Source organism: Aplidium turbinatum, chromosome 11 (assembly GCF_918807975.1).
Source record: "Aplidium turbinatum chromosome 11, kaAplTurb1.1, whole genome shotgun sequence".
Classification (NCBI taxonomy): domain Eukaryota; kingdom Metazoa; phylum Chordata; class Ascidiacea; order Aplousobranchia; family Polyclinidae; genus Aplidium; species Aplidium turbinatum.
This window is the reverse complement of record NC_137482.1, coordinates 20,264,020-20,322,480: the sequence shown is the minus strand read 5'-3', so window position 1 is coordinate 20,322,480 and position 58,461 is coordinate 20,264,020. Positions and strand designations below refer to the sequence as shown.

Below are 58,461 nucleotides of genomic sequence, written 5' to 3'. Positions count from 1 at the left end.
GACATCATAATGAACATGACAATAAAATAACCGACACAAACTAAAGACGTACTAAAAACAATCGCTTTTACAAATGCGGCAAATCCGAAGGCGCCACTTTAAAGATAACAGGTCACGAGTCACGCGCTTTTTAGGTCGCAAAGGAAAAAGAAGTTTGTTTAGTTTAGCAGCGCTCATAAGATCGCAAGATGCAAGAAAGAAAACATCCAACCTATTAAAGCTTAATTGCTGCAGCGACGCTAAACGCAGTCTTTGCGAGAAAGACTAACCACACTTTTCGAAATTAGCGTCGGCAATTGCCGAGGTGATTGTAAGGACAACAAGATTACAAGAAAAAACTAGTTTTCTTAGACTACACCAGACTAGAATGTTGATTCAATCTTACTATTGCTGGATGTTTTATTTGGGTTACTTCCTACTTCGCCGGCGCTTAGACATGTGCCCAGCTGGGAGAATCTTTTATAAAAATATCACCCTATAATTCAGGCCTCGAAACTGAAGGCGGCCATCGCCGCGATTAACCTACAAAAACCGACATTTTGTCCGCCGGGTCTCGCCCTTCCGTCGGCCGCATTTGCCCGCCATGAAGTTCCGAGAAAATTTTACACAAGCGGCCTTGTAAATTAAAGTAGTAGTACTTTGCCACTTATAATCACAAAGGACTAGAAAAGAGTTAAAGCACTCGATAAATCACAATACACCCTGTATATGCTTGAATTGTTAACCTTATTGAGTGATCAAGCAGCTGATGTCTCACGATAAGCTGGATGCAAGTGACACCACAATACACCTTATTAATGCGATAAATTCAGTCTTCGAAATTAGCGTCGGCAAATGGCGCATTAGCGTCGGCAATAAAAATGCCGAGGCCACACGAGCGCTTGTAACGTTAGGGTTAAACATTCCTCCCAGTCGTTATGGCACAGCATAGATTTGTTTCCTAGTCAACACCCTGATGGATCTTTATGAAAAAGAAAGAGGCCTGTGGAGTGGTATCAAAGCCCGAAAGCCGCAAAACGTGGAGGCTTCATTGCGAACGGCAAAGATGGTATAGATTTACAGCCAAGCGATGAGCCTCTTGATGTGTCTGATTCCAGTGATGACGCGACAACCTCGTGCTCCGATACAGCATCTGATGATTCCGATTCTGACAGCTAGTTCTTTATCAAACAGACTTTGTGTTGTTCGCAGTATCCCAATTGTGCCAAAATTATGTTAGTGTATACGTAAATCGAGGCAATCTTCTCGCAGGGAGCTAGTAATTTGTTACCTGTACCTGGTTGAGCAATTGACGTTATTTTATGATAATTCAAAGTTGCTAGATGTCGAATTAATGTAAAACAAACGTAACTTTCTTATTGAGCATTGTTGTTACGCAATATAACCGAGCGGAAAAATTAAATCGATTTGTGCTGACTCGAACGTTGAATCAACCCAAAATTAACTTACTTTTCCCCGTGAGTTATTTAACGTGAATTCCTGCAACAGCGTGCCACGTGCGTATCTTGTAGCTCGCTTTATCGCTACTTTTGGCATTATTACATCATAACAAATCAAACAGTGCGGTCGTGATAGACCACTCTAGTATATTTTTCGCTTCTGCCGAAGTAAAAATGTGCTAATTTCGAAGACTGTATGTTGATGCGTGTCGAAGTTCCGATGGCCGCCATGTGCTTGTGATTGGCCGCCGAACAGCTTGCTTCAGTCGGACACGTTTGGCCGCCGGAAAAAAAAAAGTTGTATCAAGGCCTGCTATTTGTATTGATTTAACTCCAGTAGACGTCAAATTATTGTAAGCATCTACTCCTTGTTGCGCCTCGCTTTCCGCTATCTCGTCCAGCTGATACAGCATCTGATGATACCGATTCTGACTAGTTCATCAAACAAACTTTGGGTTGCTCGCAGTGTCCCAATTGTGCCGAAATTATGTTGGCTTATAAGCTTACGTAAATCGAGGCGATCTTCTCGCAGGGAGCTATTAATATGTTACCTGTACCTGGTTGAGTAATTAACGTTATTTTATGATAATTCAACATCGCTAGATGTCGAATTAATGTAAAACAAACGTAAATTTCTTATTGGGCATTGTTGTTACGCAATATAACCCGCCGGAAAAATTAAACCGATTTGTGCTGACTCGAACGTTGAATCAACCCAAAATTAACTTACTTTCCCCTACCGGTGAGTTTTTTAACGTGAATTACCGTAACAGCGTGCGTATCGCGTTGCTCGCTTTATCACTACTTTTGGTATTATTACATCACAACAAATCAAAAATTAAAGGTTCTTCAAAAATAGGTTCTTCAAAAATTAAATCGATTTGTGTGGACTCGAACGTTGAATCAACCCAAAATTAACTTACTTTCCCCTCCCGGTGAGTTTTTTAACGTGAATTACCGTAACAGCGTGCGTATCGCGTTGCTCGCTTTATCACTACTTTTGGTATTATTACATCACAACAAATCAAACAATGCGTTCGTAATAGACTACTCTAGTATATTTTTCGCTTCTCGTTTTACATGTTTTAGTACAATCTTTTCCTAATAAATATTCACAGTAATTGCCGAGGCAATTTCAAATTTTGCCGTTTGGCCTCGGCAACGTTTTTGCCAAAGTAAAAATATGCTCATTTCGAAGACTGAACCATTGCGAATTTGCAAACATACACATTCAATGAAATCTGTTTGAAAACTCTCGCCCACCCAGAATTCCTCTCTTCTAAGAAAAAATCGACGCCTATGATAATGGCCATTCTGCTACGGCAATAAAAATGCCGTCGCAAAATGAACATTTAATTCGAACAAAAATTGTTGAAAACTTCTTCCTGTATGATTTACTAGCAGCGGGAATTTAATCAGCAGAAACATCGCACCAAGACCTAACCTCGGACTATTTTACTTGATGTGAACACTCACACAGTCTTCAAAATTAGCATATTTTTACTTCGCAAAAACGTTCACGAGGCCAAACAGCAAAAGTTGAAATTGCCTCGGCAATTGCTGTGAACATTTATTATGAAAAAATTGTACCAAAACATGTAAAACGAGAAGAGAAAAAAATAATCGAATAGTCTATCACGACCGCACTGTTTGATTTGTTGTGATGTAATAATACCAAAAGTAGCGATAAAGCAAGCAACGCGATAGCACGCTGTTACGGTGATTCATCTTCAGATTCACGTTAAATAACTCACTGGAGGGGAAAAAGTAAGTTAATTTTAGGTTGATTCAACGTTCGAGTCAGCACAAATCGATTTAATTTTCCCGGCGGGTTTTATCGCCTAACAACAATGCCCAATAAGAAATTTACGTTTGTTTTACATTAATTCGACATCTAGCGACGTTAAATTATCATGAAATAACGTTAATCGCTCAATCAGGTACCATACAAATTAATAGCTCTCTGCGAGAAGATTGCCTCGATTTACGTATACAGTACACTAACATAATTTCGGCACAATTAGGATACTGCGAGCAACACAAAGTCTGTTGGATAAAGAACTAGTCAGAATCGAAATCATCGGATGCTATATCGGAGGATGAGGTTGTCAAGTCGTCACTGGAATACTTGAAGATGCCAAACTGCCCGTTCATGAACGCACGATGCCATATGATCGGAAGCATTACTTTTCCTTACTGCCGAAGAACCATTTATCCAACTTTGTACAACTTGTTATATTCGCAACGACACCAGTAAAAAATAAGCATTTGATGAAAGAATAACTTTAGCGTAACAATTAAGTCAGTATTTATAAGCATAGGCGCCTAACTATTTTTTTGGCCGTGGGGGCGAAAGCGTGTTTAATCAGCAGCAACTTAAATTCAGCAAAATGTCACGCAGATGGATGACGTAATTATGTCGTCACACTAGGAGTAGGATTGCTTTTATTACCACACTCGGAGTTATCGCTACGTTCGACCTACCGTTAATTATTATAAATAAAACTTGACCAAAACACATGCCATGCATCTGCGTTGGCTAGCGGTTGATGGACTGTGACTCTTTAAGCTAAGCACAACATAAAGTTTAGCAACGAACTAGATTTATTAGCATGAAACAAGAGACGAAAAGGCTTACTAAAATGTATAATACTGTAAATGGAATTGAAAATACTAACTTGATCATACGCTTGAAAATGTACCTGTTGAAAGCAAAATCATTCATGTTTACATCAATCAAAGCGCATCAATTCAACAGCACGTCACCTTGAATAAATTTAAAAGTTGCTGACATCCCTAAACAGCGTTTGAAAAATAGTTACGGAGAGACGTTTGATTAAGTTTTCGACTTGACATTGCTTCCTTTTTACTACAATATCGCAACTTATGACTGACCTGCTTTCAATTCGCTGTAAAACGCCCGTTTTCGTGTGGCAGATGAAACAAAAGATGCGCACATTCCCGCCTTTGATCGGGATTCTATGGCAACGGTCGTGTGTGCGCCATGCAGTTTGCGCGAGTCCGTTGTTACGTTGATTATGCCGTGTGTGTGCAATGCGATTTGTACCAGCCCTTGTTGCGTTGGTTAGTTAGTGGTTACCTCGGGCCCAGACTTCAAGTTCATTTTCACAGCGAGCGATTCACTGCCGCGACTATTCACTGCAGAGGTTTCGACTTTCGAAAGCAACATCGAGTCTGTTTGCAAGCGCATTAAGCCAAACGCACGCTGCGTCTACGTAGCAAATTATGTTGTTTTTGGGTGCATTCAACATCTGATGACATTGAATCGACGCAAAATGGTAGATTTTTGCTATGTCCCAGGCAGCAAATTTAGTCATTTTTATATTAATTCAACGTCTGCAGACGTTGAATCTATGTAAAAATGAATTTTTTGTCTGAGGTGGGATTGTAGCATCGCTACTCGTTCTGGTGATCATTTATCACGAAGCTGTTGCGGTTTGCATTTAAAAAATGTTTTCCTGCTGCCGATCGCTAGTTCATCTATTGTTTTATGTATCAATACAGCATAAAAAGTTGCTCCCACGCAGAAATATGCGTGGGGGCCTGGCCCCCACGCCCCCACGGGTTAGGCGCCTATGTTTATAAGGGGTCTGCCACTATTCGGTGAGTCCGATTCGGTGAGTTTCTAACCTCTAACCCTAATTCTAAAACGACAATGATAATTAGGCTACGGTACCCGATAATTAAAAAAAAAAATTGAAAAAATCACCGAATAGGGATCGGATTCACCGAATCGGACTCACCGAAACGGGCCATTTCGATTTATAAGGTTGTTAACTTTTTACAGTTCACAAGAGCATTGTCAGAGCATAAATAGCTTGCCTGATGCTCTGGGCTACCGCCGTGTGACACACGATGAAGAAGCGCATAAAATTTCGTTTGATTAAAGCATACGGCAATTGCCGCCGCAATCCAAGGTTTGTTGATTTAGCGAAGGCAATGTTTTTTCCGTCATAAATGGAAGCTAATTTCAAGGGCTGACTACATAATTTTTCATTCAGGCACGTTTTAAACCTTTCAAGGTTTTTCCACCTTTTCCCGTTCATTAACGTGCTGGTAGGTCTATATCGATTTTTGTACAGTTAGTATCTTTTTTGTCCCGGACGCGTTAATGACGAAAAATAAAATGATTGATTGATTGATGTGACCGTGTTTGTCGAACAAAGCAACATTTTTGCTCTCAACAAGTTAGTTATATGATTGATTGAATCTTTATCCTCGGACTGGGAAAGCTTCTTGCAGAGCTTAATCCTGGCAGTTTCACATACTTGTAGAGGCTTTGAATCCCTGACACAGGCCCGGTCACCGAGATTGACAGAGTGAAGTTTCCGATTGTTGAAGTCTTGTTGCTGGTGAATTATTCCATCCATTAGATGCCGCTGAATGGAGAGCAGTCCTTAACGTGCGTTGCTCAAGCGCAAACAATGCTTCTTTTAAAAAGATACAATGCTTCTTTTAAAAAGATGGTAAAGGTATGTAAATGTAATGCAAGTCAAATTAAAAATTGACTACAAAAATGCACTTCGGGTCAAAATTTAGTTAAAAAAAAACGCTTCCGGGTAGTATCGAACTCATTCCCTATAAAATAGAAGCCGGCGAAGTATCGCAGGCGCCATGAATCGAGTTGAATGAAATTGTCGAATTGAGAACTTATATACGTGCTTCTCGTCTTTTGCTTTGAAAGAGAAAAAGAAAAAAAGTGACTGGATAATGACGGTCAAACAGTGTTTCAGATTCAAAGACCGGCGCCGGTCAAATAGCCACTGCCTAACATTTTCTAGATGCGCGTTAGAATGCACTGGAAATTATATTCTTACACAAATTGTTCGTGCTATGCAATGAATGCAAACTACCGGTAGTTCGTACCCTCAGTTCGTACCCTGAAAAGATCGAGAAAAAAATTTTAAAAAAAGCCGAAATTGCTGATTGCAGTTTCCGCAAACATTTTAAAATGGCAGTGGCTATTTGACCGGCTCCGGTCTTTGAATCTGAAACACTATTTGACCGGTCATGACGTCATTACATAAGTACTTTTTTCTTTTTCTCTTTCAAAGCAAAAGACGTGAAGCGCCGATATAAAGTTCTAAATTTAACACGTTTCCATCAACTCAGTCCGTGGCGCATACGTTGCGTCTCGGGTTGCCATTCTAGAGGGGATGAGTTCGATACTATCTGGAAGCATTGACTTTTTTTTATTTTTTTTAATCTAAACTTTGAACCGAAGCGCATTTTTGTGGTCAATTTTTAATTTGAGTAGCCTACAGCCCATTTTTTTATGTCTTTTCAAATGTGAGTAATAAAGTTAGAGTTTTTTTAATTTGCTGGAATTTGAGAATTTCTCTGGGTAATTTTCCGATCGTCATAAGTGACCGTGTTTGCTGAACGACCCTACATTTTTGCTCTCAAGTTAGTTATATTTTTTAAAGAAGTATTGTATAGGCTATAACTAACTTGAGAGCAAAAATGTAATTTTCTTTTAAAAAAAATGGACGATTGGAAAATTGGACCATTTATCACGATCGGAAAATTACCAAGAGAAATTCTCAAATTCCAGCAAATTAAAAAAACTCTAACTTTATTTCTCACATTTGAAAAGACATAAAAAAATGGGCTGTAGGCTACTCAAATTAAAAATTGATCACAAAAATGCGCTTCGGTTCAAAGTTTAAATAAAAAAAATTGAAAAAAAAGTCAATGCTTCCGGAAAGTATCGAACTCATCCCCTCTAGAATGGCAACCCGAGACGCAACGTATGCGCCACGGACTTAGTTGAAGAGAGCGTGTTGAATTTAGAACTTTATATCGGCGCTTCACGTCTTTTGCTTTGAAAGAGAAAAAGAAAAAAGTACTTATGTAATGACGTCATGACCGGTCAAATAGTGTTTCAGATTCAAAGACCGGAGCCGGTCAAATAGCCACTGCCTTTTAAAATTGGAAGTGGCTATGCTTACGGCGCCGTAGATATAGCCGTTCTATGCCTTTTTTTAATCTTTACGTTGCTTTTACTGTCGCTTACATCGCTTTTACTGTCGCTTACGTCGCTTTTACTGTCGCTTACGTCGCTTTTATCTTTACGTCGCTTTTACATTGTAATTCAACAAAGGTGAATTCTTCGCTGAGAATGGATGGGAGTACCTACTTCTACACTAATCAGCACAATTTAGCTCAAGTTTTACGTCACAATGACTGGCTTTGATCTCCGAGTAATATTGATAAGGCAAGGTTGGTTACAAAATTAGTATTAGGAGTAGGCAAAGTTTGGTATTATAGTAAGAAAAGGCCTAAGGAACCTGAACTTGCAACCAATTGATTCGGGTAGATGCAGTATTGTGCTTTCCAACGATAGTTAAATTGTTAAAATCTGCTCAGAAATGAGAAAACTCCAGCACATTTGGTACCGTACAGTAAGCCTTTCAGAGTGACTTCGCTGAAATTTTAAAAAGTCTTCTAAACAGTAGATATAGTTCAGGATAAAGCAATTAAACATGACGATCGATGTTAAAACTAGTGTGTCTGCCGTGAGACTTAATTTGTCCGCCGAGATAGCTGCTCAGATCGAACATATTTGTCCGCTGTCAACAAAATCGAATTTCGAGGCCTGCAATCTATTTTGTCCCCTGAAAAGATCAAGAGAAATTTTGATATGTTTGCTGCAACTCCAATAAGCGACTTCAGCTCTGTTATATTTTTTCAGGGTACGAAATGGGGGTACGAAGTGTTTAGGGGACGAAATAGGTTGCACCCATGGACAGGAGTTGACCAAGACACATGGGTTGAAGTGTGTGAACAGTAAAGCAAATGTAAAATAGTTTCACCCTACATGTTTGGCGATTCCTGTCTAAGACATGGTATTTCTTACCAGGGCGGTAACTTGTACACTAGCTCCCACAAGTCATTCCAAATGTTAAAAAAATCAAACTACCGTAAGTTCTATAAGCTTCGGATACTCATGAAGGCTCTGAATCTATGATGCCCAATTACCAAAATTCATTAATTTAAGATTTACTGAGGTCACAAATGAATTAACACAAAGTTACTTGATAATCTTGACATATGTTAAACTATAAATTAGAGGCAAAGCAATAGGCCAAAGGTTGGCTTGTACTTGCATCAGTCTGCAGACAGAGGGAACACACTATCCAAGCTTTACATTATCCTACAATTATCTTCTTGTAAAAGCAAACATAAAGAAATCTTTTCAATATTCACAAAATAGTAGTTAAAATTAAGGCTTGGTAATAAACATATATACATAAAAAACGGAATTACCATTTGTTCTATTACCTTGCTTGGAAAAACCACAAACTTGCAAGATATGCACGTGGCAAAAAAACACCGATCAAGCATGTCGAATGATCAAGGGTCTCAAAAGAATATATCACAAAACGCAAGGTGTTATCTTTTTATACAAGCGAAAATTAATACAAATATTTTTCATTATATTGCATGGTCTAAAATAAGGTGGAAACGACAAAACGCCAATTTTAAAATGTCCTCGAGAACAAAATGGATTTTAGGAAAAAAATTGCACAGAAAAAAAATGGCACAAATGCAAAAGAAGAAAATGGCACAATTGATTGATTGAATCTTTATTCTCGGACTGGGAAAGCTTCTTGGAGAGCTTAATCCTGAGAGAGAAATTATTCCATCCAGGGATAGCCGCTTCTAGATATTTCTAGATATCCCTGTATTCCATCCATAAGATGCCGCTGAATGGAGAACAGTCCTTAACGTACATTTCCTTGCTCAATTTGGAGTTAAAGGAGACACACTATTGACTTCAGAGAGACTTTTTTGTTTTGTTTTTTGTTGTTTGTTTTTTTGGGTTTTGTGGCCGTGCTAACTACAGACATATAGCCTCTACTACATGATTTTCTATTCAGGTACGGTACGTTTCAAACCTTTCAAGGTTTTGCCACCTTTTCCTGTTCGTTAACGTGCTGGTAGGTCTATATCGACTATTGTAGTTGGTAGTTTTTTTTCGTCCTAGACGCGTTAACGACGAAAAATAAAATGATTGATGATTGATTGATTGATTGATTGATTGATTGATTGATTGATTGATTGACAGTTCTGCGATAAAATGGACTCCGGGATGGACTCTTTGGCCCCACTTGCTTACTTTCAGTAGCGGCACCCAGGGGCTCCGAGAGAGAGGGGAATCGGGCAACTTTCCTCTCTAGCAGTGTTGTACGCGTCAATGAAATAAATTGATGGCGTTAGCGTCAGCGCGAATTGCCTAAAAACTTTACAGCGTAAAGTAGGCTACTGCGTCAGCTCTTGAAAAAAATGATGGCGTCAGCGCTATTTTAGCCAGAGTCTCACAAAACGGAAGTATTTCGCCTTACCAAGTGTAGGCTAACAATAGCTATAATAAAGAGCAGGTATTATGTTTTGAGACTGTATTGTAATCAGCTGCTTAGCTTATTAATTATTTCCTTGTAGAAACCGGGGACTTAGAGAGCTCTCTAAGTCCCCGGTAAAAACACAAGCATTTCAAAATGTTTGTCTGACAATCTGCTGCGTTTGGGACGCATAATGTCCTTTCCAAGTGAAAATATGTGTTCCACAGCAGCGCTGGATGGTATTGGTGAGTTGTAGTTTCAAAAACAAGTTTTGAAAACGTTTACTCGAAAAGGTATCAGTAGCCTATCACTGTTCCAAGCGTGCTGTGATGGTTTAGCATATAGGCTATACCAGACATGGGCAAACTACGGCCCGCGGGCCAAATCCGGCCCGCCGGCTCTTGTATTCTGGCCCGCTGGATGTTATCGACATGTTGCAAGTTTTATTATTGTGAAGTTTCAATAGGAGGATTAGATACCTCTTGTCTCTAAATAGCGATACAATGTAGAATGTAGAGCATTATGATGTCACAGGTACATTTGTGCGTCGCTTGACGCAACAGTGCTTTCTGCTTTTAACCAGTAATGTCTCGTTCTGTTGCTCAACACAACAAACAGTTTACCAGCCTCATTTTTTTAAAAAAATGAGGCTGGTAAACTGTTTGTTGTGTTGAGCAACAGAACGAGACTATAGATAAGAGACAGTCAACCGCTTCAAGTGGACAGTTTGCTGGGAGGTTCACTAAAAACAGAAAGTTTTATTAGTCAATTTAACCAGTAATGTCTTCATCTTTCCCGCGCTTTTATAAAGTTAACAGCAAAGATTGCTCTCCAGGTCTAAATATATAAATTGGACTCAAGAAAAACTAAGACCTGGTGAATAACTAAATTCGGACAAAATAAGAAAGGTATTTAATTGTGATCATTTCAGTAGCAAAACTTTCGAAATTGAAAAAGAACTCGTAGAAAGAGGTCACTATAAAGAAACCTTGATTTAGGCAAGCTAGAAGCTATCAGTGAATTTGGCAGCCATTCTGTTAGTTGCATTTTCTGAGTTGGATTGCTCAGAGTTAATTTGAACTTTGAAGAAAAGTAACAAGAAATCTTTTCGGACGTCTTTATATTTTAACTAACCGTTGTCAACCTTCATTCTCACCCAGAACAAGAGAAAACCCTGTCCAGGTTTGGTGCTGTAACCATTGACTCAGAAAAAGGTTGTTTATGACCTACCAAATCAATTTTCTAAAGGATTAAATCTGGACTTTTTCATTGTCGGCCTACTGTATGTTACAACTCTGCCTTTTCTTTAATTTTCTTTTGTTGGCCAATAGTTTGTAGTTCACCACTAACTTTTTATTGTAAATTTCTACTTAAATAACACTAACTTGGTACGTACGGTAGAAGGCTGATGTTTTAACTTCCTTGTTAAACTTGTTTATTATGACGTATTAATAGTGATTTTGTTTCTAAGTTTTTTCTCACACTACTTCGACTTGATTTGCTGTACGTTCTATTTAGTCTTAATTAATTGCAAGTTCTTGCATTAAATTGTCTCTTTTGTCACCCATAGCCTAAGTAATTTCTCAGTTCTGTTATATTGATTATAAGATATAAATGCAGGTGTTGGTGGTTTATTCACTTATTTGTTTTGTTGTACAATCATTCCGTTATCTTTTGTATCCTATATCATTGGTTGTTTGTTTGTCTATTGGAAACATTTTCTTTCTTGCAATGTCTGCTGACTACGTAAATTCTTACTCAAAAAACTCCCTCTCTAGTAACAAAACATATTCTCATGACCAGAACACATTTACTACGCCTGCAAATTTTGCCACTGAAAACACGTCAAAGAAAACCATCGTCACCACCTCTGAGTATGCAGACGTTGCTGAAATACGTACAAAACTAAAGCATGGATCTAAAAAAAAATTCTCAATATTTCACTTCAACATGGTTAGCTTAATAAAAAACAAATTTAAATTAGAAGAATTAATGACTCAGTTGGATTTTAAACCTAATATAATGTGCATAACGGAAACAAAATTAAAAATGGAAAATCCATTAGTTAATATTGCTGAATACAAATTCATACAAGCTGATTCTCCAACCAATGCTGGTGGCGTTGGAATGTACCTTCATAACTCAATCATTTACTCTAAAAGACAAGATCTACAATTTATAATCGAAGACTGTGAAAACATGTGGATAGAGCTGTCTCATACCAATTCTAAAAAAATTATTATAGGCGTTGTATACAGACATCCATCTTACAGAAATTATGAAGTTTTCTTGGATAAATTCAGTGATACTTTACACATGATTCAAAAAGAACGTTGTGACTTCTTCGTTTTGGGTGATTTCAACATTGATTTAGCCAAATCTAATAAAGAATCCAAAATTTCTTCTTATTTGCAAGCTGTAACTGCTTTGGGATGCTCAAACTTGATTAATGTGCCTACCAGAATTACCGAAAGTTCGTCAACATTACTTGATCACATTTATACTAATAACAGTGAAAGTGCACAAACTAATGTATTGACTTATGATATATCTGATCACTTACCAACATTTTTATTAATCAAAACTGTACCACGCAAAATGAAAAAACGTCCGTATTTGACAAGAAAAATTGAAGAAAATAAAATTGATGCTTTTTTGAGTGAACTTTCAGATCAACTTGAAAACCTAAAATTAACCACAAGCTATAAAAATATTAACGACAGCACTAATAAATTGATACTTATTTTGCAAACACTAATCAACTCTCATTTCCCATTAAAAAAACTCAGTAGGAAAAAGTCTGGATTGTACAACAAGCCATGGATCACAAAAGGAATTCTGGTTTCAATCAAACACCAAAATAAATTATTCAAACTTTGCTACAAAAAAAATTGTCCTGAAAAAGTATCTTTTTACAAGAAATATAGAAACAAATTAACTCACATTAAACAAATCTCAAAACAAAACTACTTCAAACAACGCTTCAATGAATCGAGACACAACTCATCAAAAACATGGAAATCTATCAATGAACTTCTTCAAAAAAAGAAAGCTAAAACGAATACTCTTCCCAATGAACTTATTGCAGAAAACATTTCATACAAAAAACAAGAACAAATATGCAACCAACTTAACTACCACTTTACACATATTGGCGAAAAATTAACCTCACACTTAAAGCAAAAGTCAAACTTTGATTCATTCATGGGGCCTGCTTTAAAACAAACATGTGCGGTATATGAAACTGATGAAAATGAAGTCGAATGCCTAATAAACAAACTAGATGTTAAAAAATCGGATGGACCAGATGACATCTCTTCTCGAATGTTAAAGTTATCAAAAAGTATTATTGCACCTCATTTAACTAAACTTTTTAATGCATGCTTGAAACAAGGAATATTTCCTGACGCTCTAAAAATTGCAAAAGTTATTCCTATTTTCAAGAAAAAGGCAAAAGCAGATCCAACTAATTACCGTCCTATTTCCTTGCTTTCAAATATCAGCAAACTTTTAGAAAAAATTATTTACAAACGCTTGATGAGCTTTCTTGACAAATTCAACGTGATTAATGATCAACAATTTGGATTTAGGGAAGGTCATTCTACAACGTTAGCATTAAGTAATCTTCATGAAAGACTAATTGAACTCAAAGAAAAAAATCATTACGTTTACCTGTTATTTCTTGATTTAGCAAAAGCGTTTGACACCGTTAACCACCAAATACTTCTAAAAAAGCTGGAGTTTTATGGCCTGAGAGGTTTAATGGGAGGCCTTATAAAATCTTACTTACACAACCGCCAACAATATGTTTCTGCTGATGGCTTCAAATCAAAGCATGAAAATATCACATGTGGTGTTCCTCAAGGATCTATACTTGGACCATTGCTTTTTCTGCTTTACATAAATGATTTGCCTCTTATAACAACTTTCGATTCTCAGCTATTTGCTGATGACACTGTTTTTTTTACTTCAGCAACATCTATTTTGCAATTGCAGCAAAACACTGAAATTGAGATGCAGCGTATCACTGATTGGTTCAATGCAAACAAATTATGTATCAACTACTCCAAGACATTTTACATGTTACTTGAACGAAAAGGAGGGTCAACTTCAAAACTAAATGTAGTCTTAAACAACACAAAAATTCAAAAAACAAACAACATCAAATATCTTGGCATATTTCTTGATGACAAACTGAGTTGGAATTATCACATTGAAGATCTATCTGGGAGATTGGCAAAAATATCTGGAATATTTTATAAAATTAGAAACTACACAAACAAACAAAGCATGTTAACACTGTACTATGCTCTTGCACGATCAATAATACAATATGGCATTTTATGTTGGGGTTCAAGCACACAAAAACTGCTCAAGAAAATTTCGACAATGCAAAATCGAATCATTCGCACAATAACCTTTAGCAACAGAAGAGCAAAACTTTCACTACTGTACCAAGATCTCGACATACTTCCCATCACTAACTTGCATCAATTAGAAATTTCTAAATTTGTCTTTAAATTTAAAAATATGCTATTGCCAAGCTATTTTGAACCTTACTTTAAGGAAATTACTGAAGTACATTGCCATGGCACTAGAGCTTCTCAAAAAAATAACTTTCACTTACGTAGTGTCAGCTCAAGAAAAGGCCAAGGCAGTTTGAAATTCTTAGGCCCAAAAATATGGAATGATTTACCTTCTGAAGTAGTAGGGGCTACGAGTGTAAAAACTTTCACAAAAAAATGTAAAATTTATTATATGAAAAAACTTTGTCTGTGACTGTTTTTATTGCCACAACATTGACGAGTGTTATCGCAAATTTTTCGGATTGAACATTGTTGATACTACGTAGACCTAGGTCTACTACTCACGAACTAGTGCTAAGTACTATTTATTAATGGCTGTCATCTTATGAACTGTATTCAAGTCGGCCTATAAACTGACTGATTTTGTTAAGGTTTAAAGTTATATACTATGATTAGGCCTACTTTTAGTGTTTCTGTTTCGTCTTTTATGCTAGCAGTTAGAAGTTGTTGTTTATGCATAGTTTTTTGTTTGTTTTTTTTCTCATAACTTACTACTTTTGTAGGGCATGATATTTTTTGATATTTGAATAAAATCACAGCAATTCACTTGACTGTCGCAGCAGTAAACAACTTTTTGTTTTCATTTTTTACGGAACTTAAGCTTATCCTATTTTAACGCATATCTTGGTTTCAACGTAATGCCGATGTTTGACATTTGTCACATTAAAAACACGGGAAGCAGCTGACTCGATGACTAATATAGTCTTTCGCTGCTTCCTGTCTGTTGTAGATTCTAGTTATGGTGCTATTTTATTTGCATTGTCTATATTTTGTACCGTATACTTTTCTCGCAACAGACAAAATAAAAGGTTTCTCTCTCTCTCTCTAATGTACCATATTTCTTAGTTTAGTGTTTTTATCAACAGTTTCGTCAGTGTGGAATGCTAAGCGAAATAGACATTGCTAAGTTGTTAGTAAATTATATTGTTAAAATGAGTGCAGCGAAGAAGCGTAAAGTCGATAGTGAGCGCAGAGTGTTCAAAAAGGATTTTGTTTTTTGGTTGTATTTTTCAGTTATTTGTTAATTTAATCTTCCGTTTTTTTTGTCCCTTTGTTATTCGTGTGACAAACTATATGTAAGTGGCGGCTCGATCACTTGGCCCGCCAGTCTAAGAACAAAATAATTTTGGCCCCTAATTCAAAAAGTGTGCCCACCCCTGGGCTATACGGTACTGTAAATTTTTTAACGAGGTCCACTTGAGTCCACTGCACCAACATCGCTCTTTTCAGGGGCATAGAGCTTTTGAAATAAAGTAGGCCTATCTGTAACCTCCGTGATGACATTTATTGATTTTTCGCTTTCTCTCTCTGATCCCTCGTTCTCGATACTGCTCACGATATGAGTGATCACCATTTGGCGAACTTCTTCCGCTTGTATTCCAAATAGCCTATCCATTCCAACCAAATCGAAAGTCGGTAATTCAGTTTAGTCGCGCTGGCCAGAATGCATTGTGAACAGTAGCGTATTTAGGGGGGAGTATAAAGGGCGATGGCCTCCCCCAACCCAGTCAGCAAAGGTTCGTGGGGCCCACTTGGGCTGCATATGGGTTACCCACATTGTATTGCGTGGGCCCCAGTACCTATGTGTCCACGGTTTGCAGAAATGTCCTAAGTGGGCAGCCCACCTACGTCTAATGGGTGGGCAGCCCACCATGAAACCATTATTAAAATGTAAACCGCCGTCGCATTGTATCGTTGTATATATTCAATTTTTATGATTATTGCACTTTAATATAGCATAATGGACCGGTGCGAACGTATATTTTATAATTTTTCATCATGGTGGGTAGCCCACAGAAAGCCCAGAAAGTTTATTTCAAGAAATGAAAATAAATTCCCAGATACATTTTCATGATATGATAACATTATTAAGATAAATTCAATAAAAGATGTCGGGAATCGGTTGTAAAGAAAAAAATATGAAGTAGGCCGCGCACTTGGGGCCTAATCGGAAACATCAGATAAACACACCTTAAGCCCACGAATGCCCATGGAAATCCCACGTGGGCCCCACGAACCCTTGCTGACTGGGAAATGATCAGGTAAAAAAATAAAATACAAATTTTGCAACAACAAAAAAAGTTGTAGCGCAATAATTGCTTGGACGATTCATCCTAGCGCGGGGGGCGGGGGTATAGCCTACTTTTTGCAATGTAATTTGTCAACAGTTTTTCTTCTTTTTCTTGACAATTGCATGGCACAAATTCACGAGAGATTCAATGAGCACTGCTCGCTAGCTTTTAAAGTCAGCACATTTCTGCCTTCATTGATTCATGAAGATGAGGACTGCACGATCGACGAGATTTTCGACTTCTACCAAGAAATGCTGGATGTTGAACCAAGCAATTGCTTTGCAGCTACTATTGAATTGCGAAGATGGAGAGCGAATTGGCTTGCAGTTTCTGTGGATAAACGACCTGCGACTCTTGTGGATACGTGTCAAGCGGCTGAACAACTCGGCACTTATCCGATTTAATTATCCATAAATTACTTCGAATCTTTGCTACGCTTCCAGTTACAACTGCCTCCAATGAGCGATGTTTCAGTTCACTAAAGTATCGGTACCTGACAAATTATTACCGCACGACCATAACCGAGCCACGTTTGGATGGTCTAGCTCAGATGTATTTAAACAAGGATATTGTACTCGAGTATGATGCAGTCATTGATATATTTGCCAAGCGCAGCCATCGCATTAAACTGTAAATTGTCATTGCGAATCGCTGAAAATGTTGAAAAGGTATTCAAGGTCGGAAGGACTAACTTATATTGTTTATGTTCTGAAGTGTTTGATATCTTTTGTTGGTTTATTGATCGGAACAGTAACTTACTTCTGCGGATTCGCTCTTGATTTTGGACCCCCTCTCCCTTATCTAACGGTTTCAGCTAACCACCTCCCCCCGTTGTGACGCATCATATGACATTTTGATATAACCCACCCCTATTTAAAGGGTCAAACAAGTCTAATTTTAACCCAAGTAGAAAAAATTTGAACCAATTAACTGCCATTTTCATCAAATCTGAGCTTTCTGTGTAGCCTACTACCGTTGACTACCCCGTGTGTAGCCTACTACCCCCAGACCCCCATTGGCCTCCAACCGCCGATTCAACCGCTACACGGCTGACTGACACAATGTCTTGGCCTCTCCCTAACAAAATTTCTAAATACGCCACTGATTGTGAAACTCTCATTGTGAAACGAGATTTTCCATTAAAACAAAAAATGACGCATAGCGCGTGACGCTAAAAATCGGCAAAACAGTTGACGGCGCTATCACTTCCGCCAACTAAAAAATAAAGTGACGGCGCTAGCCTCAGCGTCAACAAAAAGTTGACGCTGTCAAATGACGCCGTCAATTTGACGACGTCAACGTACAACAGTGCTCCCGAAGTCCCTAGCATAACATTGCAAAGGAAAAACGAGTTGTGTTTCGTTTTTTCACTTTTGAGGGAGGCCCATTATTGCTACTAAAATTAAAATGTAGCCTACCTACTGGTACTTAAAAATGAACAATTTTTTGAGTAAAATACCGTACGTAGTTTCAGGTATTTTACTATTATTGTAGATGCTACTTCATTTCTTTCTCATCAAGAACAAATCGTTGTCGTATTAAGGTTGGCTATGTTCAACTGCTTCAAGATGTAGGCTGAAATGTGATGCTATTAGGCCTACCGATTGTGTTGTTTTAACCCGAAAACTGGTGCGGCTTTGGCTAAGCGTGTAGCTTACTATTCTTGCTTGACCAACTGAACCTTGACTCCAAACACTGCGTTAGCCAGGCACATTGATCCAACATGTCTGGAAAGGTGAAATATTTTCAAGCAAGATTAAAGAATACTTATTAATACTTACTTGATACGAGACTGAAGATGTGAGGGCTACGGCCTCTCATGAAATCGATTTCTAATAAAGTATTTAGACTGTTGACCGATCCTTTGGTACTTAGGCAGTGCAGACAGACCAACTAAGTTAGTAATGGACAAAGGATCGTCGCAGCATAGTAACCGCTCAGATAGTCAGGCAGATCTCCTCCATCAGTTTACTATAGCCTACTAGAGAACTTCAAAGATTAAAGAAAGTAGCCTAAATCCGTCCCTTCCTGCGCCTATTTTCTGCTTATGGATGGCATTGCTACAGCGTTGTCCAGATGTCATCTCAACTTTGGAATAATTGATCGAATGTTAGCTTGTGTCATTTTTGATTGCAATCGGCCAGATTAGGAAATTCTAAAGAAAACTGTCCCGTTATTTAAGCAACCTACTTGCAGCCTAGCCTACAGTTTAAAATCTATGCCATTATGTGAAATACAGTCCTAAACTAGATTCATTCCACTAACCTATTCATGCAGCGAAAGGACTGTTTAATGGACAATCAACTGATGAATTTAATGAAATTACAGGAAGATGTAAACAAAATTAGAGAAAGCTGGAAAGAGTAGGCTACTCGCAAGCTAAATTTGTTGTGGGAACTATGAATTAAAAAGAAAAAGATTTTGTGGGGACGGAACGCTCCTACAAAACTACTTCACCTGCTCAATCACACTAACGAAATTTAGCCTATTCTATCGCAGGCTATGTTAGAAAAGATTCACTAGCTGTAAACAATCCAATTTTTATGTTTTTATACTCTATATACAATAAATTTTTGTGCATCAAGTGGTTGTCAAAAAAGATAGTCTCATGCGGTGGCGAATCCAGGTGGAGCACTGGTCAAGTCCCCCCAAAACAAACTAAGAAAACCATGTAATTTTTTTACGTTTTTGCAAATTTTTATCACTTTCTTCGCTCGCTCAGTCCCAATACATTGACCTACCGGTACCGGCTGACATTGAAATCGCATAACTTCAGTTATAGATTTAAAAGGTAGATAATTTTAATGTGTCTTTCAAAAATCAAGATAGGCTAATAATGGAATATTGCGAAGCAAACTTATTGCTCACTCATCAACTAGCAAACAATTAGGCCAAATTAACCTATTTCAGTATCAATTGGTCTAGACTAGAGATATGCAGGGCTGGATTTCAGCCGGAGCGGTCCGGAGCGCCGCTCCGGAAGCTCGATTAAAAAATTGACTTCTCCGGAACGGCGTTCCGGAAGCTCAAATATTTTATACTCTTATTATGCTTTGCCTTGTTCAGTAAAAGTATATCCATAATTCTTGATGAGTTGAACACGTTAAATCGGGTATTCACTCTGATAATATATCTTCGTACCAGTCTTGACGGAAGCGAACCTGTGGATGTATTTGTTTTGTTGAGCTCGCTATTCTTACGGCGAATGGCATCTATGATTCCCTGAAGAGCTGCCTAAAATCATATGGCATGTCTACAACATTTTTATCTTCTTGTTTGATTGGTGTTGTATGTGATGGCGCGGCTGTGATGATAGGTCGCAAAAATGGTGTAGCAAAATGGCTTCGTGATTAATTTCCAGACATTGTGGTGTGGTATTGTGCAACCATAGATTGGAACTATCGGTTCGTCATGCTGTAAAATTAGTAAGTAATTTGAATCGATTTCGATCTTTTATGGACAAACGCTATAGCCTTTACCACGCTTCTCCTAACAATAGCAGGGAATTGGGTGAATGTGCAGCGGCTGTTGAAGTGCAGTTGTTGAAAATCGGAAGGGTAGGCCTACTGGACACACGTTGGGTAGCCTCGAGTTTCTGCACAGTTAGTGCCGTCTGGAATGATTTCCCAGCACTTGTCGAATTTTTCAAAAAGGGGGCTATTAGCGACACAAGAGATTCTCGGGAACGTGCGAAATATCCACGGATTTCTTGTTGGACTTGGCTTTGATGTACGAATACTCGCAAGAATTATCCGAAATAGCCTAAGCCTTGAACTGTAAAACAGAGCATGTAGGCTACTATTTGAGATGCAGATAACAAAATTAATAATCTTGCAAACTTATTTAAAACACGAAGGAACGAACCCGGACGACATTATGGCATTGCTAAGGATGCTGAAGGAAACTTAGAATTCAAAGGTGTAGAACTACATGTAAACAATTGCAGAAATAGCCCGCAAATCAATCCCCGCACCTTCTACACCAAGGGTCTCAAACTCAAATTGCACTGAGGGCCAAATGAACACTTGTAAATCGACTCGAGGGCCGCACCACACAATAAGAAGTCAATTGTCTCTCCGTTAGCTCAGTAGTTACGCACTCCACTTAAGATCAAGCGGCGCAGGTTCAACTCTCGAGGTGTGCACTTAAACAACACATTTCAGGACTGCTCTCCATTCAGCGGCACCTAATGGATGAAACAATTTCCGACAACAATACTTCAACAATCGAAAAACTTCACTCTGACAATCTCGGTAACCGGCCCTGCGTCAAGAGCCTCTTACAAGTATGCGAAACTACCAGGAATAACCTATCAAGGCTTTGTTAGTCCGAGGGTAAAGATTCAAAACAAACCAATAAACAAAATAACACAGTGAAAACGCAATAAAACAGATACTGTACAGCAGTAAGAACACACCAAGAACGTTAGATTGCAAGAAAAATTAGTAAGAACAAAGAGATGAAAAACGTTGTACCAACGCAAAAAAAAACAAAAAAGAAAAACAAAAAACACGCAAACGAAACGACGGACTTGGAGAGCTAAAATCTTGCAATCAACTTTCAAAAACGCGGAAAGAACTAAACTGTTCAAGAATTGACTTCAGCAAGTGCCAAACTTACTACACTATTGCAATTATGACACAATGAGTGAATAAGCAATGTGATTGCGATGTAACAATACGAGTTTCCCGTACGCAAAAATGGCGCGACAGTAGTGTTAAAAAGTCGTCTGAAGTTTGATGGGCATTTTCAGGTTTTTTGAGCATTTTATCTTTCTATAGAGAAAAATATTTACTGTGATTATGAATTATTTCAAAGTTTAAAAAGGCATCGCGGGCCGCACCAAAAGTCCTCGAGGGCCGCATGCGGCCCGCGGGCAGCGGCGTAGCAACGCAATATGCCGCCCTTGGATTTTTGTACGAAACACCGCTCCTACTCCCCCTGACACCGGCGTAAAAGCTAATTAAAATTCCACACAACAGAAGAGTTAAAGCAGTTTTGTTTAATTTTATTGAAAGTTCAAAATAAAACCACTTCCTACTCAGACAACTTAAGGTTTCTTTCTCTTTGTCTCCTTCTTTACTCTAATCATTGGCTTGAATGGCTCTTCTTTATTCTGAAACCTTTCGGGCCCTAGTTTGATTATCTCAACTCTCATGTTATGCGTGTTTCTGGCCAAGTAGTCACATCGTTATGAGAATAATAGATAGCATCTGTTTTATCTTTATCTGACAGTGTTCCATTCACAGGCTTTCAATGACCACTTTATGTTATTGTTTTACTCGAGGTACGGTAGCCTACACTTCTTCTTCCGTCTCAATTTGAGGTACCGGTACGGTACCGTAGAGATTTACTGTGCTAATCTCTTTTGTTTTTTAGCAGAGGCAATTTTTACGAACTTCAAAATGACTCCTTCATTCTTTTTAGTTCCTCTTCTCTAGCTTTCTTTTTCTTTCTAAAAAAAATCTTCACTTTCTTTTACTCTCGTCATAGGCAAAAATTATATAACTTAAAAAAATTGCAACTTAACTCTTGTTCGGGAATCTGCAGCACATTAGTTAAAAACAATAACCATAATTGCAAATTTGCTGAGTTAAGCTTAGTGATCTATTTCAGACCTGAAACTTTAAACCTTTCACTAACCTAATCCATCTTCACACATTAAGATGGAGGAATCCCCTTTATCTACCACAGACAGATAGTAAAGGTGACAGTTGACTCGATGACCTCACTGTCTATCCTGTCTCCTCCCGAAAGTGAAATAAACACTTCATTTGACCCCAATGAAATGTAGTCCAAAAAAACAACCTCTCATACGAAAGAAGAAGAAGAGAAATATACTTAAAACTAATCTGAACTTAACTACCGTACCAAAGCTAAATTGTCTGAGCAATGCTTATAGCTTAAAAGTTACAACCGACATTCTATCATTGCTTCAACAGCATGGATATCATTAAACCGTCACAAATACCACATGGTGAAGCACAATCTAAAACAGTTGCAAATTTGTTTATAGGCATAACTTGTTTAATTTTTTGGCTTCACTTAGATCAGTGTTAACTTAGGTCGTTTAAGTCTGAGGCTCTCCGCGAATAAATTAATGTGACTGTCTTTGTTTGTTAAAACTTTATCACATTTTTCCGCCCTCTAGCAACGTGCCGCCCCTGGATTTATCCACAAGATCCAATGGGTAGTTACGCCACTGCCCGCGGGCCGCGTGTTTGAGACCCTTGTTCTACACTGTAAATCAAAAAGTGTAGTTTTAACCACTTCTAGGGGTGTCCAAAAATTCTGCTTCTACTTTTTCATTCCCACCTTATAGCCTATTGGGAAAGATGGTCATTTCCACCCTACCAAAGGGTGGTATTTTCCACCCAACAGCGAAGGGTGTATAATCACTTAGGAAATTCCATCCAAGATCGCTTGTTGAATTCAACAGACTTGTCATTTATTAACAGCTGAAAAATACTTGATTCAACTATTTGGCCAGAGGACACAGTAATGACACACGGAGAAAACGAAATCATTGAAGTGGCAAAGAGATTGCGCTTAGATGAACGCGAAGCTGCTGTGAGAGGACTTCGTGACTATATAACTACGAAAAGAAGATCCCAGAGTCTTCAAAATTTGATAACATCACTATAATCCCTTCCAATTTCATCGAGCGAGTGTGAGCGCGGATTTTCACAAATGAACCTCATACTGACATCTGACCGTGCTTCTCTACACACTGTAACTGTTTCAAGTTTACTCTTTATAAGAATGATCCGTCTTCCACTGGGAAATTTTTAACCAGCGAAGTATGTTGGATTCTGATTACGCCATGGACGTAACCTGGCAATTGAGACCCGAAGTCGCCAGAGGTTTTATGATTTTGAATACGATAAGTGTCTTAAAAATTGTAGGCTATAACTTGAAAAATCAAAAGTGGAAAAAACTAAAAACAATTTTTTTTCTTTTTTTTCTAGGCTATAACTTGTATTTTTTTGTATTATTGTTTCACTAAAATATGAATATTTGCATTGAACAACGCTATACCATCTATAGCCCATGATACTTACTTTAGCAACGTTTTAGGTACATCAAGTGTGTTGTTTCAAAGTCTTATAAAGACATATTTCTGAATTTCTTCTACGGCACCTAGCGCATTTGGAAAGTAAAAAATTAGCGCTCCGGAAGCTAATCTTCTGGAAATCCACCACTGGAGATATGAGATGAGAGATAGACTACCTACATAATGAAATGGGTGTAGGCCTAACCAGGGAAGCGTAAAGATTGGGCTCGCTACGGCTCCTTCCAAACAAATGAATCACTTAGGCCTAGCCTACAGTAAATTTTGTTTTTTTTTGTAAAACATCTTTTTTACTACACAATAGGGTAGGCTACCTTGAATCTTTTTTTGTGATATTACCATCTTACAGAAGCCTCACATTTACAATGTTTAATTTAGTTTATGCTCCACCTGAGTAACAAGGTTTTGGTTATAAAGTTTGAATGACAAAGTTTTGGTTTAAAATTAAAAGAAAATTAGTTTTGATGGTAAAGTTTTGGTTTAAAACTGATTGAATCTTTATCCTTGGACTGGGAAAGCTTCTTGCAGAGCTTAATCCTGGCAGTTTCGCATACTTGTAGAGGCTTTGAATCACTGACGCAGGCCCGGTCACCGAGATTGACAGAGTGAAGTTTCCGATTGTTGAAGTCTTGTTGCCGGGAAATTATTCTAACCATTAGATTCCGCTGAATGGAGAGCTGTCCTTAACGTGCGTTGCTCAAGCGCACACCCCGAGAGTCGAACCAGCGCCGCTTGATCTTGAAGTTTCTTCGTTCCAGAAGTCATACGCTAACCAACTGAGCTATTCGGGTGGACTTGGGCGGACTGAATAAGTTGATTGCCTGGTTGAATCTTTATCCTCAGACTGGGAAAGTTTCTAGCTTAATCCTGACAGTTTTGCATACCTGTGTAGAGGGCAGTAGAGGCTTTGAACAACTGATGCAGGCCCAGTCACCGAGATTGACAGAGTGAAGTTTCTGCTGGTTTTTAAAGTGTTTTCTGAGAATTAGCCTATCCATGGAGAGCAGTTCGTAGAATGCTATATAGCTTACACATTCTTTATTGGCTATTGCCAATGCAATCGAAACAGGTAGCCTATGCTCTTTAAAACTCGTGAAAGTTTAAAAACATAGGCCAACATGTTTTTAAAGAAAAAGATAACAGAATGATTGAATGAAGCAAGGATGGTTGATTGTTTGCCATAATTTTTATCCTTGAATTGAGAAAGCTTTTCAAGCACAATTTTGATAGTTTTGCATAAGCTAATTTCCAGATAAAAAATCTACCACATTTTACATTGATTCAACTGATTACATTAATACATTGACTGATTGATTGTAAAAAAAAAAACGCTGCTCAAGCACACTCTCAAATGTTGAATCATCGCTTTTTTGATTTTTGCTTTTTTCTTCATTTTCGAAATGGTAGACTACTGTACCTCAAATTAGTGGCACTTCCACTAACACATATTTAAAACAACTTTTCTTTTATTGTCCGCATTTTGTGAAAAGATTAGCTTAATTACCGGCCACAAGAGTTGTAGGCCTAGCCTCAGCCGACATAGTCATTTGCTGAAATAAAAATTTGAGAGACTTTTCAAGGAATATTTTGATTTGACCATCTTTCGTGACATGACAAATGCTTGGCACAAGTCACAACGATGCAGGGAAGGAGAAGGGGGTAATTTTAACTTCGACTTTATCCTTGATTTTAGGATATAGGCTAACAGTAGCCTATTTTTTAAGACCTCTGGCACTATAACTTTTTTTGAAATTTTTATATCAAGTTAGTTCAATACTATGCATGACAAGTGACATCATATGGATTTTCAATATGGATGAATTTTTGGCAGAAATATAAAAAGTTCCAACTTTTGAGGACCATAAGCTCTTCCACAAATTTGATGCTTTCTCCAAAACGTCTGGTGGAGATCGGAAGGATCTATTTGTCTTTTTCACATATTTTAGTGGCATCTTGACATTATTAGGCCTAGTCTAAGTAGGCCTAAGTAAAATTCAAAATGTATCTAAACACGAAGCTTGGGATATAAAACGCGTTTTTTATGATTATAACTTTGACCGTGAACTAAGGCTTATTGACCTCATTGACTGACTAAGCAGTTACATTTTTTAGATCGAAAGTTTGATCAATGGTGTAGTCAGCCCACAATTTTGAAGGGGGTCAAGTATTTTTCCTTTATTAAGCGATTAGCAATAGTTTGTTTTGGGCGCTTTCCAAGCATATTGCGAAGAAAAATGCTGAATTAGCAGACTTGTTTAGTTATAAAAGATAAGTTGCTAGCTTTTATCAATGTAAAATTCACTTCTCCAAACATTTTTTATGACAAATAGTTACAACACTATAAGCAAATAGCACCACAATTAAAACTCCTATCGTCCCTTCCACCAACTAGGCTCGTTACAATTCGAATGGTCTTCTCATTGACACTTTCACGATGGCATTGCAGCACACACACGCCTAAAAGGAAATCGAAAGTCATCGCTGGGCGTGACCATGTCTCGCTCTCATTTTATTGACCTCATCGACAGCATTGGCCATTGAGCACATGTGTTCAGCAGTGGATTGAATGGGTAGAAGAGTTTTATCTGAGAATTAAGGTTTTGCATCTTAAAAACTAAGAAAATAATTCACTATTTCGAAGTATAGGCTGCATTGCTCACTGAAACCGTTAACAGTAGTTGAATTATCCTATTCCAGTGTTAATAGAGGTATTGCGCTTTTGCATTCATCAAATGCTGGCATTTGCACAACAATCTAACTAACCTCTTTATAGGTATGAATAGCAGGGGCTCTATCCACTTTTAGAATTTGGGGGGGGGGTGATTTTTGGACAGTGGGCTAAAATCGTCATAGTCATTACAACTTCTTTTATAGGTATGAATAGCAATAGAGGTAATCGAGGTATGAAATGAAGTGTGCATTGTATGCTATTGTTGGAAAAGGTGGAGACAACTCAAGACAAATTTTCAAAGTTTCGCTGAAAATGAAGCAAACCTAGACCTCTACAAACCTTCGTTTTTATTGAAATCCTTTTGTGATCTTGAAAAAGACAATAATTGGGTTTAAAAATGCCCAAAAAGCGACCAAAGCAAAGTAAAATTTATCAAAGTTTTCTTCTTTTCTTGCCGGGACTGTCCCGATTTTCTTGACAACAGAAATTACATTGTGAATACTTGGTGGTTTCCAAATTTTGTAAGTTTATTTCGAACCTATGCGGAAGCAAAACACTTCGCTGACAAGTGACAACGTTGCAGAAAAAGTTCAACGCCACTACAGTGGTGGCGCTTATATGATATTGTTAACGTCACACACAATCAGGGCCGGATTTGGCTGATGGGGGGCCCGGGGCACTTTTAGATCAGGGGGGCCCCCTCGTGCAAAAAAATTTTTCGCGCCTATGGCGCGAAAAACCATCTCTACATCTACAGTAGCATCAGTCCAGTACTGCACAGCATTTTGCAGAAACTTCAAAGGCTGAAAGAAAAAAAATAACACAAAATCACATTTTTTTCCACATAGGGGGGCCCTTCAAAAGTCGGGGGGCCGGGGGCAACTGCCCCCTCTGCCCCCCCTAAATCCGGGTCTGCACACAATTAGTTTTCGAATTCAGAATTTCAGAATTAGTAAACTTAAGACAGTTCCCAGTCTGCAAATCAGTTCTTTTTTACATTGATTCAACGTCTGCAGACGTAAAAAATGTAAAAAGGATTGATCGGCAGACTGGGTTGATGCCATCGCAATGTAACATCGTTGCCTTTGAAGTTGTCAAAGCATTTCAGAAGACACAAAAACGATCAAAACCAAACGCTAGAAGAAAGAACGCGAAAGATATCTCCTGTTCTTTAAAATGACAGACAACACAGATTGGTCACTTTCAGTGTCTCAGGCCAATGTAGCAGAAGTATGGAGTGGTTATGCCAAGTAGCAAGATATTGTTCGTTTGTCAGAAAATAACACAAAGATTTCATATACTGTACTTGTATTACAGTTTACAATGTTTTATCTTCAAAAATTTAAACTTAATTTTACCAGCACCTTCGTAGTTCGGTTTTTGTTTTAGGTTTTTTATTTAAGTTTATAATTTAAACGATAATAAAGGAAATAACCCTCATATGGTTTCACGGAAGGATATTTTTAAGCTTTAAAACACAACAATAATTTGTGAAACTTGCTATGAATGATTGAACTTTAGATCACCATTCTAAAATGTATTAGGCTGATATGAAAAAGTAAACACCTGGTTGTGGTTGTAGGTTACGCACAGGATAATATAACTAACCAAGTTGCTGAAAAACTTACCTCCAGAATGTCAACGCTTCGGCGACTGAGGAAGCAAGGAACTGAAAGCGAAGATGAACCAAGTTTTAAAGTTGTTGTTTTTGGTCAGCCCGGAGTAGGAAAAACCGGTACAACTTGTTTTTGTTTGATTATTTGAAAACTTTAACAAAACACTAATTACGTAATACCTCATTTTTGCAATTAGAACCTTAGCCTAGCCTTGATTGTCTAATGTGGGCTAACCGTGTTTTTCTCAGACAAGATACTGATGTTTCGAATACCGTTCACTTTTGTAGACTTAGTATGTGATCTTTTTCAAGTTATTGTCAAATTCGTCGCAGGGTATTGCAAACAGCCTAAAAGAATGAGGCAAACTCTAAAAAAGAATGAGGCAAACTCTAAAAAAGAATGAGGCAAACTCTAAAAAAGTCAATGAAACCAAAGTAACTTGAACGTTCCTCTAAGTCTACGATATTTCGGTCTGTTCGAAACGATGCAAAATTCTTTAAAATTTAAGTTGAAACAAAATGAAATGAAAACAAGCAATGTTGTGTTGAAAACAAAAGATTGTAAATTTTGAAATGCAATGTTTGTGTTTCAAACAGTCAGAATAAGTTTCAACTCAGCCCACACACAGCCAGGTCAGAGCTTTTCACCTTGTTAGTATCCGCGCTTTCCGAAAGTGATGTTTGTGACAAAACAAAACCCATACATTGCATGGCCTTGGACGTCGCTCATGTTACTATAGCGACGTACGCGGCATGACACACCAGCTCAGAAAATTGTAAAATTGAATTGACTATTGACCACTGGGCACTGTTTGTTTGTACAATCGATAGCTTGCATATTTTCTAAATCCAACCATGTTTTTTAAAGCTACGTAGGCCCTACAATTTGTATTCATGAAATTGTAAGTAGGCTCCTAAATATGAAATGCGTTCGCAAACTTGTTAATGGAACTTAATGGAGTAAATGAGTTGTTTCATCCCATTCATGCGTGATGTCACTGAAAACATCTCAGTGTGTAGGCTGTGAAGTGCCAAATCATGTCATTTAGGGAATATCATATAGACTATATGATATTCCATAGACTACTACATGACCTCACACACGCATTTGCTGAAAGTTAAAGAAAAGAGATAAAATTTGAACATCATTTCGACTTTGTTTGAAGCAGTCAAAACAATAACACATGTCTCGCCCACGTCAGTCATCTTAGGTGGCCTTTTGTTTACAACCAGTCAGTCTATGATTTTGTGTCGCATCCAAGCTTTTACCCGGGGGTTAAAGACTGTCTACGATAATTTAAGGTAAAATATTAACATTTTGTGTCATTTAAAACTGAGATATGAGTTAAAAAAATTGATGTATTATCTTTGGAGGCACAATAATGGCCGATCTTCTCTGTCACGACTATTTTAATTGTTTAAAAAACCCACAGTCACACCTTGTTAAAATGTATTTACTCTTTTGAAGTTTCTACGATGTTTTAAAAGTGTAAGCTGCAGTAACAGAACCTTCACTCCTTCCAAATATGCCCACACTGGAGCATTAACACTAATTGCAATCTAATGATTGCCTTCAATTTTGCCTCATAAATGTCAATGGATTGGGCTACCTACAGTACTCAACGCATGACTTGAAAGCGGAATTGAAAAGGATCTATTGCATGGTAACTAATAGTTGCCATTATATGATATTGCCGTTATCCAACAAACCTCCAATCCTAATTTCACGCTCACAAATTTTTAAGAGGCTTAAAGCAATGTCATTTGAAAATGTTTGGAGAAAAATCTTTTTTTTGATTCTTTCAGTATCAAGTGCGACATTTTTGTGGAGTTAATGTCTTTAACTTCGTCTTATGTTACGTGACCTTACTTTGATATAAGCCTGGGCTACTTACAGTATGTGTCTTTTGGTATGAGCCACATAATTTAACGTATTATGATGGCGTTAAAACGTAACATTAATGCATTTAGAGTCAGTTATTTTATTGCTACGCCAAAAACTCTATGAGTGTGAATAGAAACAGAAAAACTATAACACAAAATTTTCAATCTTTAAATCATTTTCCCGAACTTACCTTAAACCGTTCTGTTTTTTTGTTTTTTTACCCCTTTTGGACAGTTTGCTTGTTTCAGTTGCTCCAAGGAATACACAAACTATTTTATGTTCAACTACATTTTAGTGATTTTACATTTTTCGAGTTGTTTACAGTATGTGTATGAATATCCATTCCGTCTTGCAATTTCGCTGTTTAACGTTCCGCAATATTTCAGCGTTCATCGTCAGATGCGTCACAAAAAGATTCATCGGAGAATACGACCCTACGCTAGGTGAGGTGAATTTTTCTAAAACTTCATTGAATAGGCAGAACACTTGGTTGCTGTTGGTTAGTTGATGTTGTATTTCGTTGTTTTTACATCTAACAAATTGTATGATTGTCTGAAGATGGGTGATTTAGTTTTTTCGAAAAGGTATTTTGCTTTTTAAAAGTTGGAATAGTGGGTTTGGTTTTAAGTGGCTTTCAACCTGATGCTCACAATGAAAATTGTTTCTGAATAAAAGGAGGCTTTCTTCTTTTGGCATACACAAACTTACTACTACCTCAAACCTATCATTTAAAGTACCCGCCCCCTCCGTAACATATCATCAGCCTTCCAGTGGTTCAACTTTTGCAAAAAAAAAACTTTAAGCTTTAACTGGAGAGCACAAAATGCCTTTAAGCTCTAACTTCAAAAACTGTTTATTTTGGGATTCACGTTTTCACATATGATTCAGCAATAAAAGAGTTATTTCCAATTTTTTATGGTCGTTCTTTAATAATATCTGAGTGAAATCTTCAAACATTTTTGCGGACTGATGTCTTCTATTTCTTCTTGTGATTCTCTCCATCCGCTGAAAGTTCTCTGTTGACAAAAACTGTCTTTTGCATGTGTTAGTAGATAGATCAACAAATGATAAATAAAATTATGATATACATAAAATCAAAACAATTAAAGTTTACTTAGCGAAAATAGTGGATTATTTTCTCGATACTGAGGGGCATTGCGTCGTATTTAGTTAATCATTCTTGTGGAATTCCAGGCCCATTGTTACTGACGAAATTGCATTTTAATCGATGCATTGAGCCTAAAGGGTTTGCTTGTAATTTTTGTGAAAGACGTTTTTTCATCACATAGACATGCGAAGTTATCTGCTTATCTATCTAGCTTTGTTTTCAAAAGGTGTTTTTGTATCTTGCTTTTTTTTTAGCATTTTGACTCAAAATGAGCGGATTTAAGCGATGAATAGGCTATACTGTAGCCTACATTGAAATGCGATGGGCTGTCGAGTACACAAGAAAAAAAGCATTTCTAACAAACTACTACAAGATTTAATATCTTTTAAGCTAGAAATGTAGAAAATGCATGTTTTGTGTACATTGAAAACAAATTTACAAAGTTATGAATCGCCACAGGCTACAAATACCGCACCTTGTGCTTGAAAGGGCCAAATCACTTCAAAACATTGTTTCTTTGTCAAATTAACTTCTAAAACAAATTATCTCAAAACGCAAATTTTTATCGAATTAGGCTGATGCGTTTGTTTTTCAATAAACACTTTCACTTGTTGCGAGTTGTACTGGAATAAAAGTCTACCTGCACATTTGGCCATGTCTCGCTTATCCTTGTCCGTGCTGTAGTCAGTTACAAGCACTGGGGTATCGCTGTTGGGAAAACAGTGAAAATCTGTGGTTAGGATTGTTTAAAAGCGGCTACTCGCAATTTTCCACTTGATGCCTCACAATCGTATCACTATTGCGTTGATTATTTCATAAACACATGACTTAATTGCTGTATGTGCCAAATTGAAGTTGGCTTACGGGATGTGCCAAATAAAACCTGTGTTGCGGTTGTGAAATCTGATACTGAAAACATCCTCTTGTAATTGCTCTTTTCATCTCGTGTTGTTTGAGCAATTTGAAGATAATCTTAAAAGTGTTTTCGAGTTGGGCCTGTGTTGACAGTTGGTGCTCTAATAGTCTGTTGACTTCGAATACATGCTAACAGAAAAATGGTCTTTCCGGATAAGATTGTTTTAGTATTTTGAAAAAAAATTTAATAAAATCTTTGAGGCACTACTTAGAGCGGTAAACAAGTATGTTTTTACTCTATAGGAAAACAGTGCGAAACAAAAACAAAAAGAAGTACTAGTTTCGTATGGCAACTTCACACGCTAAGTTCATAATCGTTTCAAAAAGCCAGTTTTTAAAACTGTTTCGCATTGAACTGTGTTGTTACCACTCTTTAATGTAGTCCATGGACACTTTAAAATCAAATTATCAACAGTTTGCCTGCTGTTCATACAGTTTGGACAATTTACTCCGAATTTTGATAGCCCCATCGATGACGAGTTGTAGCAGTTCAAGCGTGACGGGATAAAATTTTGTTGAGTTGAGTTTCGCGACCAAACATTGAAAATGGATCCTTCTTTTCAACACGGTCTCTTTGCTCAATTTTCAGTTTTATTCCTTTAAGTTGAAAACTTAAAAATGAAATCCGCTTTTGCCTTGAAAGTTAAATATCATCGCGTTGTTTCAATAGTCATCATATCTCTTTCTATTGATGGCTTTTTTCGCTAATGACAAAATATCTATTTATTTTGACACTTAGTAATGAGTTTCTTTTGCGTAAATATTTATAAAGGATTGACCAAGCCTCTCATGCATTATTTTCTGAAGATCAATGTTTTATAAAGTCAATTTACTTTAAAATTTGTGATTTGAAGTCTCATTTTCTTGTGTTTAATCGTCTTTGCTTGTTTTCCGGTTTAAGTTAGTTTTACCATTTTCGCTCGCTTGATAATCGACCGAATGATTGCATTGTTGCAATGATTTTTTTTTGAACTTAATTTAAAAAAATTGGACATGTGCATTGTACAAAGCCTACAAATCTTTGTTGAAAGAACTTTGCAATGAAAATTTCTTCTTTTGAAAAAGTGTGCACATTTTTGGAGACAAGACTACAACATCATAAGTTAATTACTAATCAGGTTTTTTCCGCTTTAAAGTTTTAGCTATTTGGCATTTACATACTTTTAATCTTTTAGTGTTTTCCTGACTTGCTTTGCCTTTCCCTTAAACCGTTTCATACAAAATTCGTTTTCCTGGTTAGTCTCTAAAAATTTGATTTTCTTAGATTTATAGTGATTGAAAATGACATTGTACATTGGGATTTGACAATTGTACGGTGTTGATGCTACGCCACTGACTGCAACAGACTGGATTAGAAATCAAAAATCCGCACTGGCGACCCCGCATCGGAGGATTACATACAGAAGGAAATAAGCACCTTAAACATTTTTTTCTAAATTAGATGTAGTGGTTATCGAAAGTTAAAAATAGTTTGTCATTCACAATGATAGCGCTTTCTGCTCACTACAAAAACAACTAGCCTACTTTGTATGAAACACTGTGCATATTTTATCCCAGCCAAATCTGTCTTTTTTGCATTGACCCAACGTCTACATAGTTGGAATTAATGTCAAAAGGAAAAATTTATACCTGAGAATGTCAAAGTCAAGTTGCACGCAATATGTGACCTCAAAATCGTGACAATTCTGATATGTAGTCAGCCATAACTAAGTTTCACGGAAATCAAATTGTCACTCGCAATTGCACCCAGATGTTGAAAGCCGAAAGGAGTGCAAATACTTTTCATTTGGCTTCATAAAACCAGAAATCTAATTTACAGTTTCTAAACACATTCGTCGTCATTGAGGTTGTCAGAATGAAGACCTTCCCAATCTAAGAAATTGTTGGTAACTGCTCATAAATATTAAGATGTGCATAATGTTCGAGATGCTTTGGCCCACTCACTCACAGCTTGTGTGGTTACTTTTCAGTTTACAAGAATTACGATTGTAAAAATGTACATGTGTTAGTTAGTTAGGCTGATTAATTCAGATTACGAAATGATGTCAAGATAAGGTTACTTACGTCATTAATGAGAGTGACGTTGCCAATTGCTTTTTGTTTTGTTACCCTTTTATAACACTCTGGGGAAAGGCAAGCGGCATTTTTAATGCTAATTTTAGTTTAGTGGCAACCAAGCATTGTAGGCATGGGCAGGGTTCCCTGTGGCTGTCCAAAATAAATATCTTTCAAAATGCTTCGTTTTGTGAAGATTTTTAATTTCATTTTGAAATTACTTCTTGGTGAAGAATTTTGTTGCAGTTTGACAAAAAAAATTTCAAAAATCCTTTGTTTGGGGAAAACATCGCAGGCCTATAGGTTATGAAACTAAAAATGTAAAAATCCTGCCTTTCTCGAAGCTCTCTGATCAATTCAAAGTTGAGGTTAGCAATAATGTGTAGTTTGTTGAGGTTTATGTGGCGGCTTAACGTGTCTATTTGTTCAGGTTGCCTTATTTTCTACGTAAGTTATAAAAATCAACTGGTTGTACACTTTGAAAATTTATAGTTGATTTTTGTTCTTTTTCATCTGATGTATATATTTTTAGATCGATTACAAAAGAATTTTTTTTTCATTTTTTTTAAATATTTACACAGGAAGGAATTACTTTAAGTGTCGTGTTTTCAAACAGCACAGCCGACTGAGTGTTCGCTTCACAAGTCTGATTGTCCCTTTTAAAAGTAGAAAAAAAAAGTTAATCTTCAAGCAAGCATTTTGTCGCCGGAATGTTGTGTGTCATGTGACACTCTAAATATTAGCCATTTACTCAGCAACATATCTTTGCAATCACATGCGGCCACTCAACCTTTGAGGATTAAAGGGGATAGGGGGGTCGTGGGTCAACTGTTGCACTTAAAGTAACATAGTAGGCTCTTTTGATGAACATCCAAGAGAGACACAACTCTGATAATTTTTCAGTGTTGTAAAGAATTGCATTTAATCTGTATTCTCCATGATGAACTAACGAAATGTAACTGCAAGTACATTTATAAATGTTGAATAAACATTTAGATTTATTGTACTGAAATATTTCTAGCACTGAAATTTATGTTCCTTTGCTTGGAAAGAGGTCGGTGATCACAAAAAAGGTTAAAACTTATTGCCGTAAATAGAACTATAAATTGAACTGAGAACAAGAAAACTGCGCATTCAAGTGACAGTGACGTGTGCAAGTAATAAGCAACAATTGATTGAGTTTCGCTTTTAGCAGCATGATCGTAGCTTACTTCACAAGGTAGATTTAAACGATCTGTCTTAGCCTGATGCTGCGAGTTTGCTGTGGCAATAGTAAGTTGCGCTAGCTTTCGGAACACAGTTCCCTAGTCATGTGCTATGATGAATGTGCTTTGATGAATGTGCTATGATGAATGTGCTATGATGTGCTTTCATCATAGCACATGACTAGGGAACTGTGTTCGAAGTAATAAGCAACAAACTAACAAACCTATAACGCCATTGAATCTTAGGCTGCCCCATAGGCTACTGAATTACGTAAAAGTATCTAAATTTACTCGGTGGGGAAATGGTTGCCAAAGAACCTGATGGTCTCAAGCTGTTAATGTGACAGTCTAAACAAAAATTGTTTTGTCCCTTTCACATAGATTCAAAGTCTTTGTGCTTAAAATCACAATTAACTGGACTAAAAAGTACCAGCCGAGGTTGATTTTTGTAAAGCACACAAAAATGTTAATTCTTCAGTAAAGTAACCAAAGATTTCAGAGTTCACACAAGATTTTTAGAAAAATTTGTTTGAAAAAACAAAGCAAAACGTTTGCGTCATTCTTCTCTGCCAAAAAATCTAAAAACACAAAAGCAATGTTAAAATTCGTTTGTTTTCAAACTATCTCTAAATCAACCTGCAAACAAGTCGTTTTTTACTTTGATTCAGCATCTGTAGACGTGAGAATCAATGAGACAAATCACTGATTTGCTGTCTGAAAACTTTTGCTAGTTAGGAAAATTCACAGCTTTGAAAGCAAAATCATGGTAAAAAGTCAAGTAGGCTATATGGAATCTTTGTATTATATTGTTTTGCAAAGTCATTCTTGTTTATATTGCTAAAGTCATTTGTTGTCTTTTAACCCAAGCCCACAGCACAAGACTCGTCTACATCAAGACGTTTGATGGAAACTTTTTTCGTGTTTTTTGGTTGAAAACTACGTGTTAATGATGTAAAAATATTGGACTTGGTGGTTCTTGGTAAACATTTTGCTTCATTATTCGTATACGGTGTTTACCGTTTACGTTATACTTTTTTTCACTGACAGACAAATAATCAAGAACAAATTAAATCGCCCTTCAATCAAGTTGCGACTGTTTCTGTTAGATATTCTATCTAACTATATATACGTTGGAACCAAGCTAACTTAGTCCGATTAAATGGGTATTCCGATTAAACGTGGGCCGATCTAAGGGTGGTTGTAGTTAGTTTTGCGAACAGAGTCACAACCACGAGAATCAGTGCATGCACATTGCACAAACTAATAATACTTGAAGTCGCAGCAAAATTTCACGGCACAGCAAATTACAATGTGAAGTACATTATTGAGCTCGAGTTTTTTGAAAATCTTCCAAAATTCAAAAGACGTGCTGAGCTATTTTTATCAATTATATATAAAGCACCGCGTACAATGTCAAGATTGCTTAACAAATTGCGTTCCTAGCGTGGTTCTTGAATTGCTTTTGCAAGGAAACTTTTAATTTTTACGATAGATTTTATTAAACTCCAAAAATGAAATCCTTAAAAATATAGTATACAGTTTCTTGATTTAAATTATTGAAAAGTTAGATTTGAAAGCGTTTTTTTCACAAGCCTAACGCAGGCCCTGGCCTAACGGCAGTAATCCAGGGTGTAACCTCTTTTTGTTCAAAGTATATGCCAAATTTGAAGACTCCATGCCAGTAGGCTACTATTTTCAAAGAATATTTTGAAAGTTAAGTGGGCATAGAAAGACCAAACTTTTTTTCTGATTTTCTTAAAAAAATTTCAACAACCAAAAACCTATTCGAGGAAAGCTATCAAATGTATATTAACATTTCATGAAGACGTCACTTAGCATTTTTGGACGCAGACATAATCCTTAAAGACGGAAAGACCAGCGTTTGTCCGCATAGCAGCGGTCCAGTAACCTATAATTATCCAGATAAGAGCTTGTCATAGTATTTGTATCTTCTGATGAAAACTTGGCTGGATGCCTCACTATGCTTGAATGTCATCTTGCAAAACTAATCCACTACTCTTCAGAAATTTTGACAAGCGACAGGCTCACACTCTAAGTTAGCTCTTGGTGCGCAGTCAAGCGTGAAGGTGATGAAACGGATACAAAAATTACAGAGGATTAGAATCTTAAGTTGTTTCCTTATTACTTTCATCAACATCTTCAAGGGCATGATGACATAACCCTCTCAAAAAGATATAGATCTTCAAATCCGGTATGGCCCTTTGATGTGCAATCATTCATATATGAAAACTTCCACAAATAAATGAACAGAAAGAAAACTATACTAATATCCAAAGCAATGACCGTAGCGTTTTGTGTGACCAGGCTTTTGTTAGTTAGCGATACAAGTCAATTTTATTACATTGCGACGTGTAATGCAACTACTATCGGTTTCAAGACAACGCTGTGTTTCAAAAGCTGTTGCCGATGCTTCAGCACATTTTTCTTTAGAAAATACTTTTATTGATGTAGCGTTTATATTTTTTTTCTGGGTTTGAGGTTTTATTTCGTTCCAAAAGTTAGAAGTCTAATAAGCATGGCCAGACATCAAAAATACTTCGCAACGAAACCCAACCTGGGCTTAACCCTACAACACACTTTGTCAAAAAGAGATTAACCTTTGTTTGACTTCAACACTGGCAACTCGTGAGCTCATTCTCCAACTTTAGGTGCGCATTTTCTTTCAAATTAGGCTAAAAGTGGTTTACTGCGGTTGGTCTTTTGACAAATAAGTCCAGGCTACCCTTAAAGTCAGCCATGCCCAATTAAAATAGGCCAGTTGTAAAAGGTAAAAAGAATCTAGTATTTTATTAGAGAGTCATGAATTCTACGAAATGAATTTGGAACAGCAAAACGAAAAATACAATGAAAGCTTGTAAACTCTCAGGCATCCAATTTATTTTGTATTGATTTGAGTTTATTAACCTTTTTTTCACCCGAAGTAGCCTGTTGTTTCTTCAATTGGTCTTTTATGGACAAGATGAGAGTTCTCGGCTAAGTTTCATTGTAGGCAGAGTAAGCCAGACTTCAATTCAGAATTGATGATATTGTGACCCGAAGATCATACGTATCATTTGACAATCTTTACTTTTGGGTTAGGTTTTGGATAAAAAAAAAAGAACCTAAAACTTATCTGTAATTTAAAACTAAACCTTGTAATTTCAACTTTTACAAAAATTTAGTTTTAATCTGATAAATTTAGCCAAATTCTATACATGTGCGTCGCAAACCAAAATCATTATTGGGGACAAAAAATATGCAAAATGCGCCAAAAAAGAAGGTCAAGTATTCACAATTTTCTGAGGGCAACCCCCCTGATCTCCTAACAAACTATTTGCTTCTTTGCACTTCAACTTTAATGTTGTCCATTTTCTCTTAGAAAGAAATTATATGTTAAATAAAGTGACTTGCGTTCTTTTGGTGACTATAGGCTACTAGGTTAACTCCTGATGTTAAGGATGGTACCTAGCTTTTATTACCGAAATTATATGTTGTCGACATTCAGGTTCCCTTCAAAAATATTTTTCTAAACTTCGTGTTGCAATTGTTATGATGATTTCGGTATTTCTATATAAGGAGGGACCAGGGCCTCCGAGAGAAATCAGCACTGGTCGGGAAACAACACGAAAAATGGGCCCCATAATATTTTTTAGCAAATATTGCATTGCATGTTCGTGTTAAGCTGAAATTAGCCTACTTTCCTCAGGATGAAAAGAACTTCGTTTAATGTAAAAATCATCAATATATAATCACTGGATTACACTTGCAGCAAAAATGCCATTGAGGCAAACCATTTTGTCTAGAAAGCTTTGTAAACACACAATAGGCCTACAGGCAACGAAAATAGTTCAACCAAGCATTTAATTCAGGAGTGTCCAAACTTTTTCCCACGCGAGCCAGTCTTGATAATAAGTGTTCGCGGCCAACAGCCACAATAATTTTTCTGAAAACTGCAAGTTGAATTTATATGATTTTTGTGTGTCTGCAGGCCAAAAATAACACATTGTACAACAGGTGCGGGCCATACAAAAACGTTTCGTGGGCCGGAGTTGGTCCGCGGGCCGGACTTTGGACATCCCTGATTTAATTCAACCCTTTCTGCACTTTTTGCAATGCAAAGTTACGGATCACAGCATCAAATGATAAAATATTGCGACGTCTGAATTGATGCACAACATGTCTAGTTAGGCTTTTCAATCGTTTTGAGTCATAGACCTACTGGAGCGCAAACAATTCTTTACAAATTTCAGGAATTGCTGAAACCACGTTCTCAAAGCACAACCGTTGGAGGTAGCTACCGGAACACAAAAAAAATTCATAACAAAATTATTTGGAAAAACCTTTCGAAAGTTGCAATCAATGATTCCTTGTGTAGAGATTATGGGGTGGTTCGTTCTGGTTTGCAGCTGAAGTTTGCTGTGTGGGTAATTTCTGTCAAAAGTACCAACTCATCCAAAATGTCTTGAAAAATGTCATTGTTGTAGCCTACAAATGGTTTAAATTTGTCCCATATGCCCGCAACTGCACAACAGACATACGATGAAATTTTCATGGAACTTCAAACTCATCGACGATAGGCCTATGTTTAAGTTTGTTGATACATTTGTCAGTTCCAACAACGATCGAATCCTTTGCAATGTACGGTAGAATACATTTCCTTCGAATGATTCAGCTAGTAAAGTGGAGTTATAAAAGCGTTCTGTCCTCAGGAAAACAAAGTCATTTTCTTTTAAATTTATAATTGCCACTGCAACTTTAGCTTGCGAGTATTAGCCTACTCTTCTCAGCTTTCTCTTACTTAGATTACGTCTTCCTTTAATTTCATTAAATTCATCAGTGAATCTTGTTTAGGACCGTAATCCACATAATGCAAAGCAGTCACAAATTTAAAACTGCTAGTTGTAGGCTACTTTAGCATTGACTCAGCTTCCGATCAAGCTCTTGTTGGTTCTAACTTGATGCATTTAAGAAACGTCTTTAGAGCTTCAATTGCAAAAGAGTAATGTAAAGCATTGGGTTTGACTGCACCCCGCCTTGATTACATTCTCGAAGTCAATTTTCTTTGCAAGATGATAGGACAGCTTTCTTTAGATTTTTTAGAAATTCTTCTGTGACTGGTCTATAACTTTAAAGATGCCACAACAAGCTTACAGATAATTAATCAATTACTCCAAAAAGGATAAGACATTTGAACAACGCTGTCTGTAGGCAACATTATGAATTCCAACTAGATGTAAGCAACAACATACATAAAGAAAAAACTCACTACCTTCCAAATCACATCATGAGAAGCATGACCAACAAAAGGCTACTTGACCACACGAAAACAGAAGATCTTTTAACTATGACAAAATCACATCCAATTCCAGCAATAAGTTAATAAAATCAAAAGTTTTAAAACTGTTCGGCCACATTAAAAGATCACAATTCGGAATCAGAAAAGTTTGCACAGAAGGAAAAGTAGAAGAAAAAAGAAAACGTGGCAGACAACCAAAACGATGACAAGACAACATCCAATCATGGACCGGACTCAACTTGGCGACACTGGGCGAGCTGGCTCAAATCGTCACTCTTGGAAGCAAATAACTCATGTTGATACGCAATGTGATGCAGGCGGAGATAATGACTGATGATGATGATGATCCATAAACAAAAAATATACAGGATTTACTTTCTTTAATCGTGCTTGGACTGATACCTTTAACTTTCACAGATAACTTATGTTGGATACAACATCCTATGCCTGGCCAACGCAGATTTTGAAGTTAAGGTTCAGTTGTCAAGCAAAAATAGTTCCCGCTTAGCTAACACAGCGCCAGTTTTCAAGTTGAAACTATCAATACAATCGAAACCGTTCAGTGATACAGAAATCATTTCAGCTTCAGATTTTACGTCTTGAAGCTGTTCAACATCGCCTACCTTAACACGAAAATGATTTGTTCTTAATGAGAAGCATCGAGAGTGACATTTACAATGATTGAGAAATACTTGGAACTACGCACTTCATTTAAGAATTTGTTGATTATTTAGTTGGTACATTTTTACTTTAGTACTAAATATGGGCCCCCCTCAAAAGTGCAAAAACAAAAAACTACTCGTTTTTCCTTTACAATGTTTTGCTAGGGGGGAAACTGGCCCGACTTCCCCCCCCTCTCGGAGCCACTGGGAGGGACGACCATTTAAGAATCTGGCAGATCTCCCATAACTTAATTAGCTTTAATAAACTTGTCTCAGATTGCATGGAACTAGACAAAAAGTACCACTGGATCAGTGATTGACAAGTACACCAGAAATTACACATTTATAATTAAGTGCTGGTTTCCTGAAAAGTGTTTCGTGAGTTGTTTGTAGTTCTTACAAAACTCTTGTAGCTTTTCTTGAGACGCAGAAATATTTTAATTGGCCAAAGTCTTGTACAGCAGGTGAAACTGCTACAATTTCAGGTTTAACTGCTCTCGGCTATGTTATGTTATACTAACCATTAAGGTTGTCGTATCGCTTTAAGTCGTAGAGTTCTGTATTTTTGCTTATATGGATTGCTTCTGATATTGTACTGTAAAATTAGACCCAGACTTTTCTGAATGTAATCTAACACCATCAAATATTACCATAAATATCCCTATTTTATAAAGGCAACCTATACATCAACAAATTTATCAAAATATTTTATCATAGCTTGATCAATTCTTGATATGTTTTTTTATCTTACAAATTAGCAGAATTTTTTCATCTTTTAACCACAAGGAACATATAGTATATAGCTAACAACAGCAATTACCGCCCTGAAACAAACTTTCAGTGCAGGTGTTTGTAACATGGCGTTACGATGTCACTAAATGCTTATCATTCCATTTCCCAACCAACAAATTATCTTTTTAACATGGATTCAACGTCTGCAGGCGTCGAATCAACGTAAAAAGGGCGGTTTGCTGGCTGGGTCTTCACTTGTAAAGTGACATTTGTTAGTAAGTATAATTCGATGAGCTATAAATAATACTTTGCATCTCCAGAAAGCATATATCAGAGGTCACTCACCGTTCCCCCCAATCATTCAGTGTTCTTGGAAATCATGGACACGTCAGGCCAGGTAAACGCAACTACAAGTAAAAGTTAAAGCCAACAATTTTTTACATAAAATAAACGCCATCTTGTTCCATTGATGTTTTTTGGCTTTCCAATAAGGAGACAGACTTTCAAGCAGCGCTGTAGCCTACAGAAGAAACTGAACAGCTTTCAGTAGCCCACATAAAAGGTTGAGTTCCGATGCGTTTGTCGGTAAGCTACTGCACGTCATCACTGCTGAGCAAAACAGCGTTTTTACAATGGAAACCCTGCACAGGCTTTTCCTTGTGACACCCTGCTGATAATATTGAGTTTTGTTAAGTGGTGAAAGAATTTTTGGTTAAAACCAAACGTTCAAAAACAAGATGTTTTGCTTGTTTTTGAAGCACAGTGCTCCACGACATATTACAGATGCATTTTAACATGAATAAAACAAATGTAACGTGGTATTATTTTTATCTAATTATCTATTACTTAGAAGAAGACATTGTATATTTAAAAAAAGATCTGATAGGTATCCGTGAAATTATCAACTTAATTCTTTTCTGATAACTTGAAATTAATTTTCATAACCAACGAACAAATGTACGAACTATATGATTATGATATTATAATAATATGGAACTAAAATTATGAAAACTAACCTATCTAGTATAACAACTCTGCAAGTCTGCGAGTTAAAAAAAAAACAATAGTGTTAATGATAAAACGAAATAACATTGGTTTCTATACACAAAGCTATCACCTTGACTGATCAAAATATTCCATTAGTAGCCTATAGGCTAGGCTATGTTGTTAGTTAACAGGGTTACTGTTTTTTTTTGACGTCTTAAAAACTAATTAAACATAGTAATCTAAACTTTTGGCTTGCTTCATGCAGTTATTGATAGATGGAGTTCACCAAAGCAACTGTAATCCTGGCATAAAATTTACAATAATTTGCTTTTTTATGACAAACAACTATTTTCTTAGAATTAACTAAAAATTAAGTTAGTTGTGTGGCTTATGGGACAATATTTTTCAAAAAAAAGGCGTCTGCCCAATATCTTTTACCTTCACTTCGGAGGAATATTTTGCGTGAACGCTTTTTCGTTTGTATTGTACGATTGCGGTTGGTAACTTTCGCAGCGTAGCCAACGGCCATTTTATTGAAACCTCAGAAAGACAATCCTGACGTCATGAAGGAAAAGATGAAATGGGCGGACGGGTTCGTCCTTCTTTATTCCGTGACAGATCAATCCAGTTTCACTGAAATTTCAAGAAGAAAATTCCTTATCTCTCATACTATTGCAAGCAGATCACAAAAGGTATGGCATGACAGGTGCATAAGAATCATGTCAGGGTACTAAATACTTGATCATCAACGAGAAATTTCTCAAGTTTGAAAAAAAACACTAAATATCAGTTGTAGTTCATTCATAGCTTGTCACATCAGTGTCGAAGCCAAGTTATGAATGAACTACAACGAATATTTAGTTTCTCTTTGAATTACTTTGCAATGACAACATTGGAGTTTCCTTTGAAATAGAAACCAAACGTAGCGATAGAAAGAACGGTATTTGATCGTGGATTAAGTCTAAACTTCATAAATGTCATTAGATTTGTGTTAATGGCTTTATTCAATATTTATCAAGATGGTTGTGGAATTTGATTAATTAAAAGTCAAATGTTACTCACGCCTACTTCTTGTGTACATAAAAATCGATTTCTTTGCATTTGACGAAACTTTGAACTGGCAGTTAATAAGTTAGTTAGTTGGAACTGGCCGTTAGTAAGTTAGTTTTGGTAAGTACGAGCGGTTCTTTTTAAATGTAATAGCTCCGTGTTTTTAATTTTGGATTTTGAATTTTCTCCAGGGAAACTTTGAGCCAGTGATTATGATTGTTGGAAACAAAAAAGATTTGGAAATGGAAAGAGTAATTTCGACGGAAGAGGGCGCTAAACTAGCAACTAACCTCAGTTGTTTTTTCCACGAAATATCAGGTAATTTAGAGGATTTAATAATACAACACTTAATTGTTTATAAACAAAATGTGTTTTCACTTAGTCTAACAACCAGAAAAAAAGTATTATCCTGACTGTAGTATTGTATTATTTCTCTATTATAAATAATATGATTATAGTTATTTTTTTCAAATCAATAAAATCCGTCTTCGTTGCATTGTGAGTAGCGACCTCATGCCAATTAAAAGATTGTAAGTTACAAACAGCAAGCGATGAAACAAGAAACATGAAACAAGCTCAACGCTAATGAACAGTGCTCACCTCTATCCAGAGTGTAACAAACTGGTTTGCTTGCAATAGTACCGAAATTCCAGTTAATATAAAAAAATGATGTTTTCTGACATTTAAATGACATTTCCTCTAATTAAATAAACAACATAATTAATCAATGCGTACCAAATTTAAACGCACCGTAGTTTACTTTCTTCTGTCCATGGTTTTGCTTTTCTTATTTCAACTTTTTAGTTCGCGAATCTGTTGACGAAGTCACGGAAGTGTTCGAGAGTCTTTACAAAGCTTGGCGGGAATCCGAGAAGAGTGGGCCAATGAGACCAAAATCTTCCAGCCACAGCTCATATTTCGACTTTCCGATTATGCAACATCATTTCCCAACCCTGCAGTCAAAGCGTAAGCAAAAGTCATTCAAGCATATCGATCGAATGCCAAGAATGCGGAGTTCTCTTGGCGTCGGTTGGCAAATCATTGAGCACCTCTGCAAAAAGACACCTAGTGGAACAACGGGAACTTCAAGCCTAAGTTCTTCTCCAGTTGTTCAAAGGTCATTTTTACATTCAAATTTACCGTTGTCTGACGGTGAAATGACAATTAAAAGACGTAATTTTAAAAATGATTACTTGACCAGTTCTGACTCTGACGCAGAGCGTCATCGCTTGGATTCCAACACTAATAATAAGTTTCCGCATAATGTCGCTAAACTAAATTATTCTCAAGAAAGCAAAAAGGGTGAAGAAGCAGTAGAACTGTCACCGTATGATAATTCTTCATCCGATTCTTGCGTGGAAGATAGTTATGGAAGTGGAATAATTAATTCACATCAAGTAGCAAAAGATTTTTCAAGGAAAACAATGTTGCTACCTTTACAGTAGAATGAAATGTAGCAAAACTGTCACTGAAGGAATAATAGCAGTATGATTTTTGCAAAACATCGTTTATTTCAAAGTAGGCTAACAATTTTTTTAACATTTCATTTATGTAAAACATAACACTGCAGTTTGAAACGTTTTAAACATTGTAATTTTGCGCATGTACAGTTTTTTATAGCTTGTCTTATATTTCAAAGTTTAAACTATTCGTTGTTAATTGCCATTGCAAATATGTTGCACAAGTTATAGTCACATTTTGTGTTATTAAAAGCAGTGGCGTAGCCAAGGGGGGGGGAGGGTTTGGGGGTTACAACCCCCCCCCCTCCTTTGGCATGCGTGTGACGTTACGATATTGAGAATGATACTTTCAGTCTAAAAAAAAAATTGCCTAATTTTAAACCAAACTGCATTAAAAGAGCGAGTTTTACCAATACCAAACATTCAAACATCTCAGCCAGGAATTAGCAACAAGAAAACATAGAGACTTAGCTTTATTTCCGAAAAATGCCGAAGAAAACAAGATCTTATCCTTTTGCTATGCCACCGGACAGCACCATTTTACAGGAATATTCATACCCACATTTTTTGTTGAAAATGCTCTCAGAATGCACCAAATTCAAAGTAATTTTTCAAAATTTTCTGGGGGAGGCTACCCAGACCCCCCGCCGCTGGGTCGTCAACCCCCCCCCCCTTTAAAAATTCCTGGCTACGCTACTGATTAAAAGTATCCCATCTTTGCTGGCCGCGAGTTGAAATTTTAAATTGTAAGCTAAGCCGATTTAAAAACCTAAGTGAACATTTTTTTGTATATTGTGGTAAATATAATTAAAAAAATTAATGTTGTTTCACTTTGCAAATAATATGAGTAAAAATGTGATTTTCAAACCGTCAACCAATGTTTCTTTGCCGTCAATCCACGGATATTCTTCACCACCAAACAACTTTTCCGTTTCAGCAACAAAGACTGCTTGCCCACCATCAAATTTAGTAACGTGATTCACCAATATAAGTGCCACTGCGAGAGTAGGTACATAATCCGCACGTCCCAATGCCTGGAGGAACAAATCGAGACAAACAACATGTCTAGAAAATAATCAGAGAAGGAAACAATACAACCAGAACCCAACCAAATCACTCATGCAAAACTGTAAATGACAAAAACATATTTAGTGACTTTGCAATTGGACAACACCTGGTGCATAACAAACAATGTGCTTTGAACTTCAGACTCGACATGTTTTCAATTGCCGATCTTCGTCCCACCTTGCAGCACTTGAAGCAATCTTTATAAAAAAAAAAACTCTTGATGTAGTCTGATGCCGCCAAAAAAATTCGTTTATGCCAGCATTTCTTAAACTGGGGTAAATTTACCCCTGGGGGTAAATTTTCTCGTTTTGGGGGTATATGAGCTATCAATCAAAATATCCACATCAGTTGACGGGACAGAAAAATTATGCCAGCTGTAGGTAGTGGTATTGTAGATATCATTTCACCGCTTGACGGAGATAATTGGAAATGATCTCAATCAAAACCTGAAGGATGACATCATCAGCTATCTTCAAAACTTGCAGGAGGAGTTTGAATGATATTTTCCCGAGATAAATAGGCTACTGGCAGCATTTTGATGAAAGTAGCGAGAAATCCTTTTGTATGTAAAGTGAAAGATGTTTCTGAAGCAATCCAAGAATTTATAGAATTAACAAACAATTCTTTTGCAAAAGATGGGTTTCACTCTTGCAACCTAGAAAAGTTTTAGGTTAAAATATAACATTGCTATCCAAGGATAGGAATTCAAGCTCTGAATGTTCTGGTCACGTTTACTTCAACTTACCTATGCGAATGCGGCTTCTCTGCACTGCTTATTATCAAAACTAAAGCACGAAACCAACTTCATGTTGAATCCGATATTTGTTGTGCATTATCTCCTACTTTTCCAGACATTGAACAACTCGTTGCCCAAAAGCAAGGTCAGCCGTCGCATTAAATATTAGGCCCATAGCCGTACGAGCCAGGGGGGCAGCTTCCCCCCCTGTTGTTCCAAAACGTCGCAAATTCGGGCAAAATCTTGCAATTATTAGGGCAAAAATTGCTATATGAAAAGCTGCAAAATTGCATGAATTATGAAAAACTATAAATTAATGTCTTTTACCTATCAAACTAAGTACAGCCTCTTATTTGCACAAGAAATGTGCCGCAAAATTTTCATTTGGCATACCCGTATTGATGTATTGTATTGCACGGTGATCAAACTGTAGTACGAAATGCATTTAACCAACTGCATCATGCCAATTTGGGCAGCCACCAAAATATGTCTCTAATACTTTTGTGAAACTGCCCAAATCAAAACTCAAAATTTGCTATATAGCTCATTTTATTAGTTTTCACAAATGCATCGTGTTGATTTGGGCAGCTGAAAACATGAAATTATCTGATGAAACTGATTAGTCTGTTTATGCAACTGCCCAAACTAGCGTGAGGCAGTTTCCCCAAAATGAACAGATTCATTAATTTTTCCCATTTACACAACTGTATCGTTTAGATTTGGGCAACAAAAAATATGAAATTATCTGATCATAGTCTATTTATAAAACTGCCCAAATTGGCATGATGCAGCTGCCTCGGCATCAAAATTTACAAAGTCTTTAATTTTTTTCATAATATCCATAAATGCATCATCTTGATTTGGGCAACTCTAGACTTCTATTTTATTAGAAAAGTATTATCATGACAGATTTTGAGACAGATCGTTGCGTTTGCTACAGTAGACCTATGTTATTGCGCTTTTTAAGGAGAGAATAGGGGAAGGTCTATATCAGTGATTCCCAACCTTTCTTGGTGTCGGAGCCGAATTTCAAACTTCAGAGTGCGTAGGCTATGGAGCCGCATGAAAACACTCAAGTAATTATAACGAAAATTTTAAAGCATGAAAGCGTGTACCAACGAATAGCAACACTAACAAGAAAAATAACACAAATCAATTTGTCCAACTTGGCTTTGAGCTTTAACAAGTTCAGTTCAGTTGTTTTTATTTCTGACCATCATATCAAAAACAATACACGTGCGCAATTGCAGAGAATGCAGTAGGCCTAGCTGCTTGAGGTGCTCATCGGTCAACCGATTGCGGTATTTATTTTTGATTCTAATCATTTTGCTGAAAAGTGCTTCACATACGTAAGGTAATTCAAATACAGAGGCGTTTCTCTGGGCATTGGTTTTCAAGTTGGGATACTTTCCCTCTGGAACTCGACTCCAAAATTCAAGTAGGTCTTCACTTTGAAATAATTGTTTGAGCTCGATATCTGACTGCATGTCTAGCAACTCCAATTGTAAATTATCAGGAGCAGTGGCCACATTAACTGCAATAGGATTTGATTTATGATTTCACATTGCATGTCGTACCCCCTGCTTTGGTGCTTCGTACCCCCAAAGGGTACACGTACCCCAGGTGTAAGATGTAAAATGAAAAGTTCACTGACAGTGCAACCTCTACGACACAACGACTATGCAGTTTGTAAACAATTTTGACTTCGTAAATAATTTTGACAAGTCAAAAAAGAATCGCCTTAAATATTATAAATAGATTTTTTATATTTTTTGTGGGGTTTTCAGGGGCCAATGAGAGCCGCAAGAAGGCTAGCTTGGAGCCGCGGTTGGGAATCACTGGTCTATATAGTCTAGTTAGTTGAGCCAGAAATCGATTTTTTTGCAATAAAAATTTAACGACAAACTTTACCAAAAATCCGAATCCATCATGATAAATTTCAGTCTTATGCGGTTCTTTGTAAGCATGTTTGCGACTGACCCCGACTCATATCATTTACCGGCATTTTGAAATTGACACTCAGCCGGCTCAAATGATACCCTAAATTTCACAGTTGAGCCACCCGTTGTTCACGGTTGATCCACCATTATTTCACTTCCAAAAGATATCCCAAAAGAGAGCTCAATCTGCATCAAACACAATAAACTCTTCTCTTGAACATCTTGCAAATAAACAATCAAAAAATGTTTAAACTGTGTATTGTGTCTAGAGTCTTAAAATGAAATAACACTGAACGAACAGAAATTTATACTACTGAAAACACTGAGAATCATTGAATGGGAAACTTTGCACGAAGGTGCTTTTACCTTTCTGACACGATTTTGCGAGGTTTGTGAAGAAAACGAACATTAGCAACCAGTGCCGCTGCTATCGAGAAAAATATAAGAGGGCAGTGCTAAAAAATTTACCCTCAAACTGGCGCATTACAGAAAGAATTACTGTTATGGAAGTTTAAGGGAGCAGTGGACCGCCCCCGGCTACGCCACCAGTTCTACGCATCAATTACAGTACGGTACAACAAAATTAGGGCAGTTCGAAAGGACCATCGGCTCATAAACTACATTCCTTATGATAAAGGCATGGCTCAACCGTGAACATTGCAAGTGGCTCAACTGTTAACATTGCCGCCATTTTCAAAATTCATGAAAAATTGCCAAGAACCAACTGGCTAACCAAGCAACGAGAACTACTAAAACAAAGAGTAAGTTACTCTCACCTATCCCAGTATTTCCATCAGGGCCACATTTATCAGTAGGCAGAATAGGCAGTTGCCTAGGGCGGCAAATTATTGGGGGCGGCAAAATATACGAATATATTACATTGATAATAGGCTACTGTACGTGAATATAATAATTCACAACATATATATAGCAATTAACAGTGGCGTATAGCAACGCAATATGCCGCCCTTGGATTTTTGCACGAAACGCCGCCCCTACCCCCATTGACACCGTCGTAAAAGCTGGTTAAAATTCCACACAACAGAAGAATTAAAGCAGTTTTATTTAATTTTATTGAAAGTTCAAAATAAAACCACTTCTTACTCAGACGGCTGAAGGCCCTTCTTTATTCTGAAACCTTTCGGGCCCTAGTTTAATTATCTCAACTCTCATGTTATGAGTTAATGTTTCTGGTCAAGTAGTTACATCGTTCTGAGAATAATAGATAGCATCTGTTTTATCTTTGTCTGACAGTGCTTCATTCACAGGCTTTCAATGACCACTTTGTTATTGTTTTGCTAGAGGTAGCCTGCACTTCTTCTTCCGTCTCAATTTGATGTACTGTACCGTAGAGATTTACTGTGCTAATCTCTTCTGTTTTGTTTAGCAGAGGTAGTTTTTACGAACTTCAAAATGGTACCTTCATTCTTTTTAGTTCCTCTTCTCTAGCTTTCTTTTTCTTTTTAAAAAAAATCTTCACTTTCTTTTACTCTCGTCATAGGCAAAAATTAACTTAAAAAAATTGCAACTTAAATCTTGTTCTGGAATCTGCAGCACATTAGTTAAAAACAATTACCATAATTGCAAATTTGCTGAGTTAAGCTAAGTGATCTATTTGCAGAGGTGGGCACCCGCTACTTTGAAAGTAGCACGCTACCCGTTACCGCTACTCGGACAAAAGTAGCGCGTTACCGCTAGTTCTACCGCTACTTTTGTCTAAAATGACACTAGGAAACACTCTTCAAGTCCCTAGTGACGCAAAAATGACCTTGAAAACGAATGTTATCATTCGTTTACAGTTTACACTGTCATTTTAACGTCGTTATAGAAAACACATTTTAAGGGAAATTTATTGTTACGCATCTTTAAAAAACACGGCATTTTAAAATGAAAGTCACTAGGTCCTGTCCGCTTTGGCTTAAGCACATTTTTTCCAACAGAGAAAAGTCTCTCCACCGCAGCACTGGAAAGAATGGGGGTGTTGTATTTAATGAACAGATGTTTTAACTCGGTATTCGAAAAGCTCAAGGACTTGCTCCTGTCCGAAAAAAAGGCGTCAACAATTGCTGCTTCCTTAATCTGCACCGACGTTTCATGGGATGTCGCCAACACACCAAAAAATTCATCCTTGGAATCGTGACTTGTGTAGGTGTCACTCTTGTCGGTATCAACCTGGCTTGATGTCTCCCGCAACAGTCGACGCAACGACCGAAACTTTGCAACCAAACCGATTATATAGCTGCTTGACCACGCCAATGTTGCTAAAAAACGAGTATTTTTTTCATTTTTAATTAAAAAGTAGCGGGTAGCGGGAGTGCGACTGAAAAAAAGTAGCGCCTTTCCCGCTACTGCCACTTTGGAAAAAAATAGCGCCGCTACTGCAGCCGCTACTCCAACTAAAAAGTAGCGCGCTACTGCCCACCTCTGTCTATTTCAGACCTGAAACTTTAAACCTTTCACTAACCTAACCCATCTTCACACATGAAGATGGAGGAATCCCCTCTATCTACCACAGACAGATAGTAAAGGTGACAGTTGACTCGATGACCTCACGGTCTATTCTTGTCTCCTCCTCGAAAGTGAAATAAACATTTCATTTGACCCCAATTAAATGTAGTCCAAAAAACCAACCTCTCATACGAAAGAAGAAGAAGCAGTGAAATAAACTTAAAACTAATCTGAACTTAACTACCAAAGCTAAATTGGCTGAGCAATGCTATAGCTTACAAGTTACAACCGACATTCTATCATTACTTCAACAGCATGAATATCATTAAACCGTCGCAAATACCACATGGTGAGGCACAATCTAAAAAAGTTGCAAATTAGATTATAGGCATAACTTGTTTAGTTTTTTGGCTTCACTTAGATCAGTGTTAACTTAGGTCGTTTAAGTCTGAGTCTCTCCGAGAATAAATTAATGTGACTGTCTTTGTTCGTTTAAATTTTAAAAGGTTATCACATTTTGCCGTCCTCTAGCAACGTGCCGCCCCTGGATTTATCCACAAGATCCAATGGGTAGTTACGCCACTGGCAATTAATAAATATGTTATCACATCACACACATTTATAAACAGTGTGGCAAGTCATGTATGGCACAAGTCATCGCCCCTAGAGTACTTCACGCTTGATTGGTTTTCAACAATATGTGCTGCTTAGCGCTTCTTTCAGTTATCTGTCTCGCTTAGTATGGAGGACTAGGCTTTGTCTGTGCAGTTTTTATTAATCTTTGTTTGGTTTGTTTCACTGTTATTCAATTTAAAGGACCCTAGAAAAAATGTTTTTAGTCAATGTTAGGTTGATGGAAAAGTTGCAGGCTATTTTGTGTATTTTCCTTGATGCTTAAAGTATGAAAACAAGCCAAAAAGTAAGACTAGTTTGCGAAAGAACTTTAGGTTCATGAAGTTTTATAAAAATGGCAGCATTGAGGACAAATGAGGACAAGTGCCTGGGTTGTATCAAAAAAGCGAAAATCACCATCGAAAAATTTTTTTGGGGGGCAGCAGTTAGGCTAAATCCGGCCCTGATTTCCATTGAGACAACGATGAAACATCGTAGGAAAAAATAACACATTTCTTATTTTTCCCAAAACTACCGTACTTTTACAATTTTTCTGCTTGTAGAAAATCCCTAAAAACTGCATGTGCTGATGGACTTCAAGTTTTTCCATACTTTCTTTATGAAACGGTTGACTAATCATGCACGACGTTGCGATAAAACCGGATGGATCAACCGTTACCCGGCTCAACTAACCAAACCTTCCCTACGCTTTTCTTTTTAGCAATACCGGACAAACAAGCCTACAACCCGAGGGAAGAAGTAGAAAGAAATCTGGGACAACTTTGCACAAATTTTAGGGTTAATGCAGACTGCAATCAGTTTGTGTTTTGTGATTCCTGAATTTCTGGCAAATCTTGCAATAGTGTCAGCTATAGCCGACATCCTTGGCAACAATTAGTTTGGTTATTTTATTTTCACAATAGTAGTCTAACAGTTGAATTAACTGGCAAAAACAGCTGTCGAGAGGTCTGTGATAGGCCCAGCCCAGCAACGTGCCCAGCTATATGATGCGTTGAAAACGTTTGAGAGTTTGTTTTATTTATGTTACTTCCACAAGTTGTAATTTTTGCGTGAACAAAAATAAAAAGTATGTCCAACTCATTGACGTTGCTTGACTTTATATGTCTATCCCAGAGAGATGAGCTAACTTAATAACCCATTGACCAGAGGATGCGTCTAAATCCAATGCCGGCCGTCGGGACCTCGTAGAACGGCGCAAAACAGGCGATTTTTCAATATGAGGGACTCCACTTGTGGGTTCAGTTGGTTCCACTGAATCGAAAGGTAGCGGCTGCTTTGGAGGTTCAGGTGAGTGCTGTGGCTCACAAAGCTTCGGGCTTGAGGCTGGTGTGGGGCAGGAGAGTGCAGGCGGACTGTGATCTGCATCGAGAGGCAACATCGGCGATTCTCCAATTTCTGGGCTAGGGCCTATCTCGAGATGCGGAGGGTGGGGAGGGCAGTAGTCCGTTTCAGGAGGCTGGGCAAAAGAAGATGATGGGAGGCTCTGTGGGTGGGCATTGATGTTTGGTTGAGGAGGGATGGGATCGGCATATGCTTTAGTATGTGGAATTACTCGCAAGAAACGTCGATTCCGTTTTGTGATTCTGCCCGACCCGTCAACTTTCACTACATATTTGTCATGCGGCAACGTTTCGACAACCATTCCCACTTTGTCCCATTTTCGAGGATAGTTACCGTTTTGGTTTTGGATAAATACGCGGTTTCCACATTGTAAAGTACGTAAAGGACGAATATGCTGAGACAGCGCCTTATCGGTTCGACCAGCTCGCAGGCGAAGGGCGTCTTCCTTTGCCTTCCATGTATCCCGCCATGTACGACGAATGTGACGATTGGAGAACTTGACTAGGCGGTTTACAAAACCGAATGCGTCGCGCAGAGGGTGACCGAACACGATCTCTGCTGGAGAGATATCACAGTCAGGATCAGGTGTGTTACGCAACTGTAACAATGCACGTAAGAAGGAATCGTTGTTCAGGTCTCCGTTTGGGCTTACATTAGTCATGAGCAAGCGTTTGACAGTTTTGACAGCCACCTCAGCTCGACCATTAGATTGAGGGAAGTAAGATGACGATATGCGGTGCTGCACACCCCAATTTTTAAGAAAGAGTTCAGTAACGGCAGCAGTAAATTCGGGACCCCCATCTGTAGATATTTCCTCAGGAACACCAAACGTGGCAAAGTACGAGCGCAAAAGTTGAGTCAAAGCAGCTGCTCCTGCGGCACTCGATCCTGATGGCGTGGCAAATACATCCGAGTTCCGACCACCCCGAGAATCTGTCCCCAATGACCAAAAAGTGACGGCCCCCATAGTCAAAATAATCTGCAAAAAATTTCTCAAATGGTGTAGCTGGGGAATCACATGGCGTCGGGGGAGGAGCTGCTTGAGATGGAGCATTACGATTACATGATGTACCCGAATCACGAATAGCATGGATATCATTAGTCATACCGGGCCAAAATACTATAGCACGTGCCCGGCGTTCCATGGCAGACACACCTTGATGACCAGCATGCAACGTTGAGAGTACTCTAGGCCTAAGCGATGGTGGTACAACAATACGATCATGATATAGAATAACGTCGTCTTCAACAAAGAACCCGTCACGATAGGGGAGATATAGGCGAATGTCGCCGGTGTTGGGAAAGGTGAATCCTGTTTCAATAGCTACCATTAACTTGCTAAGGTTTGGATCGGCGGCTGTTTCCCGAACGATTTCAGACCATTGCAAACAAAAGGTATGGGCGGCATCTGCCTGTATGGTAGTAACCAGCGCCATTTCTGCTACATTATTTTCTGCCCACGACGCTACAGCAATGAGATCGCATGATACTGGATGACGTGAGGCAGCATCGGCTGCGCAGTTGGTTGTGCCGGGTAAGTGTGCGATATCAAAGCGCCACATTAGTGTACGCTGTTTTAAACGAAACAGGCGAGTGTTAGTGATTTCGTCCAACGTACGGTCTCCGAATATTTTTACCAGTGGCTTATGATCCGTTACAATAACCAAATTATCACAGCCTTGCGTAAAATACTTTGTCTGTTCTAGGCCCCACGCAACTGCTAGGGCTTCGCCTTCTATGGGGGCATAACGTCGTTCGGCCGATGAGAGGAATCGGGATCCTGCAAGAGTCACTTTCCAACCTGATGAGCAGCAGTCCGGTATAGTGGAAGCACACACGCAATGTTTTTGGAGAAGGAAATATCCGATGCCTTTATTAGACCAGTCAGGGCGCAAACATGTTCGACGGCAGGGGTCAAAGATTTCTACCCCATGGCGAATAGCGTCAACAATTGCTGATTTGGAGACGACAAATGCGGAATCCAGCTCCTGAGACCATTCGAACTTATGCTTTGGGCTAAGGAACGGCTTGAACGGTGCCATTAGGTCACGCAGTTGAGCATAGTTTCCTACTTGGTTGATTAATCCGAACCAGCTGCGTATGTCTGTGATATTATTCGGGACTGGAAATTCTTGGATGGCGAGCAAGTATTTAGGGAGGGGCTCGACCATTGCTTCTGAGATACGGAATCCAGCAAAATCTACGGTGCGTTGGGCAAATTGAAACTTGTCAGGGTTAAGGACAATGCCCGCCCGTCCCACTAAAGTGAGGAATTCTATGGTTCGCCACCAATGTTCTTCCAGTTCGCTATCATAGAACACTGTGTCGTCGACACAGCGTTCTTTGCGCACAAAATCAGTTAATATGGTATTGAAACGGCGATTGTAGCCATCCCCAGAGGATAGGAATCCTTGCGGTGCCCTAGTGTAGCGCCATCTTCCAAAGGGAGTGATGAAAGTTGTGAGGTGCCGATCAGAAGGACGCAGTGGAACACTGTGATAGCCGTTCCATGCGTCAGTCACCGATTTCCAAGTGTTTCTGGGGACACGACGGGATAGCTGGAATGGAGCTTCAGAGGCGAAGGTTTCTCTCTGGCAGAATTTGTTTAAGGGGGAAAGGTCGACAGTACGGCGTGGTGAGCCATCATTTTTGCGTGTGATAACCATACGATGACACCATGTGGTGGGTTCGCCGTGGGGGACTTTTTCAAGGATTCCCAGAGCCTCGTCGCGGAGGAGATCAGCGTGTACTTTTTCTTGCCAATGCAAGGAGATAGACGCTGGTGTATGAACGGCCACTGGCTTCGCGTTGGGGTCAACATGTATTTCTATGGGAGGACCAGCCATACAATGTAGCGCACGGTGCGGGCAAGTGTTGAAAGTGGATGCGGCGTACCTCTGGAGTAGCCAGTTTGCCATCTTGTCATTGTTTTCAGGTGTGCACGGGAACGGAAGCTTGGTTGGGGGAGCTGGAACTGCACCACGTTGAGGGCAAGTGCACGACTCCAGTTGCTTGCTGGGTAATGTGCAGCCACCGTTAACAAGTCTGACGACGTTGATTTCTGGTTCGATAAGATTGTGCGCCATTTCTTGCTTGATCTGATGTTCCCCTAGAGTTGGGAACTTCGGGGATAGGGCACCTAAATGCAATAGTGTGTCATGAGATAAGTATAACTTGTCAACGTCTTGACTGATGTAAATCATGCTCCGACATTCAACATTGCAGCCGTGCGCTGTACCCCGAATGATGGCACAAAATGCTCCTGTCATGGAAATAGTAGAGCGATTTGCAGCTATTAGGTTTGGTGCGGGTACAAGGGTCTCTTGTCCAAAGCCGGATTGCACAAAGTTCTTCAGTGACCATACATTTATTTGGGCACCAGTATCTGCGATTGCTGTTACTTGTGCTATCACGCTAGTGTAACTGCCATGATGACATGAGTCGTCCATAGATATGTCTACCCGAACTGTGGGATGTTTTCGCATGCGGGATGGTGTCCAATGCCCTTTTTGGAATGTGTGGTGAGGACCACGAATTGTTGAGCACATTGGGTCTCGGGCTACGATGTCAGTTTGTGTTGAGGCAAATGTGCCTATTTGAGGTACAGTAGGTGCTGCACAGAGTGCTCCAACTGATGCATCTTTAGGAAGAGCTCCCCATTTGTTTTTATGACGAGATGACCGAAAGCATTCGAGACAAAAGGAATAAGGCGTAGTGTTTCAACCTCTGCGGCCTTCTCTGTAACGATTAAATAATCTATTGCATTTAGGGCAGTGAGTTTGTTTTGACCAATTGGGAGAGGAGGGTGCTGCCTGGATGTGTCCCCGGTCTCTTGGAATAGGGCTTTGGCTTTTCTTGCGTTTGAAAGTCGACACTGCCGAAACGTCATGAGATGGTACCGCATTGCGAGCCATTTCTTTATTCTCGACAAGGGCGATGATATCGTTAATGGGAATCGACAATACTTTGTCCATTCCCATCATGTCGCGACGAATCTCATTGTCAGAAATTCCACTGAGTAGTGTGTCTCGGATCATGTGATCTGTATAACTGACTTTCAGGCCGCAAGAACATTTAGTAGTGAATGCACATATATCCGCTTTTCCTCGAGCACGAGCTGCAAAAGCGCGAAATTTTTCATCGCGCATTTGGTGCATAGCCATAAACTCTGTCCGTAACACCCCTGTGGCGACAGGTATAACGGCCAGTTGTCGCATTGCAAGCAAAAGTTCATCTACAGGTTTACTCACTGTTTCATCGTCAGCTTGGAGAAGGCTGTCCCCTAGGGCTTGGCCGGTACATTGGAATAACTGGGCTGAAGCTGCTTCATCAGAAATTCTGCAACCTTCTTTGAAAGCCTTCCATCTTCTGGTGAACACGTTCCATTCTTCCGGAGGAACTCCAATGTCTACAGTAGGTCGAATAAGCTTCGGACCAAGGTTTACGGGCGCTGGAACGTTGCGCGTCGTATCAGCATGACTGTACGTGTGACTTTGCAGCACCACACAAGCAACCGCTTCGGGCACGTCGGCTGTTTCAAAATTACAGTTGGGAAAGGCGCATGTTATCACCACCATTCCACAAATTTCTTTAGATTAACCTTATCCTATTGCGATTCGATCATGAACAAAGACGGTTATTTTTCTTAAATGTATTAACAAAAGAAAAATGATCGAATCGCAATTTCTGCAACAAAATACACAACGTAAGATGTTAAACTCAACACTAGAACTAGAACAAAAGAAGCTGTTGTTCGCTAGCCTGCCAGAATGAAATGATACGAATAGAACGGAGTACTGCCTCGCGGAGTACACGTGACAAAAGGAGTGCAAAAGTAATCAAGGAAGCATGCTAACTGCAGGCATTTGTGCAAAAAGGATTATTAGGCTATAGGTAGTCGTGATTTCAGAGGAAAATTACGGTCTGGATAAAGTAAAGCCAGTTCAGTTAGTTCAGTTGTTTTTTATTTCTGACCATCATATCAAAAACAATACACGTCAACATAGCAAAGGTCGAAAAAAAGGTAGAAGCGACAAAACGCGAACGTTAAAACGTGCTTGTGACCGAAGTAAGTTATTGAGTTGAAAAAAAATTGGCACGGTCGCAACACCTTCAGAAA

At 38.1% G+C, this 58,461-nt stretch overlaps 1 protein-coding gene across 1 annotated transcript; it reads left to right on the top strand.

The window, feature by feature from the left end:
• Window positions 1-27,819: 27,819 nt before the first annotated feature.
• LOC145780130 (uncharacterized) lies at window positions 27,820-45,510 on the top strand. Its single transcript, XM_082591839.1, has 6 exons — window positions 27,820-27,941; window positions 30,093-30,149; window positions 42,000-42,076; window positions 43,212-43,358; window positions 43,908-44,034; window positions 44,521-45,510. The coding sequence occupies exons 1-6, from the start codon at window positions 27,842-27,844 to the stop codon at window positions 45,159-45,161; spliced, it is 1,149 nt and encodes a 382-aa protein (XP_082447965.1). The 5' UTR covers window positions 27,820-27,841; the 3' UTR covers window positions 45,162-45,510.
• Window positions 45,511-58,461: the final 12,951 nt, after the last annotated feature.

Coding starts and splice junctions, on each gene's coding strand:
- LOC145780130 (XM_082591839.1), top strand. CDS start 27,842: ATGTCAACGCTTCGGCGACTGAGGAAGCAAGGAACTGAAAGCGAAGAT. Junction 42,077..43,211: donor TCATGGACACGTCAGGCCAG/GTAAACGCAACT, acceptor TTGAAACCTCAG/AAAGACAATCCTGACGTCAT. Junction 44,035..44,520: donor TTTTTTCCACGAAATATCAG/GTAATTTAGAGG, acceptor TCAACTTTTTAG/TTCGCGAATCTGTTGACGAA.